Below are 72,089 nucleotides of genomic sequence, written 5' to 3'. Positions count from 1 at the left end.
CCTAGCGCAACCCTAACACTAGCACAACCTTAACCCTAGCACAACCCTAACCCTAGCAAAACCCTAACCCAACCCTAGCACAACCCTAACCCTAGCACAACCCTAACTCTAGCACAACCCTAACACTAGAGTTTATTTTTTACGCCTTTCCTCGTTTCCTCGTGCGGTACAAGTGATTAGACGATTTTATTCTTCGGGTCGGTGCGATTACAGTGATGCCAGATTGATATTGGGTTTTTATGACTGACAGCTGTCGCACACTAAAAAAAACCTTTTTTTTTGCAAAGACCAGTTTTTGCATTGTCATATTTTGAGAGCTATAATTTTTCCATATTTCGCCCGACAAAGTCATGTGATGACTTGTTTTTTGCGGGACGATTTGACGTTTTTATTGGTACCATTTTCAGGCGCGTGACATTTTTTGATCGCTTTCTATTCCTATTTTTGGGAGGCAGAATAAACAAAAACCAACAATTCAGGAATTGTTTTTTTGGGATTTTTTTATGCCATTCTGTGTGTGGTAAAATTGATAAGGCAGTGTTAATCTTCGGGTCAGTACGTTTACAGCGGTACCGCATTTATATCTTTTTTTATGTTTTGGCGCTTTTACACAATAAAAACTATTTTATAGAAAAAAAAATTTTTTTTTACATCGCTTTATTATGAGAGCTTTAACTTTTATATTTTTCGGCTGTTGTAGCTGTATGGCGGCTTGTTTTTTGCAGGACAAGATAACGTTTTCAGCTGTACCATTTTTATTTACATTCATCCTTTTGATTGCGTTTTATTCCATTTTTTGTTTGGCAGTATGATGATAATGCACCGTTTTTTGCTTCGTTTTTCTTTTTTTTTTACTGTGTTCACTAAAGGGGTTAACTAGTGGGACAGTTTTTATAGGTCATGTGGTTTTGGACGTGGCGATACCAAATATGTGTACTTTTATTGCGTTTTTTTCACAATAATATTTATTTATGGGTACAGTATATTTTTATTTTTTTGGATTATTTTTTTTCATTTTTTTTTAAATATTTTTTTTCATTTTTTTTTTTTCCACTTTCTGAGACTTTTAGAACTTTTACACATTGTTCCACTATGGGACTTTCACTTTTTGCAGTCTGATCACTTATATAGCATAGAGATGCAGCAGCATCTCTATGCTATATACAGCCTGTCAGCACTGCATGCAGAAGTTACTTTGGTGGCGCACTGCGCATGACCAAAGTAACTTCTTGCCTCCTGGTGACACGGATGTTGTCATGACGACATCGGGTCACCATGACAACATCCGGGACCCGACACAGACAGCGCGGGACACCGGAGAGGAGGTAAGTATCCGCACTTACCTCCCCCTTGTTCCCGCAATGCTGCGATTGACTTTGATCGCAGCATTTTGGGGGTTAATGTGCCGGGAACGGTGCTTGACTGCTCCTGGCACAGAGCACCATGTGTCAGCTGTGACAATAAGCTGACACCCGGCGGCAATCGGCCCGCTTTTGTGCGGGTGCGATCGTAGCACGCGTAATAGTATGTAGCTGGCCCATAAGGCCCAGGGTGCAGCTAGGTACTATTACTGACATCGTCGGAAAGGGGTTAAAAAAGGGCTGGACGATTTCCTCAGTACACATAACATTGTGGGTTATATTTATTGACAAAAAAGGTATAATTGGTGGATAACTTGATGGATCTGGGTCTTTTTTCAGCCTATGTTGAAAAGCTTTGGAAGTGCATTGAGCTGTAGGTTAGAGTGCTGCTAAAAGGGAAAAAGAAAAAAAAAACCTCTTTAAATCTTCTTCCTTAGCGAGTCTGAACGAGCTGAGTGTGACCGGAGCGTAAGTGCAAACGAAAGTAAGTGTGTGACTTGTTTTTCAATGAAGAGGTATTTGGGAATCCTGCAGAAGATACCTGTGTGAATTGCGGTGAGTTGCTGCATTGTGACCTGCTGAGTGCTTTTCTACCTGTTTAGTTTTATTGGGCTTTTTAAAACCTATTTTCTCTCTACAGTTTTACAGTCTCTTATTTTACTACCTGTGTATTTAAGGGTTAACTACATTGCACTTAAATCCTGAGGTGAAGCTATACTCACAAGGTGTTAGTTAAGGGTGAGGGGTCATAATTAAGGGTTTATAAGGGGCAGCTGGTTGGGGCATCCAGTCCTTTGGTAGTGCATTGAGCTGTAGGTTGGATTGCTGCTAAAAGGGGAAAAAAAAACCTCTTTAAATCTTCTTCCTTAGCGAGTGTGAACGAGCTGAGTGTGATAGGAGTGTAAGTGCAAATGGAAGTAAGTGTGTGACTTGTTTTTCAGTGACTTGGATTCAGGGAGTTTGGAAGGGAGGAATTTGGACTGAATTGCTGTCTGTATTTTATTAATTCTTTACATTTCTTTTTGCCTAACATTTCTGTCTAGTGAAATCCCCATTAGGAAATGAGCTCCATTATTGACAATGCTATCCAGTGTACATCTTGCCACATGTATGCAATCCTTGAACAGCCGGTCGGGGGTGCATACTGCTGTGCGAGATGTGTGCATGTTGTGCGTTTGGAAGCCCAGGCACTGGATCTAAATGAGCAGCTGGCAACACTGAGATCCATTGACAATATGGAAAGGAGTCTGCTGCTCACTGAGCAGCTGCTCACTGGGGTAGATGTGGGGGAGGGTGGTAGTAGGGAGCTGCAGGACAGTGAGGCAGCTAGCTGGGTGACTGCTAGAAGGGGGGTAGAAGGAAGAGTGCCAGGGAGGCTAGTCCTGATCTGGCACGCCCCAATAAGTTTGCAAAGTTGGCAGATGAGGGGGGTGTCGGTACAGGGGTAGCACTGCTGCAGCAAGGCATGTCCTCTGAAAGCCGAAGGAGTGTCAGCTCCAGTAGGGGGGAAATAGGAGAGCAGGACAGGCCAGGCAGGTGCTGGTAGTGGGGGACTCAATTATTAGGGGAACAGATAGGGCAATTTGTCACAAAGACAGGGATTGTCGAACAGTGTGCTGCCTACCTGGCGCTCGAGTCCGGCACATCGCTGATCGGGTTGACAGATTACTGGGAGGGGCTGGTGAGGACCCAGTGGTCATGGTGCACATTGGCACACATGACAAAGTTAGAGGTAGGTGGAAGGTCCTTAAAGATGATTTCAGGGAATTAGGCTGCAAGCTTAAAGCAAGGACCTCCAAGGTAGTATTCTCTGAAATACTACCTGTACCACGTGCCACGCCAGAGAGGCAAAGGGAGATTAGGGAGATATATAAGTGGCTCAGGAACTGGTGTAGGAAGGAGGGGTTTGGGTTCCTGGAGAACTGGGCCGACTTCTCAGTTGGCTACAGATTCTACTCTAGGGACATGCTGCACCTCATTGGGGAGGGTGCAGCTGTGCTGGGGGAGAAAATGGCTAGAAGGTTGGAGGAGTGTTTAAACTAGGGATTGGGGGGGGGTATTCATTTTATAGGTGGGGAAGATAGTGCAGATAGTGACCTGGGCACAAATAAAGAAATTGGGGGTGGGGTTAGAGCAGTCAATATAGTAAGAAGGAATAGAGGTACAGAGAGATACATAAAATGCATGTACACTAATGCCAGAAGCCTCACCAACAAAATGGCGGAATTAGAATTAATTTTGTTGGAAGATAATTATGACATGGTGAGGATATCTGAGACATGGCTGGACGAGAGCCATGACTGGGCAGTTAATTTACAGGGCTATAGTCTGTTCAGAAATGATGGTACAAACAAGCGAGGGGGGGGGTGTGTTTATATGTAAAATCATCCTTAAAACCCATCTTGTGTGAGAATATATGTGAATCTAATGAAAATGTATAGTCCCTGTGGGTGGAGATAAAGGGAGGGGGAAAAAATAATAAATTACTGATAGGGGTTTGTTATAAGTCTCCGAAAATAATGGAAGCAGCGGAGAATATCCTCATAAAGCAAATAGATGAAGCAGCGACTCAGGGAGAAGTCATTATTATGGGAGACTTCAACTACCCTGAAATACATTGGGGGACAGAAACATGTAGTTCAAGCAAAGGTAATAGATTTTTGACAACTATGAGAGACAATTACCTTTCACAACTGGTTCGGGACCCAACAAGAAGGGGGCACTGCTAGACCTAATATTAACCAACAGACCAGACCGCATATCAAATATACGAGTTGGGGGTCACTTGGGTAATAGTGATCACAAAATAATAAGTTTTCATGTATCCTTTAATAAGATGTGTAGTAGAGGGGTTACAAGGACACTAAACTTCAGGAAGGCACATTTCCAACGGTTGAGAGATGATCTTAGTGCAATAAACTGGGACGATATCCTGAGACATAAAACTACACAAAGCAAATGGGAGACATTTATTAGCATCCTGAATAGGACCTGTGCACAATATATACCCTATGGGAATAAACATGCTAGAAATAGGAAGAAACCACTATGGCTAAATAAAGCTGTAAGGGGTGCAATAAGTGACAAAAAGAAAGCATTTAGAGAACTAAAGCAAGTAGGTAGTGATGAGGCATTAAATAAATACAGAGAATTAAATAAATTCTGTAAAAACCAAATCAAGGCAGCAAAGATTGAGACAGAGAGAATCATTGCCAGAGAAAGTAAAAATAATCCCAAAATATTCTTTAACTATATAAATAGTAAGAAACTAAACGATGATAGTGTTCGCCCCCTTAAAAATAGTCTGGGTGAAATGGTGGATGAGGATGAGGAAAAAGCCAATATGCTAAATTATTTTCTTTCAACAGTATTTACACAAGAAAATCTCATGACAGAAAACATGATCAGTGATAACAAAAGTTTTCCATTAAATGTCACTTGCAGCAGGAAGTACGGCGGTGTCTAAAAATCACTAAAGTTGACAAATCCCCAGGCCCGGATGGGATACACCCGCGAGTACTGCAGGAATTAAGTAACGTCATAGATAGACCATTATTTTTAATCTTTAAAGATTCCATAATAACAGGGTCTGTACCACAGGACTGCCGTATATCAAATGTGGTGGCAATATTCAAAAAGGGGACAAAAACCGAACTTGGAAATTATAGGCCAGTAAGCTTAACCTCTACTGTGGGTAAAATCCTGGAGGGTTTCCTAAGAGATGCTATGATAGAGTATCTGAAGAAGAATAATCTCATGACCCAATATCAACATGGGTTTACGAGGGACCGTTCCTGTCAAACTAATCTGATCAGTTTTTATGAGGAGGCAAGTTCTGGACTGGACCAAGGAAATGCAGTGGATGTTGTGTATATGGACTTTTCAAAAGCTTTTGATACGGTTCCACACAAAAGGTTGATACATAAAATGAGAACAATGGGGATAGGGGAAAATATATGTAGGTGGGTTAAGAATTGGCTCAGTGATAGGAAACAAAGGGTGGTTATTAATGGAAAACATTCAGACTGGGTCTCAGTTAACAGTGGGGAACCACAGGGGTCAGTATTGGGCCCGCTTCTTTTTAACAAATTTATTAATGACCTTGTAGGGGACATACAGAGTAATATTTCAATATCTGAAGATGACACTAAACTCTACAGGGTAATCAATACAGAGGAGGACAATTTTATATTACAGGAGGATCTATGTAAACTAGAAACTTGGGCTGATAAATGGCAAATGAGCTTTAATGGGGATAAATATAAGGTAATGCACTTGGGCAGAGGAAATAAAATGTATAATTATATGCTTAATTGTAAAACACTGGGCAGAACTGTAACTGAAAAAGACCTGGGTGGATTTGTGGACAACAAGCTCGCCTTTGGTGGCCAGTGTCAGGCAGCTGCTGCAAAGGCAAATAAAATAATGGGATGCATGAAAAGAGGCATAGATGCTCATGAGGAGAACATAATTTTACCTCTATACAAGTCATTAGTGCGACCACACTTAGAATACTGTGTATAGTTCTGGTCTCCGGTGTATAAGAAAGACATAGCTGAATTAGAGCGGGTGCAGAGAAGAGCGACCAAGGTTATTAGAGGACTGGGGGGTCTGCAATACCAAGACAGGTTATTACACTTGGGGTTATTTACTTTGGAAAAATGAAGGCTTAGGGGTGATCTTATTACTATGTACAAGTATATGAGGGGACAGTACAAAGACCTTTCTATTGATCTTTTTACTCTGAGACCTGAGACGGGGACAAGGGGGGCATCTTCTACATCTGGAGGAAAGAAGGTTTAATCATAATCACAGACGCGGATTCTTTACTGTAAGAGCAGTGAGACTATGGAGCTCTCTGCCGCATGAAGTTGTAATGAGTGATTCACTACTAACATTTAAGAAGGGCATGGATGCCTTTATTGAAAAGTATAACATTAAAGGTTATATATACTAGATTCCTTGATAGGGTGTTGATCCAGGGAACTAGTCTGATTGCCGTATGTGGAGTCAGGAAGGACATTTTTTCCCCAATGTGGAGCTTAGTGTTTGCCACATGTTTTTTTTTTGCCTTCCTCTGGATCAACATGTTAGGCTATGGGTTGAACTAGATGGACTTAGTCTTCCTTCAATCTTAAAAACTATGTTACTATGTATGTAACTATGTAAAAAATCCAATAATAGAAATCAGAGGGTTTTACTAATGGGATATTTTTGAATTATAACTTGTTTTTTGACAAGGAACTAAACAGGGGTTAGAGTTAATATTCCCCTTTTCAGGTTCAATGGTGAATCTTTGTAGCATAATTTTTTTTTTTAAATTGGACCAGATGTGTCTTCACATTATCAAGAAAGCCAGGAACTTTCCTATTTTTAATATAAGCTGCCTTTAAGCACAGAAAATAATAAAAGAAGAATATTATGCATGCATCTGCTACATTTAAGGTAACATTTTAAGTCAAGTTTCGCTCTTTGTAATGTTTAGCTGTGGTTTGCTTTCATCTTTATGTTCAATCAACTCATCGCATGATACAGGCACAGTGAGGACAAACACTGGCAACAGGATGAGGGTCAGATCAAGTAAGCTGCATACTATGGGGTAGAATATCTACTCATTCCAAAAAGAATATTATGGTGTAGAAGAAATAATTGTGGATCATTTCCATTTAATGAGTAAGTTACAGGATGCACAGATAAAGCATTTTATTACATGAAGACATTATGAGGTCAAGTAACTGCTATTGTCAATACCTGGTCACATCACTATAGTTGTAGTGTTAGGAAGTCAACAGACAACTCACAAAGAAGGTCACTTTTCCTTCATAATATGTATCCTTAGGTGATCAGACAAGCTAGGAGGCTGTCAGACCTTTAGTCCGGCTGTGACTTATGGCCCGAGCATAGTTAATATGTGGCTTACTTTATTTGGCTTCTAGTAATATCTATTCCATACAAAACATAGCATGGTATCCATCTTAAATACTGCATTCCCTAATGTAAAACAAATACACCTTATACGTCCTTCTCGTGCTGGAGCCGTTCCAGTGATGTTGGTACTGGGTTTCCCAAAGCTCGTGTGACAATGTTATACCACATGGGCCCTCCGAGGTTCATCCAAAGTAAGAACACAACAACTCAATAGATGCCGCTGATTTTCTGCTGAGCTCCCATGACATAACAATGTCACGCAAGCTTCAGGAGACCTGATGTCAACATCGCTGAAAAAGCTCCCATAGTCGGCATGGACATCTGTGTGAGATAGAAAAAATTAACAGAGATGGAACAGCAACTATCACTTTTGCTACATTATTCTGACTATTTAGTGAAGCTCTACTGATGTTGTAGCCTTTGCCTTTCTTGTGTAAAGAAATTATTTTCTTTCTCAGGTCTTGTGACATTTCTCTTCCATGTGGTGCTATTGCTGAAATAGGATGGGATTTTCTTTGTTAAGTATCACCTTTTTAGGCTATGTGCGCATGGTGCATATTTGAAGCAGACATTTCCTGAGCGTTTCTGCATCTCCTTGGCAGGAAAAACGCATGCGCTTTTTGGTGCGTTTTTGATGCGTTTTTGACGCAATTTTTGAAGCGTTTTTGTACATCAATGAATGCTTTTTGGAGTTAAATTAAGTTATTTGGTGGGACATTGCTTAAACCTTGGATTACCATCACAACTGGGGTGAGTATATTGGTTAATTTGAATGATTAAAAAATGTGTCTGTTGCATTTCAAATAAAGTGTTTACTCGGTGTCTGTGAGTTTATTTAAAGCTTTACTTTACTTTAATTACGTTTGGTCATGAAAAGGTCAGATTGACACCTTGTCATCACCAAACAAAAGAGCTGGGTGTCAGCAAATCCCATTCACCCAATCTTCATTAGCATTTCTATTCATGTAATTTATGAGGCTGCGGTGAGCTGATACTTTTAGCCTGAAAAGGTGCCATTTGCAAACATTTTCCCTGGCCATAATTAACATCTCACAGCTGGTTCGTTAGCCGCCAAGTCCCCCTGATCAGCACTCAGCAGCGCTTTGGATGCAGCGTATTTTTGTTGCGTCCAAAACTCTGTGTTCTAATGCCGCACTTTTGTTTCGGTAAATGTGAATGCACCTCATATAATGACATTTCAATCAGTCAAAATCTGCAGTGGAGACTAGTGTGCCCACTACAGAAATCGACATGCTGCGAGTGAGTTTGGGTACGTGTCCACGGTCAGGAGCCGCTGCAGGTTTGACGCTGCGTATTTATACAGCGTCAAACCCGCAGCATCCAGATGTTACAGCATAGTGGATGGGATCTCTAGAAATCCCATGCCCACTATGCGTACATCAGAGGCTGCGAATCACCCGTGGACACTGTCATGCGGCGCGTCTTCCAGAACCACAGCATGACAAATTCTCTTGTGGAGTCGCTAGTCTCTGCAACAGAAATTTGACCTCTAGAATGTATTGAATGCGATAAATCCGCATGGTTCAGTGAACACATGTGAATTTACCTGCATTCAATAGAATGCAACATTTTAGACGCAACAAAAAATATGAGTCCAAAGTGCTTCTACGTCCGGATCGTGGGCACAGAGCCTAAAATTTAAAAAAAATTGCGTGGGCTCCCGCGTCATTTTTATAACCAGCAAAGGGAAAACCGACTGCTGGGGGCTGATATTAGTAGCCGGGGAAGGGGCCATCCAACCATGTTCCCTGGCTATTAATATCAACCCACACCTTTACTGGCTAGATTACAGGGGGACCCCAGAATAAAATTGACATGTGGTCCCTCTATAAAATCTAATCAGCAAAGGCTAAACTAGACATCAACAGGCTGATATTAATAGCCAGGGAAGGGGCCATGGATGCCAGCCCCCTCCGCGGTTATTAATATCACCCCTCAGCAGTCCTAGAAATGGCAAATCCATAAGATGCGCCAAATCTGGCGCTTAGCCTCCTCTCTTCCCACTGCCCTGTAGCGGTGATGAGTGGGGTAATGGGGTTGGGGTTCACGTTAGCCTTGTATTGGCGGCTGAGGTGAAGCCCAGGTTAGTAATGGAGGGCATCTATAAGACGCCCCCATTACTAACCACGTAGTAAAATGGTCGCCACTTTTTCAATAAAAGACACGGCCAGAATAAAGTATTTTAATGAAATAAAAAACACGCACGGTTCTATAATTTTTTTTATTACCCCGAAGCGCTCAATCTCCTGAAAAAAAGTACAATAACAAACAACCATATCACTCACCTGTCCGTCATCAACGACGTAGTCCACGTACCGCCAACGATTGTCCCATGACGATCGGTGTCACTTCTATAGCAGTGACATCAGCCATCACTGATGTCACTGCTGTAGAAGACAGCATTGTATACTGACAGGGGTGTAAAATCACTCCTGTCAGTATACATGCTGCAGGAGGTCATGTGACCATCAGCTGATCTGTGACATCAGCGATCAGCTGATGGTCACGAGAATGCTTAGTTGATTGGTGACGTCAGCGATCAGCTGATGGTCACGTGACCATCAGCTTATCGCTGACATCACCGATCAGCTGAGCGGTCAAGTGACCATCAGCTGGTCGCTGATGTCACCGATCAGCTGATGGTCACGAGGCCGCTCAGCTGATCGCTGACGTCACCAATCAGCTGATGGTCAAGAGATCGCTCAGCTGATCTGTGACGTCAGCGCAGTTCCTGGAAGAACAGTATACTGCGGGGAGCGAGCCCGCTCCCCGCAGTATACCGCCGGCCGCCGGGAGGAGAAGATTGTCGCCGGGGGGCCGCCAAACAGGTGCGTATAGAGGTTTATTTTTTAATTTATACTTTTTTTTTTTTTTTTTTTTACAGTGTGTGGTAGCCGGCTTGGCTGGGAAGACTACTACTCCTCCCATCCACGCCGCTGCTGGGAGCGGCGGTCAGAATGAGAGGAGTTGTAATCCTCCTCTCCAACCCGGGTACCACCCGCACCGCGTTTCTGCCACGAATTTGCGGCCATTGACTTTGCAGCAAATCCACATATACCTGCCGGTTTGCTGCGTTTCAATGGACCACAATAGGCGCAAATTCGCTGCGGGATCACGGTAGAAATGGTCCTGCCGCATTTTTTAACGCAATGCGAATCTGGAAGGGAAATTTCCGCATCATGTGCACAGCACATTTGGATTAGCATTGCTATGCATGGCAGACCTATTAACAAGCGTTTTTGCTGCATTTCCACGGTGGGAAAACCGCCGCGAAAACGCATCAAAAAGGCATCGTGTGAACTTAACCTTATAGTCAACTGTCTGCTGGACAACTGTCTAAGGAATAATGGTTGAATTTTGCATTCTAAACTTTAGCCTTGCTCCAAAGACTTTAATTTTTACAACATGGTCTTACATGAATTTGTTAGAAAAATTATTTTTTGGGAGTGCAAAATAATAAATTTTGTTTGCAATTAATGGCCCACATTTGTGACAGTATTTGTAGTTTGGTATGACATAGAAAATGTTGATTCTGAAAGGAATTTAAAGGTTTTCTGACAAATCTGTTGAGGTGATTCATTTATGCTGAGCACTGTATATTCATTTTGAAATTACAACCAAGGATAAGAACATTTGCCCCCTGTGGATATAGATGTCCATTGAATTTAATAATTAGAACTATGAAACTTTTATGAAATTAAATTAGATGCAATTATTTGCCTGTGTAATGTGAGAATACATTAGTGTGGATGTCAAAATTTTCCTGGTTTATGGGAAAAGAAAAACAAATCTTCACATATAAACTGGCAATAAAAACAAGCGGTAAATAGAAAACACACTGCTCAAAAAATAAAGGGAACACTTAAACAACAGAATATAACTCCAAGTAAATCAAACTTCTTTGAAATCAAACTGTCCACTTAGGAAGCAACACTGATTGACAATCAATTTCACATGCTGTTGTGCAAATGGAATAGACAATAGATGGAAATTATTGGCAATTATCAAGACCCACTCAATAAAGGAGTCGTTATGCAGGTGGGGACCACAGACCCCATTTCAGTACCAATGCTTTCTGGCAGATGTTTTGGTCACTTTTGAATGTTGGTTGTGCTTTCACACTCGTGGTAGCATGAGACGGACTCTACAACCCACAGAAGTTGCTCAGGTAGTCCAGTTCATCCAGGATGGCACATCAATGCAAGCTGTGGCAAGAAGGTTTGCTGTGACTGTCAGCGTAGTGTCCAGAGGCTGGAGGCGCTACCAGGAGAAAGGCCAGTACACCAGAAGATGTGGAGGGTGCCGTAGGCAGGCAACAACCCAGCAGCAGGACCGCTACCTCCGCCTTTGTGCAAGGAGGAACAAGAGGAGTACTGGCAGAGGCCTGCAAAATGACCTCCAGCAGGCCACAAATGTGCATGTGTCTGCACAAACGGTTAGAAACGGACTCCATGAGGGTGGTATGAGGGCCCGACGTCCACAGATGGAGGTTGTGCTCACAGCCCAACACCATGCAGGACGCTTGGCATTTGCCACAGAACACCAGGATTGGCAAAGTCGCCACTGGCACCCTGTGCTCTTCACAGATGAAAGCAGGTTCACACTGAGCACATGTGACAGACGTGACAGGGTCTGGAGACGCCGTGGAGAGCGATCTGCTGCCTGCAACATCCTTCAGCATGACCGTTTTGGCTGTGGGTCAGTAATGGTGTGGGGTGGCATTTCTTTGGAGGGCCGTACAGCCCTCCATGTGCTCTCCAGAGGTAGCCTGACTGCCATTAGGTACCAAAATGAGATCCTCAGCCCCTTGTGAGACCATATGCTGGTGCGGTTGGCCCTGGGTTCCTCATAATGCAGGACAATGCCAGACCTCATGTGGCTGGAGTGTGTCAGCAGTTCCTGCAAGATGAAGACATTGAAGCTATGGACTGGCCCGCCCGTTCCCCAGACCTGAATCCGATTGAGCACATCTGGGACATCATGTCTCACTCCATCCACCAACGTCACGTTGCACCACAGACTGTCCAGGAATTGGTGGATGCTTTAGTCCAGGTCTGGGAGGAGATCCCACAGGAGACCATCCGCAACCTCATCAGGATCATGCCCAGGCGTTGTAGGGAGGTCATACAGGCACGTGGAGGCCACAAACAATACTGAGCCTCATTTTGACTTGTTTTATGGACATTACATCAAAGTTGGATCAGCCTGTAGTGTGTTTTTCCACTTTAATTTTGGGGGTGACTCCAAATCCAGGCCTCCATTGGTTAATACATTTTATTTCCATTGATGATTTTTGTGTGATTTTGTTGTCAGGACATTCAACTTTGTACAGAACAAAGTATTCAATGAGAATATTTCATTCATTCAGATCTAGGATGTGTTATTTGAGTGTTCCCTTTATATTTTTGAGCAGAGAATATTTTCAGCATGAAATGTACACACATCTTAAAACCAGAGAAGAACATAAAGGGAAGCAATCACCTTAGAAAACGTTATCCATCAGCAGATATACAGTTAAGTTTAGAAATATTTGGACAGTGACAGAATCTTTGTGATTTGGGATCTGCATGCCACTTTTTTCCATTTAAAATGAAACAACTGAAATGCAATTGAAGTGTAGACTTTCAGGTTTAATGAAATGGGTTGAACAAAAATATGCTTTGAAACATTTAGGAATTGCAACCATTTTTCTACAGAGCCTCCTCTGTAATTGAACAAATTAACTTTCCTATTACTAAAATGTTCATTTTTAATACTTCGTAGAGAATCGTTTGCAGGCAATGACTGCCTAAATCTGGAAGCCATGGACCTCACAAAACACTGGGTTTCATCCTTTGTGATGTTTTGCCAGGCCTTCACTGCAGCCGATTTCAGTTGTTGCTTGTTTGTGGGTCTTTCAGCCTTAAGTTTTGTCTTAAGCATGTGAAATGCATGCTCAATGGGTTGAGGTCTGGTGATTGACTTGGCCATTGCAGAATATTCCACTTTTTTGCCTAAAAAACTCCTCGGCTGCTTTTGCAGTATGTTTTGGGTCATTGTCCATCTGTATTGTGAAGCGCCATTCAATCAACTTTGCTGCATTTGTTTGAATCTGAGCAGAAAGTATAGCCTTATACTGTATCATCATGGGCTGAAAGGCCACTCTGCCAGGAAGAAGCCATTACTCCAAAAGAAACATAAAAAAGCCATATTAAAGTTTGCAAATGTACACAGGAACAAAGACCTTAATTTTTGGAGACATGTCCTGTGGTCTGATGAAACTAAAACTGAACTTTTTGGGCATAATAAACATCGTTACGTTTGGAGGAAAAAGGGAGAAGCTTGGAAGCCTAAGAACATCATCCCAACTGTGAAACATGGAGGTGGCAGCATCATGTTGTGGGGTTGTTATGCTGCAGGAGGGACTGATGCTCTTCACAAAATAGATGGCATCATGAGAAAAGAAGATTATGTGGCAATACTGAAGCAACATCTCAAGACATCAGCCGGGAAGTTAAAGCTTGGGCAGAAATTTGCCTTCCAAATGGACAATGACCAGAAGCATACTGTCAAAATGGTAACAAAGTCAATGTTTTGGAGTGGCCATCACAAAGCCCTGATCTCAATCCTGTTGAAAATTTATAGGCAAAGTTGAAAAGGCAGGTGCGAGCAAGGCGACCTACAAACCTGGATCAGTTACACCAGTGTTGTTAGGAGGAATGGGCCCAAATTCTGATCAACTATTGTGAGAAGCTTGTGGAAGGATATCCCAAACGTTTGACCAAAGTCATTCAGTTTAAGTGCAATGGGTCCAAATACTAATGAAATGTTTGTAAACTTTTGACTTTGCAGTAAGTAATAAAAATGCCTTAAAACATTCTCTCTCATTATTCTGGCATTTGGCAAATATTAAAAATTATGGTAATCCTAAAATTGACCTAAAACGGGAAAAGTTTATTCTAAATTTCATGTCAGATATTGAGAAAAACACGCATATGTGTCTTTTCATATAGTATATGTAAACTTCTGGTTTCAACTGTATATACAGTATGTGACAGTTCTCTCACATGCTCCTCCATCAGCAGTTATTTTATATATAACAAGAAAGAACAGTACATAATAGGGATGGCGCTTTACATGATGAGAGGACACTGTAATCAGGGACTCCACTATATATGAGGACAGTGATAACGGATGGTGCTATACGTAACTAGAGAGGACTCTGTTATGATGGGACAGCACTATACATAATAAGGGAGGAAGTTGTGTAAGGCCTCCTTCACACAACCAATTAAAAAAAGTACAGGAGACGGTCCTTTTTTACTATTCGTGTGTATGTGCTGCCCTCTGCATTACCCAGTGACTCTGATGAGCGGTAAAGCTACTGACGACATCACTCTTCAGCAGGGCTGTGGAGTCGGTAAGCCAAACCTCTGACCCTACTCCTCAATTTCCATGACACCAACTCCACGACTCTGACTCCCTCATACATTGCTCATGTTTAAGTGATAAATTTACTGTTCACAGATTCATCTCAGCTAAAAGTCTAGACCCTTAGATCAGGAATAGGACAGACATTTATAGGACATTTCATAACTTTCCCAAATTCTTATGAAAACATTTTCCCCATAAACCGCATTGAATTACTGTACCCAAGTTATTATATATTTTAGGAGTAAGCCCATTTTATACCGACTGACTCCACAGCCCTGCTCTTCAGAATCGCTGGATCTTGGACAGTGAAATGTGACCCAGAAGTGGTCGTTTGCAAAGCCTATTGAACATCAGTTCGACACTCTAAAGGTTTTGCAGGGCAGATTCAATGGACTTCATTGGATTCACTTAGACTACATTGGACCTGTGGGGGACTTTTTGTTTTAAATAAAGTGGTGAACGAGGGAAAGTGTTTTTGTTTTAGTTTTCTGTGTTTTGTGTGTATGTTCTGATCAGGTTTCCATTCGCTGGACTACATCGGATTTGCTAGACTATCGGACCTGCATGGTATTTTTTTAATTAAATGGTGGGAAAGGGTCTGGGAGTGCTTATTTCAAAAAAGAATTTTTTGTGTTTCCTTTTTTCCCTGTATTAGCAATGGGGGTGTCTGATAGACAACGGTCCATTTATAGCACTTGGGCTTGATATCAGCTGTGTTTTGGGACAATTCACAGCTGACATCAACCCCAAGAATCATTACCTCGATTACCAACACACCAGAGCATCGCAAAGAACCAAGGCAAAGTGCCCTAATTGGAGCATCTCATGTGATGCTCCAGTTCTGAGGTAGCTGTGCACTGGTAGTTTTAGGCTGGGAAGGGTCCAATAACCATTGACCTTCCCAGCCTGATAATATCAGCTCTTAGCTGTCTGCTTTACCTTTGCTAGTTACAAAAAGTGGGGGGTGACCACACGTCATTTTTCTCATTCATTTATTAGGTTAATACAAAGCTGTACAATAAACTCTGTATCGTGGGGTTGTGAAATTATATATTTGATGGATATCTATGTATATATATATATATATATTTATTATCTTTGCAGATCTTTAACACATAAAAATCAGTAATTTCTTGAATGCAGTGGGCCTAATAAGGGATGGCACTATACATAAGAGAGGAAGTTCTGTAATAAGCGACAGCGCTATACATATACATAACAAGAGAGTACACTATATACTAAGGTATTGTGCTATACATACTGAATACATAATATACTTAGGGACGGCACAACACCCCCACACCCCACCTCCTGTCATGGTCTCCCCAACTGTAGTAAAAAAAATCACTTACCTAGCCAAACAATCCTTTGCAGTGCTGGTCCCCTCTTCTTCTGGCGAGGTACGTGCTAAATTATTCAATTGGCATGATATCATCACCTTGGCTGAGTCATAGAGATAGCACTGAGCAGTAGGCTAGATTGCCCTCATTACACCACCTTCTAAATTATTATGCAAATGCTATTTTTCCCTGATTTTCCTAAATGGTTAATGCAAATGAGTCATCAACCGTTAGAGGATACATCAAATTTTATTGAATATACTGCCAAATGATAACCGTATTTATTTTCAAAACTAAAAAAAACTCAAAATGCATTGTTGCAAATTATTATGCACAATAGTTTCCAAACAGTTTATAGGCTGTAAAAAACTGATGAATTGTTGAATTTGCAGCATTAAGAGATCACATTTACTGGAATCAAAAGCATCTTAACAGGCCAAGCTACAAGTTAACATAGGGCCCTGTCTTGGATATCACCTTAACAATTCTTGCATCCATTGAACTTGTGAGTTTTTGGATAGTTTATGCTTGAATTTCTTTGCAGGTTGTCAGAATATCCTCACAGAGCTGCTGTTTTGATGCAAACTGCCTCCCACCCTAATGGATCTTTTGCTTGAGGATGATCTAAAGGTTCTCATTAGGGTTGAGGTCAGGGGAGGATGGTGGTGACGCCACGAGTTTCTCTCCTTTAATGCCTTTTAAGCAGTAAATGACTCAGAAGTATTCTTTGCAGCATGAGGTGGGTATTGTAATGCATGAAGATTTTCTACGGATAGCATGGTTCTTCTTTTTTGTACCATGAAAGAAATTGGTCAGTCAGAAACTCTACATACTTTGCTGGTCATTTTCACACCTTCAGGGATACTAAAGGAGCCTACCAACTCTCTCCATGATTCCAGGCCAAAACATGACTCTGCCACCTCCTTGCTAACGTTGCACTCTGGTGGGACAAGGTGGCCATCCACCAATAATCCACTACTCCATCCATCTGGACCATCCAGAGTTGCACAGCACTCAGCAGTAAAGACTGTTTTAAAATTAGTCTTCATCTATGTCTGGGCACACTGCAACCATTTCTTATTAGCACTCTTTAGGAGTCGCCGAATAGTAGGTTTATGCACATCTGCAAGCCTTTGGAGAATCCTACACCTTGAGGTTCAGGGAACTCCAGAGGCACCAGCAGCTTCAAACACCTGTTTGCCACTTTGTAATGGTATATTAGAAGCTGCTCTTTTAATCCTGTGAATTTGTCTGGCAGAAACCTTCCTCATTATCCCTTTATCTGCACGAACCTGTCTGTGCTCTGTATCAGCCACAAATCTCTTCACAATATGATGATCAAGTTTACGTTTTTGTGAAATATATTTTCATAACTTGTCTAAAGCATTGCACTATTTCTTCCTCATACTGCCTGAAACCTGTGGCCTGCTTATTAAAATGGAACGACTTCTTAAATAGTTTTCCTTTAATTGGTCTCACCTGGCAAACTAATTATCCATAAGTTTATTTGAATAACAAAAATTTTAATCTTTATGACACTTAAATCCAATTTGCACAATAATTTGGAACCCAGTGTATAATCCACTCCTGCTCAGATGGGCATGGGACTCCGTCCACCTCTGGGCCCTTATGACTGCCTCTATATTAAGGTAAACATGATTCGGGAATATGATTCTCCAAGTCAATGGAATTAAATTTAATATTTTTTGTATTTTGAAAAATTACTTTAGTGGATTAAAAAAAAAAACCTGTAATAAAACATTTTACTTTTCCATCGATGGAGCTGTGTGATGGCTTTTTTTTGTGTGCCAAGTTGTACTTTTTATTGGTACCATTTTGGTGTACATGCAATGTAATTTTTTACATTGAGGAGGAGGGAGTGCAGCAACCATAAAATTACTTATGGATGAGTGATAACGAATATGCTTTTTCTTTTAATTTTTGGATTTTGAAAAGGTGTAGAGAATCGAAATATGTATTTCTATGTTTTTAATTTTTTTTTTTGTTTTCACTATATTTTTTAGTAACCATAACAAATTTGAACCTGCAATTGAGACGGTCTTTGATCATCCTGGAGCTGATCATTGGCTGAGTCTTTGCCATTCTTCGATCCATTTGAATGTCTTCAGTTTTCTTCCACGTCTCTCTGGTTTTGCTTTCTATTTTAAAGCATTTGAGATCATTTTAGCTGAACAGCCTATCATTATCCGCACTTCTTTATAAGTTTTACCCTCTCCAATCAACTTTTTAATCAAAGTACGCTGTTCTTCTGAACAATGTCTCGAACGACCCATATTTCTAAGAAATGCATGTACAACATGTGATGTCTTCACCCTTAAATAAGGGCCTTCTGATTCACACATGTTTCTGCACAGAATGATTGCCCTCACTAATTTAACTCCACACTGCTGTTATTTTTAACACACCCTCTTTTAATTAATTATTCAGATACACAGACTCAAAAACATGCAGATCATGAATGCGGAGTCTGTTGGTTTTCTTAGAATCTACTGCACCAACTGGTAAATTGTTTGACATGTGGTAATAATTTATACCAAAAACAGTGATTAATCTGGTTAGTCATATTGGACTGCTATTATTTTGAACAGTACTGTAAATGTTGTGTGTGTGTGCGGAGACAGAAGAGGACAAAGCATTTTGAGTAGCACTAATAACACTGCGCAGAGGCCAACCTGGAACGCTGATATCAGCGTGATGAACATCATTATATGCAGCTGTGTGCCTGTCCTCTGGCCGAGAACAAATAGTGAGCTATTCCATAACAGAGTGACAGCTGGCTTGTACTGTGCATGCCCCAATCAGACAGCATTGGTCTATATAGCCGATTCGCATTGTAGTACAAAACAAAAGGCGAAAGACAATGTTTGCCAATTTGTATGGACAAAACACCCCATATTCAATGCAAAAAGTAACCAGCCAACGTAAAACAGTTTTACTTTTAAGAACAATTTAAAACCAAATACAACAAAAGACATCACTTCACTGTACACGACATCAAATATCAATTAGAATTAATGTAATTAATGGGTAAATATATAATGGGATCTTTGTTCCATCAAAAGCTTTAAAAGGAGTTTTCAACTTTCAAAAATGTGGTGCCCAAACGATTGTAAAGATGTAAAAACACAAATGGCATTCACCACCCTTCCTGGATCCTGTGCTGCCTCACCGCTGCTGCTAGTTATTTAGCTGCAGCGGTGATGTCCCAACAACAGCACACATCACAGCTGCAGCCAATCACTGAGCTCTGCGATGGTACTGATAGTAGTGACATGAGCTGCTGAGCTCAATGATTGGCTGCAGCGGTGATGTGCACTATTGACTGCTGTAGCCAATGCATAGAAGCTGGAAGATTGGCGAAGAGCCCGAGCAGAACTCGTAGGGCGAGTACTCTGTTACTATCTATGTTTGTAGATATATATATATATATATTTTTTTTTTTTACATGTGTCACTATTTATTTACATACTGCAGTGTTTCTATGCACTGTTTTTATGCTAGGTTATATTTATCTTTCTTTGTTATTTTACATGTTTTTGCTCATTTGACACCACTTTTTTGAAAGCGGAAAATACTTTAAAGAAACTGAAAACATTCCTAAGTACACAACATTATTGCACAAGTGCAGAAGTTCTCCTGTAAACAGGAAAATACACTGCAGTAAATATATTTTCCACAATCTATACAGCAGCACACCGTCATTTCACATCACTATGGTATACGCACTCTTCCAGAAAAAAGGAGCTAAACCCCTTTCATTTTTGCATTAGTCAATGATCAATGCTGGCTGCAGGTGATAGAGCTTTGGTCTTAACAAAACCCAAGTGGAAGAGGATGGAGTTTAGGTTAATGACGAGGAAGGCGTGATCTGGGTTCGCTGTCCTTTGTAACTCCTGAATCACTTGAGGAATGCTGAAAATTTCAAACAATTTCTTATTACTCCTGAAAAAGAAAGAAAAATGTATTAAATATGTAAATGGTTCATTGGGCTGTGGCATCATTGGTTTTGGGTGATGTAGCAGATGAATAGTGCAGAATAAGGGCTTATGATCTCCTTCTGTTGTAGCTTGAAAACTATTGTTACAAACCACTTTTTATGCTAGGAAAACATCTTTAACAAATACTTAACATCTATCAGACAGGCCCTCTAACAACTTACCTGACTTTGGAGAGCTTCTGCAAAACAATGCTTAATTTTTCAAGTATTTGCACATCGACTTTGGGATCTTTAAGCAACGCGGCACACGTACAAAAGAAAGATTCAGTGCTACACGACTCTAGGAATGGCTGCAGAAATCCTGCAATATACAAAAGAGACCCAGTAGAATAATGTACAATTGAAAATAATATTGAGAACAATGGGACTGGCCCAGATGCATCAAAAGATGGGACTTTTTAGTCAATGTCTTTGTTAAAAGCTAAATGTGTTGTGGAACTGGCTACGACAAAATAGTGACTGCAAGTGCATGCTTTGATAACAGTCACTACTGCCATTACCATCACATTGCCTAACATATAAAGCTCTGTGAAATATCTGTGTGATATAGGGATGCAACTTCCATTATTATTCAGCCCTTTTTAAAAAGTCCCACTTCATAAATGAACTACATCCCATGCTCATGGTGCAACTGAATCTGGTGCAAGGTTATTATATGTTGAATGCATGATAAGATTAGTGAACAACCAATGTTCTAAAAGTTGAAAACACATTGAGAAACATTCTAGCTGTCTCTTAAATATAACATGGATGGCTTAGGTTTCAACTTTCATCTAGTAAGTACTGTATGCTTTCTATGGAGAGGTTGGTCAGCTACTGGACATTCACCAGCACCCACAGACAATAGATTGTTCTATATCCTCATGGAAGTGTCAATAGTAAAAAAGTGTCATTATTTTATCATGGGACTTTTCATAAAAAGCTCTCTTGTATGTACATGGGTACACTACATCACCCCCACATGGAGTAGGGTCGACACATTCTACAGTATTATTTTTGGGTATGTCTGATTCTAATGCATCTTTATCTCTTCTCTATTGATTTTATTTTTGGACTTTACATTGCACCAAATCTCAACATCTAACTCGTAGAACTGCATTGTGGTTATATATATGTGCCTATACATACCTCTTATTACTCCTTGGTAGTATTCTGTCATCTGGAGGCTACCCTTTCTATCGTTTTCTTATTCTCATTATTTTGTGTCTCTCATAGGCCTTCCTCTGGCTTTCATTGTTTCTTGTTTTTACTATTAACCTTTACATTTTAATTTTGATCATACTTTAGCTTTTTTTCTGTGTGTTCTTATCTATATTGGAATTGCCTTTTGGGCTATAGGCTTCAATCCATCATATAATTGTAACCTGCATTTTATAGTAGTTTTCCTCTTTGCAGTTTTCAGTTATAATAGTCAGATTTTATCTGAGCTAGCAGGTGGAAACTTTCATACACTGCACACAGAGAAGAGTTGATTCTACCCCCAATCTATGACTTTTCCTTGATGTTGATGCTTCTGAGGGTGACATTACACAGTAATACTGAGCACTGTAGGAGTAAATCCAGCCCTGGGGTGAGAAAACACTTACTAGAAGCAGTGGAAGGAGTATGTGCCTGTGCCTCTCTGTCAATGCAGTTTCTTCCTCCTCTCTCACTCCTCTCTATACAATTCTACGTTCAGTAGCTTAAATTTGATCCCTCAGTGAAGTTAATCTGCTTCTCTAAAGACACAATTTAGCACTGAACCCGAAGTAATCAGTACAATGAAGCAGCATTTGGTGTGTTTCTGTCAATGTCACTAAGTTGCTTCCTTCGCTTTCCCTCTTTATAGACTTTATGAGTAGCAGTTGTAACTTGATCCCTCGGTGAAGGTAAAATCATCCTCTAACCACAGGATTCAGCAGTGAATTCAGGAAAAGTTCTGAGTAAAGGAGGTAGGGGAGAGAAGGAAAGGAGTCCAAGGCCAGAGAGAAGCATTTTTCTGTTATAAGATATAATATAAAGTTTCTTATCTCTGCTTGCACTAAAGATTTTTTTAACTTTTTTTTGTGATTAGAGGCACACTTTAAGTAAAGAAAAATGTACATAACTGATCTGCTATTGCTGCCATAACCATATCCACACAATATACCAGCAAAGACCTCTCTCCGTTCAAGACAAAAAGACTTATTTCGTTCACCAAAGTAGACATTGTAAAATGTGATTCCCATTTTGTCAGATGGTACATCATGTCATTTTGTAAGAGGAAACATTTGTTGCTTGGTCCACTGAATTGTCCAGATGTGTGAACAGATCAGGAACAAATGTAGCTGTAAAACATCAGAGAATGGAGCAGGAAATCTTTTTTGATGACCCATTGAAAATCCTGACTTAATGGGAACAATTAATAAAGGTAAAGAAAGGAGATCTGCTCATACACATTACATTTTAGACATCCTCTCTGCCCACTGTGAAGGTGAAATAGTCGCCATGAGGCGATCATTATTGGGCACTTTTACACTTGGAGTCCATACGTTTTTTATATGTGCACTGCCATTTATATTCCACTGGCAGCAGATCACACAAATGACGGAAAATAAAGTGAACAAAACATCTACCGAAAACTAATGATATGCAATTACGAAAGTCACGATGAGTTACGTTTTCTGTAACCATTAATCTTAAGTTGATGAAGGCTATCAAGTAAGAGAGAAGGTAAAGAGAAAGTTGGCATTTCAGCAGATGTCTGCCGTACACACTTCAAAAGGATCTCATGTTTGTTCTTAAAATAGGGATTTTTTTTTTACAAAATTAAGACTAAGAATTTACCATAAAACTATTTCCATGGACTCGGGAACAGTTTTATGCTCATGTATTTTATCTCCTACATAATTGTCAAAAGCTGTTCATTACAATAAAGATGGAGAAAAATGAAAGGGTTAAGTGAGGGGATAGTGCAGAATAAAAGCAGCTTATAGATGCCCTTTTAATATTATTTCAGATGGGACCAAGTTAAGAAGAATTACTATGGGTAAATTCATAAGCAATGTTATTCCCTGTACATAACACTTACATGTAACCCCTATAGGCTCCCTATAATACTTCATGTCTTCTAGGAAGAATTTATTTCATTTGTTATATTCCCACCTATATTATTTAGACCTTGATTCTACATGCTCATTTCGACCTCTCCTGCTGATTTTCCTAGATTGATGCCTATGATGTGTCCTTAATACCTGGACCGAAGCCCCCTTCATCCCTAGCGTGAATTTTACTTACTTGTCTCCATGCAAAGCTGAAGTAAAATATCAAGAACGCTGGAAATAAGTCCCCTGTTTGAGACATGTAAAAGATCGACAACAATGGGCACTGCCCGATACTCCAAGAACAGAGTTCTTCCCTCGTCACTTTTCAGGTCCATGCAAAGCGAATCCAATGCCTGAGCAAGGTAGTCAACTAGAATGAATGTGACAATGTAGATTAAATATATACATACATACATACGAGCATGCATTGAACAAGCATTCTTCACGCAATTGGGGAAAGTTAATAGTAAATTTTATAGACAATCGATTGCATACACAAAGTGATCGGCAGAAGCAGGAAGAGAAATTGGGAAATCATACTATAAATGTGTATACAGATCTAGAGCAGGACCTCTCAATCTTCTCCTACTGGGCCCCAGCAGTAAAACATGGTAATAGCTGGGCCTCACCAGTAGTCAAGTTGCAGAGTCACATCAAAAGTTTTGATTGGAGGGAGTCTGAGTGCGGAGGCCCCCATGATCGCTAAAACTAATTAGCAGAAAAGATTAATTGAAAGCTGCTCTCCTCCAACACAGGGCAGACTCAATAGAAAGTCTATGGCCCAAATTCATTAAGACTGGCGTTGTGTACATTGTGAAGCGTAAGGGAAAAGGATGTGCCAAATTCAATGAGACCACTTATTGAATTCAGCGCATCTTATTAGTGGCTTTCACCTCCATGCGCCTTGCAAGAAACGTCACTCCCGTCAGATACCGGAATAACATTTCTGATGTGAGAGACACAGTAACTTGTAACGAATTTGACGAGCAGACGTAGCCCCACCCCTTCCTGACTCCTCCCCAGCTCCGCCCATTTGAGTGGAGCAGTTTGTAACTGGCGTGAAAACGCCAAAAGCTGCAAAAAGTTAACAACTCCGCATTGCACAAACATTTTGAAACTTTTTTTTAAATGTTTTACGAGTTTTCTGATGAATCACTCCCCATCAGCATGAGGGGAAAACAGACCTCAACTAAGCACATCTACTACTTCATTTTAGAGATCAATGTTGTTCCCAGTGCCTTAACCCCCATCAAACAAAACTGACATGTTCCAATGACAAGGCAAACGTTTTGTGATGGTGAAGTTACACTAAGGAAATACCGACTCACGTGTAACGAGCTTTACCTTGTGTAACAGTTTTAAGTATGACTAGAGTGGATATAAATCTCAGCGGAAAATTATTGCTTTTAAAGAAGGCAACTGATCGAGGCTTATCTTCCATCATACTTTCTTCCCCTGGGTGATAAGCTACTCCTTTAAATGTTTCCTCACCAAGGCGCCTGATGGTTGAGGTCAAAGTAGACTATGGTAATGGAAAAAAAAAAAGAAGAAATTAATTGTAATTGATTTAGGCAATTGTCAAAGAATTCCCATTAGTCCGTATATAAAGAAACCACTACAAAAAGCAAATATTAAATTGGCTCACAGCAATACAAATATAAACCATAATTCCAAACCTGTGTTCGGTTTTCAAGCTGCCTCAATGTCCAATAGGAGAACCTCATGAAAGAAAAATGTAGCTTACTGTTGACCAATGGCATCCATTGAAACTGCTCAACAAGAACAGGCAAAACCTAGAAAAGAAAATAAGAGACCTTTACCTCAAAGGCTGCACCAAAATGTACATTTTTCAGGTTTTCAGAAAGTATTAGGTGTTGGCATGTTGTGATGTGCTTTCACTGAATGATTAGGAAGGATCCAGCAGCCGGGACCATAACGGATATCTGAAAAAACAAGTAACAATTCTAGTTGTTACTAGCTGCTACTTCACAGCAACGGGTGCAGCAACGGGTGGGGTCCAGACACATAAAAGGGGCTTTGCTGCAGTTCCCTGCACAGTAGTTGGCCAGTCACTGCACATGGAGTTAAATGGACCTTGGAATCATTGTTTTAGTGACTGAACCAGAGTCCCTGAAGTCAGACCCCACCGAGGCATTGTAAATGCCATTACACCTGCAAAACTGAAAATAAAACCGATACATAGTAGTTTTTGGCCTCTAAATTGAAAAACATCCTGAAAACAAAATGGCTTTTTTAGTTTCCGCTTTAGTCCCTGCCCCAGTGTCCTACGATGTATGCTGACATGATACATGTCCATTGTAGCCAATAGCTAGCTAAAGCAACAACATTGCTAAAGATGCCAGGTCAGTGAGGTATGACATGTGTGGGGAGTCCAAAGTACCATACTTTTTGGACACACCCTGCTTTAAAATGAATCCCAGGTTTAGACAGCATAAAATAGGAAAACACCAAATTACTTACCAGTAATGTGATTTTCCTGAGCCAATGACAGCACCTACAACGAGAGAGGGGATCCGCCCTTCCAGGACAGGAAACCTACAGAATAAAAGGGCGGCGCCTCTCCACCACCTCAGTTGTTTACAGAGCATGAGAGGACACTACTTAATAGTTATATATCCCATGATTTTTCCTTCTACACACCGCGTGAATCAAACACCATGAAGGAAATGAAGTGATCAACTTCTACCAGTGATGGGAGGGAATACAAGGGTGCTGTCATGGGCTCAGGAAAATCACATTACCGGTAAGTAATTTAGTGTTTTCCTATCACCCATGACAGCACCTACAACGAGAGTTTTACAGAGAAAAAAAATTAAAGTTAGGGTGGGACCACAGCCTGTAGAACAGTTTTCCTAAAGGAAAGGACAGCAGAAGATCCCAGATTAAGCCTATAGTGTCTATAGAAGGTGCAAGGTGAAGACTGAATCGCAACCTTACATAATGCTTGATGGGGACATCCGCTTTCTTATTGTTCAGCCATGGATTCCTGGATTAGCACAGAAAGTAGAGTGCACAATTTCCTGACTTCTATGGAAAGTGGAAGCCATCTTCAGAAGATAGGGTAGCTCCAGAACCGGCCCATCTTCTAGGATCTGTATAAACAAAAGATTAACCGACAAAGCTTGAATGTCACTAACTTACCATGCTGAAGTCAGGGCCACCAAAATAATAGTCTTTAATGTGAAGACCCTGAATCCATGGGTTCAAGCGAAGTCTTGTTAGAGCCATAAGCACTGGATTCAGATCCCAGGGTGCCATCTTTGGACTGAAAATGGGCCTAGATCCAAAACTCCCTTTCACATTCCTTGCTTATTCAATGAAGGTTGGACACTGTTCCAGTAGTCTATGGCTAAAAAGGTCCACTTGCAATTCTCTTCCTCTTTATATGAGGTGCTGTTAAAGATAAAAGGTGAGACTTCGCCATCTGAATTGATTAGACATAAGTGTCATTAGGAATCTTGGCACAGTTCCTCTATAATGGTTTACGCAAGATAAGGCTGCGTGCCCACGATGCGTTTTTCATGAGTTTCCGCTGCGGAATTTCCACAGCGGAAACGCATCAAAAACGCTTGGTAATCCGCACCCCATGGTCCCCAATGGCATTCCGCAATGTCAATGCTGCGGATTTTTCCGCAGCGTTTCTGCAGCGCTCATAAATCCGCAGCATGTTCATTAATTTTGCGGAAGCGCAGAGGAATTGCCGCCATTGACTTGCATTGAGACGCATAGAATCCGTGTCAGTACATTTGTACACGCGGATTATATGCGGTTCAATGTGCGTATGGTACCCAGTTCTGGAGGAGAGGAGACTCTCATCCAGACCTGGGTACCATTGTACCTGAAAAAAATAATAAAATAATAAAGTTTATATTCACCTGTCCGGAGGCTTTTCTCTGCTTGCCGGAAGCGCTCATCTTCCAGGACCTGAGAGGACGTCGTGGTCATGTGACCGCAGGCTGTCTCGCGAGAGCCCGGCAACCAGGAAGAAGCCAGGACGAGCGCGACAGCAGACGCGGCGGGGGATCGGAGGTAAGTATAGCTTTATTTTTTTTATTTTTATGGTCACACTATATAAATCCATGCTGTTTGCATGGATTTATATAGTGTGACCTAGTTGTCAAGCACTTTCCAAGTGATGCTATCGCCTGGAAAGTGCTTGTCAGTCCACATGAGGAAACGCATGTGAATCCGCATGTATTCTGCAGGAAAAACGCATGCACAATCTGCATGCGTTTTTTCTGGCAAGGGAGATAAAGAAACGCTGCAGAAATTTTCTGCATCGTGGGCACATAGCCTTAAGCTACTCTGTTGTATGACAAGACCTTTACATTGTGACCATACATAGAAGAATGGAGCTTTCTTATATACTGCCTAAAGCTTCTTTGGGTTAGAGGAACAGAATCTTTAGAGGAAGCCCACGGGTGTGTACCCGTGACCATGCTACTACTGGAATGTAGGAGATTAGAGTTATTAACAGCAATATTGCCCTGTTCAGAGTTGTGGCCAGACTGCTTATTAATTTTGACATATAGCAGGACTCCTTATTCTACCTTGGGAGACCACAACTCTTACTCACTGCCCAGTGAGTTCAGCAGCACTCGATGGATCTGCCCATAATCCCAAAATAGTTGAGGTAAACTATTGTCAATGCCTCTTCCTTCGATATGAGAGTTGTCCTAACTACTATAATTCTCCATAAAGCCTTAAGGCTCATTAACATCTGAATGGAAGGACACAAACAAAGCCTAAATCCTTATTTTATGTCAAGAACTATTCTCAGGAAATTTGATGTTTCATGTGAATTGGAACCTGATTGTATACCTCCTTAAACGCCTATACTACTATATAGCAATCTGGAATTGCAGATTTACTAGCAGGTCTTAGAGTCCATTTCCAATTATCTAACTCTCAGGAATCTGTACAGGCCATTTGGGTTGTTGCAAACCTAGGTAGGCCTGGGTTACATAATAGCTTTACAGGTCTTGATTAGGGCACCTGGAGAGCTAAGCACCAGAGCAGGCTAGGCATTCACCTTAGTCAGACTGCTGGAAAGCAGAGCAGACAGTGTGTGTCTTGGAGCTAATCAGAGACACAGGCCAGACTCCACAAGTATCAGTGGTTGCCCTGGATAAATATTGTTTTATTTGATCAAGCTGGGTTAGCTGAGCTGTATATGAGTAGTCAGGGTCTGTCCTATTTAGTCAGAGCTTGGACAAGACCAGAAATATTAAATGTATATGACTTCTGTGCAACCTGTAAAAAGCAATAAAACTGCGCTCGATTGGACCAAACACACAATGGCTGTATGAGAACTACATGATGTCTCCTACCTTTAAGAGTGAAACCCTACAAGGTTTATTATTAACCTGCAAAACTAAGGAAGCGCTCTTATGGTCACCTGCCTCCAACCGGCATTCCACCGAGACAGCTGAGCACCAGCCAGGAATACTGCCACCCTGTCTCAAAATAGAGGCTAGGATATTTTTCCCTCTGAATTCGGTAAGCTTGCCATGAACAGTTTACAGTCGCTGAACTTTGTTTTGTCAGACATAACTTAGTTGTGGAACCAGTACCTTTACAAAGAGGGACTATGAGGCACAGGGGCGCTACAAGGCACAGACACCCTATAAAGCACTACAAGGCACAGGGGCACCCTCAAGCACCGAGAGACACTATGAGGCCCCATGAGGTACTAAAAGGCACTGTGCAGTGCTATGAGGCACTATTATGTGCTATGAAGCACGGTGCCATGAGACACTATGCTAGGAGGTGCCATGAGGCACTATGCTATGAGGTGCCATGAGGCACTATGCTATGAGGTACTAAGATGTGCTATGAAGCGCTGTGCTATGACGCGCTATGATGTGCCATGACGTGCTATGATGTGCCATGAGGCATTATGCTATGGAGCACTAAGATGTGCTATGAAGCACTATGATGTGCCCAGAGGAGCTGTGAGGCACTATGATGTGATATAAAGCGCTATGATGTGCTCAAAGAGGCTTTATAAGGCACTGTGAGGCACTGCGCTCAGATTTTTATTTAAAAGAGTAATCCATCTGAATGAAGGATAAAACTTTCCTTTGGGTGGTAAATCTCAACTGTCAGACTAGCCCCACCCGAAGGAGCCAACTGATGAGACGCAGCTGGACAGAAGACTTTCACAGAGACCATGTGCTGTATTAACACTAGTGTTGAGCGACTTTGTTCTGTCCGAGTATGCTCGGGCCGAGCTCCGAGTATTTACAGCTGCTCGGTGATATGGTTGAATCGCTCCCGTGTGCATGATTTGCAACTGTTTGGCAGCTTTATTACATGTGAGGAATGTGTAAGAAATAGGCATTCCACCCATGTAATAAAACTGTCAAACAGTTGCAAATCATGCACACCGGAGCGATTCAACCATATCACCGAGCAGCTGTAAATACTCGGAGCTCGGCCCGAGCATACTCGGCGAAAGGGTTAACAGAACATACTCGCTCAACACTAATTAACACCATGGACCATCCTATGGATGGAGTAAACAGACTGGAGGACAACAGTAAAAACCTCTGAGTGTTACTTTAACATTTACTGAGCAGATAGAGGCTCATTTTTGTGGTAAATTCTGAAGGCCAATCATGAGGCTCTGTGCGGCCCAGACATGTGGCTAACTTTAGCCTAGAGGTCTAAGGTCCAGCTTCCGTCCTGAAGCCAAATTTAAAGCACGAGGCCCTTGGCCCAGATGGGGTCTTACAGAGCGTGCACACACCCATTTTTTGAGTTTTGCGCTAACATCCTTCAGCCTTTCCTAGTAACCATAACAAGGAAATGGCCCCATAAACAAGGTAAACATTCACGAAGATCACTCACCACCAGCTGTACAAATTCGGAGGCTGGACCAAGTCACAGGCCTGTTCCTCTCCATCTGGCCATGCCTGAGCAATACTGGGGTGGTCAATCCCAGGCAGGGGCACCTCCAATAGTGCGCCGATCAAAGCTGAAGCTGCTGCCCCCAAGCAGGGGCGCAGCTCAACAGGTGCTCCCATTGATGTGCAGAGCTGGAGCTACTGACCTCAGATAGGGGCGCAGTTCCACAGCAGCTTCTCCACTGATGCACGGAGCTGGAGCTGCCGACCCCAGACAGGGGCGCAGTTCCACAGCTGCTCTCTCACTGACGTGCAGAGCTGGAGCTGCCGACCCCAGACAGGGGCGCAGTTCCACAGCAGCTTTTCCACTGATTCACGGAGCTGGAGCTGCCAACCCCAGACAGGGGCGCAGTTCCACAGCTGCTCTCTCACTAACGTGCAGAGCTGGAGCTGCCGACCCCAGACAGGGGCGCAGTTCCACAGTTGCTCTCTCACTGACGTGCAGAGCTGGAGCTGCCGACCCCAGACAGGGGCGCAGTTCCACAGTTGCTCTCTCACTGACGTGCAGAGCTGGAGCTGCCGACCCCAGACAGGGGCGCAGTTCCACAGTTGCTCTCTCACTGACGTGCAGAGCTGGAGCTGCCAACCCCAGACAGGGGCGCAGTTCCACAGCTGCTCTCACTGACGTGCAGAGCTGGAGCTGCCGACCCCAGACAGGGGCGCAGTTCCACTGCTGCTCTCTCACTGACGTGCAGAGCTGGAGCTGCCGACCCCAGACAGGGGCGCAATTCCACAGCAGCTTTTCCACTCATTCACGGAGCTGGAGCTGCCAACCCCAGACAGGGGCGCAGGTCCACAGCTGCTCTCTCACTAACGTGCAGAGCTGGAGCTGCCGACCCCAGACAGGGGCGCAGTTCCACAGCTGCTCTCTCACTGACGTGCAGAGCTGGAGCTGCCGACCCCAGACAGGGGTGAAGTTCCACAATTGCTCTCTCACTGATGTGCACAGCTGGAGCTGCCAACCTCAGACAGGGGCGCAGTTCCACAGCAGCTTCTCCACTGATACACGGAGCTGGAGCTGCCGACCCCAGACAGGGGCGCAGGTCCACAGCTGCTCTCTCACCGATGTGCAGAGCTGGTGCTGCCGACCCCAGACAGGGGCGCAGTTCCACTGCTGCTCTCTCACTGACGTGCAGAGCTGGAGCTGCCGACCCCAGACAGGGGCGCAATTCCACAGCAGCTTTTCCACTCATTCACGGAGCTGGAGCTGCCGACCCCAGACAGGGGCGCAGGTCCACAGCTGCTCTCTCACTAACGTGCAGAGCTGGAGCTGCCGACCCCAGACAGGGGCGCAGTTCCACAGCTGCTCTCTCACTGACGTGCAGAGCTGGAGCTGCCGACCCCAGACAGGGGTGAAGTTCCACAATTGCTCTCTCACTGATGTGCACAGCTGGAGCTGCCAACCTCAGACAGGGGCGCAGTTCCACAGCAGCTTCTCCACTGATACACGGAGCTGGAGCTGCCGACCCCAGACAGGGGCGCAGGTCCACAGCTGCTCTCTCACCGATGTGCAGAGCTGGTGCTGCCGACCCCAGACAGGGGTGCAGTTCCACAGCTGCTCTCTCACTGACGTGCAGAGCTGGAGCTGCCGACCCCAGACAGGGGTGAAGTTCCACAGTTGCTCTCTCACTGATGTGCACAGCTGGAGCTGCCGACCCCAGACAGGGGCGCAGTTCCACAGCAGCTTCTCCACTGATGCACGGAGCTGGAGCTGCCGACCCCAGACAGGGGCGCAGTTCCACAGCTGCTCTCTCACTGACGTGCAGAGCTGGAGCTGCCGACCCCAGACAGGGGCGCAGTTCCACAGTTGCTCTCTCACTGACGTGCTGAGTTGGAGCTGCCGATCCCAGACAGGGGCGCAGTTCCACAGCAGCTTTTCCACTGATTCACGGAGCTGGAGCTGCCGACCCCAGACAGGGGCGCAGTTCCACAGTTGCTCTCTCACTGACGTGCAGAGCTGGAGCTGCCGACCCCAGACAGGGGCGCAGTTCCACAGTTGGTCTCTCACTGACGTGCAGAGCTGGAGCTGCCAACCCCAGACAGGGGCGCAGTTCCACAGCTGCTCTCACTGACGTGCAGAGCTGGAGCTGCCGACCCCAGACAGGGGCGCAGTTCCACTGCTGCTCTCTCACTGACGTGCAGAGCTGGAGCTGCCGACCCCAGACAGGGGCGCAGTTCCACAGCAGCTTTTCCACTCATTCACGGAGCTGGAGCTGCCGACCCCAGACAGGGGTGCAGTTCCACAGTTGCTCTCTCACTGATGTGCACAGCTGGAGCTGCCAACCTCAGACAGGGGCGCAGTTCCACAGCAGCTTCTCCACTGATGCACGGAGCTGGAGCTGCCGACCCCAGACAGGGGCGCAGGTCCACAGCTGCTCTCTCACTGACGTGCAGAGCTGGAGCTGCCGACCCCAGACAGGGGTGCAGTTCCACAGCTGCTCTCTCACTGACGTGCAGAGCTGGAGCTGCCGACCCCAGACAGGGGTGAAGTTCCACAGTTGCTCTCTCACTGATGTGCACAGCTGGAGCTGCCGACCCCAGACAGGGGCGCAGTTCCACAGCAGCTTTTCCACTGATTCACGGAGCTGGAGCTGCCGACCCCAGACAGGGGTGAAGTTCCACAGTTGCTCTCTCACTGATGTGCACAGCTGGAGCTGCCGACCTCAGACAGGGGTGCAGTTCCACAGCAGCTTCTCCACTGATACACGGAGCTGGAGCTGCCGACCCCAGACAGGGGCGCAGGTCCACAGCTGCTCTCTCACTGACGTGCAGAGCTGGAGCTGCCGACCCCAGACAGGGGCGCAGTTCCACAGCTGCTCTCTCACTGACATGCAGAGCTGGAGCTGCCGAACCCAGACAGGGGCGCAGTTCCACAGTTGCTCTTTTACTGACGTGCAGAGCTGGAGCTGCTGACCCCAGACAGGGGCGCAGTTCCACAGCTGCTCTCTCACTGACGTGCAGAGCTGGAGCTGCCGAACCCAGACAGGGGCGCAGTTCCACAGTTGCTCTCTCACCGACGTGCAGAGCTGGAGCTGCTGACCCCAGACAGGGGCGCAGTTCCACAGCTGCTCTCTCACTGACGTGCAGAGCTGGAGCTGCCGACCCCAGACAGGGGCGCAGTTCCACAGCAGCTTTTCCACTGATTCACGGAGCTGGAGCTGCCGACCCCAGGCAGGGGCGCCGCTCAGTCATATCCGGATCTTCAACAGGTAAGCCTATCTAAGGTTCTCCCATCAAGGACCCTCCAGTACGCTCGTCATCAGGGCCGCAGGCGGGTACAAAACAGTAGCCGGAAACATGTTAGAAGACATGGGTCTCCGCTACTTCTTTTTTCACCGGCGTGCGTCTTAGGGCGCGATTTCCTGGATAGCATCCTGCGCCACTGGGATGCGCGGCTGCCAGGGCACCATAAGGTAATGGTGCGGCTGCTGCTCGCGCCTATCCGACGGAACAGGCCCCCTTGGACCCACCATGGCGCTTGGAAACCGATCGGCCCAGGTCTGGGAATAATCTTCTCTTCTTTCTTCTGCCTCCGTTTTAACAAGGTTCCCCCTCAAGGACAGGAAACCAACTGAGGTGGTGGAGAGGCGCCACCCTTTTATTCTGTAGGTTTCCTGTCCTGGAAGGGCGGATCCCCTCTCTCGTTGTAGGTGCTGTCATGGGTGATAGGAAAATAACATATTTCCTACTAATTAGAACTTGCCTGGCGATGTAAGAAGCGCGCGGTCAATATCACAAATTTTAATGCAATAAGGTAGTATAGGGAGGTAATAGATCTATTAGTGTTTCTCTGCAGCATGTTCATTATAAACATCAGGCTTTTAAAACGAAAATTACATCTACAGAATTAGAGGAATAGAACTAAGCAAATAGAATACCCCTTTTAAGCAGGGCATACAAATTAGATGTACAATGGCCAAAAACACTGATTTCGACAGGATAGCTAGACCATCTAATTTGTATGGACTCCTGACTCACCCCCAAAAGCAGATTTTGGTTAAATTCTTACTGCCCGATTCTTTTGTTTTAAAAAAGATAAGCCGCTGCCTGAGAAGTGTTACAGCTTCTCATGTCTCCTATTGCTACGGACTATGTCCGGATGGATGCTCAGCAGAGCAAATTGTCCATGTATGGGGGAATCAGAAGATATAGCTGACAACAGCCTTTGTGACTCGCACCATATTTAACATGGAGAATCAGCTATACATCCGCATATGTTGGCAAGGCAAAGCAATCTAAAATGAGCCAACACAAATGTTAGGAAAGCCTTAAATGGTACAGGACTCTGTTAGACTGTGCTTAATTAAAGGTCTGGAGGAGAACCATACATTATGTTGTAACACACATACCTTGGCACACTTTTCCTGAAAACAGTTGGTGGGTAATTTATCCATGGATAATGATTTGTCTCGGCCTCCATTCCCTTCGGATGCAGAAAGCCAATCCATGAGAATAGTTACGAGCCTGTACACTTGCGTATTATTAAGAACCTATGGGACAGCCAGATTGTTATGGGTTTCATCTGTGTTCTTTGCACATCAAAAGAGTAAATTAGGCAAATTTATACATCTGATGGATGGAGCGTTTGCACACAAGGATTGAAGAGTTGAAACTTGTTTAGGTACGCTGATTTCAATGTGAAATGTTGCCAAAAGGTTGCACAGCACAAAGCTGGCAAGGAACAGGATCCTTTTATTCATCATAATATAAATTCCTGATTAAACTTTCAGAAGTTGGTTATGGAGATAATGGATTCCTACACAAAGTGAAATTTTGGGGATAAAATTAAAGCATACGAAAAATCAGAAAAGGACTTTGGTAAGTCTAATTGATTCCCTTTAAACATTACCAGGAAGAATTACAGAGTAACAATACAACAGAGTTTTAAGAAGAAATGTCCTATAATTTAATGAATGGAAAATACAGAAAGACATGTTCGACATCTGGAAAGGAAATCAGACAGTGATCTATCAATCAAGCTAAGGAGGCTGGTGCTGGGTTGGGAAGCAGCCTCGGAAGGCAGAGGTTTGGGAAGTGCTCTCACACCCAGAATTAATTAAAAGGCTAATTTCTCTGGAATGCAGCAACAGATATAAAGTGGTCATTGGATTTAGCTTTTATAGACCTGCTTGCCCATGTATGCAGTTTGGGGGTAGGGAGGTGGTTGATCTTACTTACAGATTCCCATTAACAGCTTCTTATATTGTTTGAATGATAAACCAGAATTCTACAACACATCAGATCCCATTAAACAATATAATGCTAGCATATAAAAGATACAGACTAATCACAACAGTGGACTACTAGACTTTCTGGCAATCATACCTTAGGCTTTACAGCAGGTTTTGTCTCAACATTTTGAGGTTTTGGTAACTGCACAGTCTGGTAAATATCTTTGCTTTTCTGGACTGTCAGGAAGGAGTGCTTTCTCTAGAAAACAAGTATAATTCTAGCTAGTAAATCTCAATCTCTAAATCACCAATAACCAGAAATAACAATAATATGTAACTCACTTGTAGGTTTTCCAGACGAGACTGGACTTTCTTAGCTTGAGTTTCCAGTTTCTTATTTTGCTCACTTACTTCATTTAACTGAAAAAAACAGAAACAAAAGGTATAGAGCCAGGATCACTACAAGTTCTACATGCATCAGCTGTCTGTTTCTAGTATGCCACCACAATGACATGTCACTGCTTCGTAAGTAAGGACCTATAATAAGAAGAAATTCAATGTATTAAACTACCACAAAATGGTTGCAGCCAATCACCATGCTTAAAAGAGTTATTCTCAATATGTGTGCTCAGCAGCACACAGCTCTGCAGTCTCTTCACTTCTTTTTTGTTGTGGGGGGTAGAAGCTCCTCCAAGAGTGACAGTTCTGGTCAGTATGCTGCTGAGCTGCTAATGTGACATATCAAAGTGGTGGTCCAGTACATATGAAGCCCTACATAAACGCCTATCTTCAAGGCCCAAGAACTTTTGTAATTATCTTTATTAATAAATTCCATATATACACACATATACATATATAATTTATTATACATATATACAGTACAGACCAAAAGTTTGGACACACCTTCTCATTTAAAGAAATTTCTGTATTTTCATGACTATGGAAATTGTACATTCACTCTGAAGGCATCAAAACTATGAATTAACACATGTGGAATTATATACTTAACAAAAAAGTGTGAAACAACTGAAAATGTGTATTATATTCTAGCTTCCTCAAAGTAGCCACCTTTTGCTTTGATGACCGCTTTGCACACTCTTGGCATTCTCTTGATGAGCTTCAAGAGGTAGTCACTGGAAATGGTTTTCACTTCACAGGTGTGCCCTGTCAGGTTTAATAAGTGGGATTTCTTGCCTTATAAATGGGGTTGGGACCACAGTCACCAGACCTGAACCCAATCGAGATGGTTTTGGGTGAGCTGGACCGCAGAGTGAAGGCAAAAGGGCCAACAAGTGCTAAGCATCTCTGGGAACTCCTTCAAGATTGTTGGAAGACCATTTCCGGTGACTACCTCTTGAAGCTCATCAAGAGAATGCCAAGAGTGTGCAAAGCAGTCATCAAAGCAAAAGGTGGCTACTTTTTGTTAAGTATATAATTCCACATGTGTTAATTCATAGTTTTGATGCCTTCAATGTGAATGCACAATTTTCATAGTGATGAAAATACAGAAAAATCTTTAAATGAGAAGGTGTGTCCAAACTTTTGGTCTGTACTATAATTATATAATTTTTTAATGTTACTTCCAGTGACGTTTTATTTGAGAGGAGTCTCAAATGGGATGTCACAGGAGGCTGGGGCTGCACTCGCTTCTCTGCAGCATCTATCACCACTTCTGAAACAGGGAGTCATCAGAGGGCAGGGCTGCGGTTACTTACCACAGCTAGCGTCACCATCGTCGCCTGATAACATCCTGGTTCAGTAAAGGTGATCGAGAATTGACCACAAATTCAGTCAGTCTACGCCGTCGTCACAGTCACTGCTTCTAACATCATAGTCTTTCTCTGAAATGAATAGTCATCAAGGGGCAGTGATAAAAGTAGGATGAGTGGACACCAGCTGCTTTCACTCACCCTTGGTTTCTTTTTCTTTTATATAAAACTGCACCCCGGGATGAACATTAACCCCTTCCTGACCCCTTGATTTTTCAATTTTGAACTTTGATTTTTACTCCACTTATTTCAAGAGTCAAAACTTTATTTTTCCATTGAAATAGCCATATGAGGGGCTTGTTTTGGTGTGGGAAAAGCGGACACCATTCATTTCATCAGGTGAAGTACTAGAAAGTGGGAAAAAAAATTCAAAGTGTGCCAAAATTGCAAAAAAAAAGTGCAATTTCACAATTGTTTTTGTTTTTTTTTTCTATACTAAAGTCTACTATATGGTAAAACTGACCTAGCAGTATGATTCTGCAGGTCAGTATGATTACAGAGACACTAAACATGTATAGTTTTCTTTTTTTCATTAAGTGGCGGAAAAGACATTTGTAAAAAAAAATACGCCTTTGTTGCTATTTTAAAAGACCCATAATAGAATGGCACACCCCTCTCTCAGTGCACAGTAAATGCCGCTGTCAAAGATTGAGACCGGCATTTAACATGATAACAACCGTGGGTGGAGAGGAGTCCGCGTCAAAGTCAGGGAAGTAAACGTACAAAAGTACAACATCTGTCAGTAAAAGGTTAATTGAAAGTGTACAATCCTTTAAAACCGGTCAGCAACAAAAAAAAAATGTTTACTTGCTGTCAAAGTGGTAATCTGTAGGTAAATACAGTTTTGAATATGTATGTCACTAACTGTAAGTGAGGCTGCAGGGAGGTATAATTAAGTTATATTCTCCCTGCAGCCGCCTGCTTCCAGTCATCAGGCAGGGCCAGGGCAGTGAATAGTCCGTGTTCACTACACAGTGAGCACATAGTAATCATGCCCCCTGCTCCGTGACGGACGTCCAATACATTACAACTATGGCAGCAGGTAAATACCAATTTTCTTTTCTAACAGGTTTCCTTTAAGTACTGAACATCCTTTACGTGGGCCTATAGGACAACATTTATTACCTACTGTATTCACAGAATGATACATTTATGATTAGAGTAAAAGATCTTCCCTCAGAGACCCAACCAATCATGGGAATGGAAGGTTCATGTCCCCATTGAATGGAGTGGAGGTGACACATATACACTACTGCTCCATTCATTGTCTTTGGTACTGATATAAGCTGATTGCCTATCAATAACACGTTATCTGCATCAGTCCAGCACACATTGAATGTAAGAGTAGCGAGCATGCGTAACCATTGCTATGCTTACAAGGAGGCAAAGGACTCCTGTTTTCATGAGTGGTAAGGGTGCTGAAGATCATACATTTATCATTTACCCTGTGGATAAATGACAAATCTTTAACGCTTTCTCAACCTTGGACATATAGGTACGTCCAAGGTCGTGTCCCTGCTTTCGATGCGGGCTCCATGTCAGAGCCCGCATCTTTCCCTGCTCGACAGCTGATCTGATCAGCAGTCATGTTCCTCTAACAGCCACGGGAGTATCCAAGATCCACCCTCAGTTGTTAACCAGTTAAATGCCGCTGTCATCACTGACAGCGGCATTTAACACGCGCCGGCCGGAAGCGCGGCACAAGTCCCGCCCATCTGCGCCCTTGTCACATGATCACGGGGCGCCGATGGGTTGTCATGACAGACGGAGGAGTGCCGAAGAACCCCGTGCCTATCACTGTGAATCTCCTATGAATGCAGGCTCACGGCGTTCATGAGAGAGCGTGATTTTTGCCACACATAGAGCTGAAACCCTTTTTGCTCCATTGAAGAAAAAAAACACACATATTTTGTATCGCCGAGTCCAAAAATGTCAGATCAAAGTATAAAGTAAATTAATCAGATCGGTAAACGGTGTAAAAAAAAACAAAAATAAAATGAACCGCCAGAATTACGTTTCGTCAGCTACAACATTGCATTAAAATGAAATAGCGGGTGATCAAAACATCGTATCTACCCCAAAATGGTATCAATAAAAACGTCAGCTCGGGCACAAAAAATAAGCCCTCACCCGGCCCCAGATCCCGAAAAATGGAGATGCTACAGGTCTCGGAAAATGGTGACAAGCATTTTTTTTTTTTTCCTTACAAATTTGTGAATTTTTTCACCAATTAAAGGGGTTTTCCCAAGAACGAAAGTTCATTTTAATCAATAGATCTTGGAATAATAATAACTTCCACAACCGGATGTGTTTAAATAAAATGTTCCTGTGCTGAGATAATCTTATAAATGTGGCCCTGCTGTGTACGGAACATGGTGTGATCATACCACATCTCCTGGGCAGGGGAGGAAGCAAAAGAGTATACAGACATTACAGCCTGGGATCACAGCTGATTCTTTCTTTGAGGTAAAACATTTGCTGCTTGTTTTTAAACAATTTTTTACTTCAAAGAAAGAATCAGCTGTGATCCCATGATGTAATGTCTGTATACTCTTTTGCTTCCTCCCAGGAGCTGTGGTATGATCAGACCATGTCTCTGTACGGTCAGACACAGCCATTACACAGTACACAGCAGGGGCACATTTATAAGATTATCTCAGCACAGGGACATTTTAGTTAAATAAATTCAATTGTGGAACTTATCATCATTCCAACATCTATTGATTAAAATTAACTTTTGTTTATGGGAAAATCCCTCTAACTTAAAAAGAACCTACACATGTTTGGTACCTGTGTACTTGTACTGACCAGGGGAATCATATTGGCAGGTCAGTTTTAGCATTTTGTAAACATGGTAAATAAAAATAACAAAAAACAATAGTGGCATTGCATTTTTATGGAATTTTACCGCACTTTGAATTGTTTTCCCGTTTTCCAGTACGCTATATGTTACAATTAATGTTTTCATTCAAAAGTACGTCCAGCAAAAAACAAGCCCTCATACAGCTATATTGATGGAAAAATTAAAAAAGTTATGGCTCTGGGAAGAAGGGGAGCAAAACAACTAAACCGCAAAAATGGAAAATCGCAAGCGGGTGAAGGGGTTAAACCTCCAGGGGCCTAGTCATAAGGTGGCCACACAGTAGATAGCAAATGAATGAGAGCCATACTGTCAATTTCAGCAGGATGAACTCTCCATCTGAAGCATATGGCTGTTTGCTGGCATTCACCCGACAGCAGATGTTGGGGTAAATAGGGGTCAGGATTGTTGGATTTCAATAATGCCAAACCATTGTTTTTCTCAGAAGATAAGCTGAGTCAAAGAAGGGTTTTTCCTGATTCAGTGTTACATCCCGGTACAGACATCTGTGGCAATATCAGGAATTGCAGCTCCGTCCCATTCACTTGAATGGGACTGGGCTGCAACATCCTTACTTATTCACTTCACACAAGAATAAACCTCTAAAAGTCCACAAATAGCTACTGCGATCAAAGGAAGTCAAGTATATATCTTTCCTAACATATAAATTATCACTATAAGTGTCTTATATTGCTGTAGAAGTGTGTAATGAGAAAGATCGATCTTGCCTGTTTTTTAAGGGTGTCATTCATTTCCTTCAAAGTATCAAAAGACGACTTCAATCTTTTGTTCTCCTTGATCTTTTCTTTGAGGGCATCTGACAGCTGTTTTACCTCCATATTGTGCTGCTGCAAAGAAAACAATACACTGAGAAATCATTGGTAATATCACAGTAATATTAACAAGTATCCACATAAAAGAATCACAAAACTCTGGTAATAGGTTAGGAATAAGATTGCCTACCCATTCAACAACAATGTACAAAAAGAATATTAGTATATGAAACAGAAGTAACAATGCTGAAAGATGCAATTATCAAAGAAAGACAATTCAGCACTGATGAGGAGCAAACATCCCAAGGGTCCGCTTTGGCTTCTTATCCAAAGTCATTTGGAAAGGGTCGATCTTGACTTTTAAGATGGCTACACCTTATAGGATCTGTTTTGATTTACGTAATAGGTGGCACTAGAGTTCAAGTCTTCCTCCTCTCTGAAGAGGCTATTTGCAGATTTAATTTCCCAGAAGAACATTGCATGGCCTACAAGTCTCCTTACGCCGGTTTAGCACTCTATACAAGGTGAAACTTTACTCTTTATACCAACAGTTAGAGGCCCCTCTCCTGCTTTGCACTTAATGAGGGGCAAATACCCTGAAACTCATGTTTGCAAATGAGTGTGATTTGGCTTCTTATCCCAAGTCATGTGGCAAGGCTTGTTAAGGAGTCAATACTGACTTTTAGTATTACTATATCCAATTGCTAGCGCTATAACTCTGGCATCTTTATTTTATTCAGAGACTGTAATGGGCAGTCCGGCACAACTGTTCAAGTTACTCCCAATGTAATTTGAGAAACTACATTAGGCTACATTCACACACATCTTTCAGTTTGATCTTTTTTTTCCCCCATCCACTGACATTTAAAAATGGATCAGTTATAAAAACTAATGGAAAACTGATTTATTTAAAATGGGGGTCTGTTTTACTGATCCATTTACAGTTGTGGCCAAAGGTTTTGAGACTGATACAAATTTTGATTTTTGCCAAGTTTTCTCCTTCAGTGTTTTTAGCTCTTTCAGTCAGATGATTACTGAAGTACAATTATAAGCATGTTGATACATACATCAAATTTAAGCAATTATTCAAAGTAGGGGGGTACATTTGTAGTCATACAGTGTCTATTCATACTATTTTTTTTCTAATTATAAATTAATAGGTAGACAAGGCCTGGTTAGATGGTAGTCACTGTAACCTTACCTTACCCAGATGGAGTATTTCTTTTAGGGAGTTATCAAAGATCAGGTATATTCAAGAAAACCATACACAGTTCATAACATAATTATACTTTTATTTAAACAGTATACCCATTTCTGCACACCTCTGCATTTACAGTGCTGACCTTTGTTTTACAAGACTTCTACAATTCGCCATGGCATGCTGAATATCAGCTTCTAGGCCAAATCCTGACTGAGGACAACCCATTTTTGTTTAATTTGTGCTTGGAGTTTATCACAATGTCTGTGATTTTGTTTGTCCACCACCTTTTTGAGGATTGGCCACAGGTCTTCAGTGACTGAGATCTGGACAGTTTCCTGGCGATGGACCAAAAAGTTGTATGTTTTGTTCTCTGAGCCACTTAGTTATCACTTTTGCCTTGAGACATGGTGCGCCACCATGCTGGAAAAAGCATTGGTTATCATTAAATTGCTCTTGTATAATTGTGGAAGTTGTTCTTGAAGGATGTTTAGATATCATCCTTTATTCATGCAGTTAATATAGCTTTCCTCACTCCTCTCGTGTCCTCAAAACTGCCGCTGATGGAGATGCGTGTGCCCAGAACTGGAGATGCAGGTCACCGGAACTGTCCCTCAGCAACATCCAAACAAAAACAATTTCACGGAAAACAGTTTTGTATTTGGTGCAGTCCAACGGCCAGGTCTGGTCACATGCTCCTCCATCAGAAGCCATTTTGAGAACTTGAGAGCTCTGATAGATCTGAAGAAGGCTGTACTAACAAGTACAGGAGCAGAACCTGTAATACTTATATATTTGAAAGTGCCATAAAATAGTCTTCCCAACACATTTGATAAAATAAAAATATAGTGCTCAATCTCTTTAAGACAACTAGATATACTTTAGCAAACAGTAGTTTAACCAACAGATTTCATTAGTGTCAAAGTTAAGCCATACCCACCGGCTATGGGAAGAATTGATCAAAATTAGCCCATGGGTAAAGTGGAGACTGTGTGTGTGATAGTTTTGACCAATTTCCCATTCATTTGGCAAAATTAAAGTCCAGTTCTAAGATCCAATGGACAAACTATTGGGCTAGAGAAGAGAATATATGGACTACAGGACATTTCAGGTAACGGATTTCTGACCATGCAAGATGCCCTAAGAATCAGAACCACTGAGAATCTCAAGCTTTGAAGGTTAGTGAATTTGAAGGATTTAAGGACATCGCTCAAAAACTTTTATTAGTGAAGTTAGTGAACATAGTTGCCCCAGAAGATGCTATGTACTGCACAAAATCATCAGCTAATAATACACACATCCTAAGCCTAATGGACCAATGTGGAACTGGTTAAAGATCTGTAAAGCTTGATTTATTTTTCAAATTGGTTCAGTCTGTTTGTACTGGAAAATGACATACCTTTTATTTTGGGACATGTGGTATTAGAATGTTGTTTGATGTGCCCTGTATGAGATGTGTAACTCAAGTTGTTAGTCACACTACGGAAACTATGCCATGTTCAAAGAAATCTATTACATTATAAAAATCAATGAACACATGAAAACAAAACTAGAAACATGAGAAACATTTCGATTACATAACACAGGACAAAATGCTTTGATTAACCACAGTGTTGATGACGTTGCTGGTGCGTAAAGTGTGGCTATCCATGCATACGACTTTAATAACTATGCACATAGCTAATTCATACTACACTCCCAAAGCCATTTACACGCTTAAAAAAAGGAACGTACAAATGTATAGATAGCATTTTCATGCTCAAGTTAATCACGATGTGGCATTGCTGTGAAAGGTCACAGTTTATGATGCAGTTTAAGACTGGTCTATTTACCCCAGTTCCTAACCCGGAACATTTTCATTTAAAAAGCTTTCAAAAAAATAAAAAAAAAATGTCCTCCATAAGATATTCAAGTATATCTTGTATCTTTTTTTCATGATACATGGCGCTTCATTTTTATGCTGCCGTCATAGTCTCTTTTTTTGGTGATAATGGCGGAAAATTAAGGGGAATACGAGTCTGTTTTTACCATTTTTGTTATCGCCATACAACACCACTAAAATACATTTAAAAAATGTATGTGGGCGGGCCTAGTAACAGCGATTTGGATTGATAGTGGCTTATTTTTTTTATTGATCTTTACCTGTTATTTATTATTTGTCTTTCATTTATTTTACACATTGGGCCCCCCCCCCAATAAGGTCATAAAAAACTTTTGGGTGGGTGGGGTGGAGGGTAATAGTGAAATATTTTTATATGATTTCCCTTGTAACTGGGGCTGGTATATTAGCCCCAGTTACAGGAGAAATGCAGCCTCCTGCCTGCATAGCAGAGCAGAGCTGTCTGAGTCTCCTACCAATTAGCAGCTCCTACATCCTCCTTATAAATAGCAATAACAAGACCGCTGTGCATGGAAGAGAAAGAGCCGTCAGCGCTTCCTGCTACTGTGTACACAGAACTTCTTTAGAGCTGTGTATACCGCGATGGAGACTCTCTGACAGACAGATCTGCACTTTCGCAGGTACATGATTGTGTATAGTGGTGCTCCTGTGCAGTGATATTTTAGAATATCACTGCAGAGTAGAAGTTTGAAGTCTATGGGTGGTTAGGAAGTGGTTATCTGCTGTCGACATGTAAAATTGTGTGGCCACTATCACTCAATGTGAAATGCGCCTGCACATTTTACAGCTACCTGGCGGCATCTAGCTCTTCATGTGGCAGAAAATATCAGCGCTGTAGTATAGTTCTGCCTGGGTAGATATCTAGCTATACAGCATCACATTTTATTTGTATAGATTAAACAGAGGCCTGACATTTATACACTATAAGAACGTGGGATCCCAAAACAAAAGTTAGAACAGTAAATCACCTCTTTCATTATTTGGAATTTCTGGTGCACGATCTCTTCCACATCCTTTATCTTGCTCAGCGTGGCCTGGTGTTTTAGAAGCATCTCCTCCTTTTCTAACAAGCTCTGCTCTCGTCTTTTCAAGTGAAGGGAATATTCTTGCTGTGAAGTTCTCTCTTGCTATACAAAGCACACATGGATGTTACTATCAGTCTGGGGTCCTATGAGGTTTAGTTTAGTCCTAGCTATCATACTACTTTTAGCTCCTACCTGTAGTTTGTGATAGATCTCAGATAGCTCTTCATATATATCGTGGATCTCAGAAGGCAAAACATTTGGACTCTTTAAGAAAGTGTTTTGTGGCTTCCTTGTATTCTGCTTAGAGCCAGCACGCCCGCTCATTAGAAAGGATGCTTCAGTACCGGTGTTGGCCATCAAGTGAGACGGCAAAGTAACATCTACAAGAAAATAAATCACAGCCTCCGTAAGGGGAACAATGAATCAAATTATCGCTGTCAAATGTGTATTGCTAGTCCTTACTACCTGTTTCTGTATACAAGTGGGTACTGGAATCCAGAATCGGGCACACTTCATCATCCAGGTGTTCATCTGTGACCTCTAGTTGGCTTAAATCATACAAATTATCAAATATAAGAATGGAAAGATACATACTGCATGGTCTTAATGTTCTATAACCAGTGCCAGGCTACACACACAGCATACACTTATGTGCTTTTATCCACTTTCTCTAGAATAATATGAACACACATTTATTAATCTAGTATGAGTATGACCAACCATAGATATTTATTTCTATATGGCCAAACAGAAAAATCAGATTGCTCATCTGTGTACTAGTATGGTCTCGACGCGAATGTAAACCTTTATCTGGATTATGGGCTCATCATTCTGTGCTTATTTTCTTAAAGCTTATCTTTTTTTCTTTTAAACGATAGCTATTACTTAAAGGGAACCTGACAACTGATACCCGTTCCACGGGCAGCATGTGTCAGACTGTCTGCATGATGTCAGCCAGGCATGCTTGACACTGAAATGCTGCGGTGATTCAGGGAAAAACATACTTTAAAAGCCACCAGGGACCAAGCCACAAGGGTGACTAATGGATAGAAGGGTCCCCAGTGGCTTTTCCTCACCCACTGACAGTGACTGATGGGTGTCTCCCTAAACATGCATGCAGGGAGAGACCGGATACTCAAGGCGAGAGGGCCGGGGATTGGCCTTTTTGACTAGTCACCCATGCGGACTGGTCCCCCAACGCCTTTCAAAGTATGGTTTTCTCTAAAACGCATTTCAGAGTTAGCATACAAGGCTGAGATAATACAATCAGCGGCATGTATCTATTGTCAGGTTCACTATAGCATGTCCTGCAGATTGATGGGGACCCTGGTCCTGAGACCCTTAATAATCAGTGAAAAACACACTGCACTTCTGCCTTAGTGAGTGTACACAAAGAGGTGTACGGTCTTAACAGAAAGTCTACGTACACAGTGTGAGGGATGAGTTCATTGACTTCCAATATGCTGTAAAAAACATATACAGTAGCTTCTCCTCCGCAGTATACACCCGCCTACAGGCACCAAGTTCACCAGTTAGTGGCTAAAGCAGTAGGAGGAACATAAAACAATTAACTATGCAATGACCAATGGGGCACAACCGTGAAAATTAAATTAGATGCCCAACAGGGCCAACTGTACCTATGTCCAAAATCAGGGAGGGTGCTGTGTCCCCGAATGAAGGCTCCAAGAAAGAGATTTTACGGCGAGTACCAAAAATCCCTCTTTTATCGCTTCACTGGGGGACACAGGACCATGGGACGTCCAAAAGCAGTCCCTAGGGTGGAGAACAAAAGATAGCCACAGACTAGGTCTGACTGCGGGCAACCGCTGCCTGCAGAACCTTCTGTCCAAGACTGGCATCAGGCGAGGAATAAGTGTGGACCTTGTAAAACCTTGAAAAGGTGTGGAGTGAAGACCATATTGCGGCCTTACAGATCGGAGAAGCTAAAGCCTGATGGCGAACAGCCCAAGAGGCCCCCACCGCCCGGGTGGACTGAGCCCTTACCCCCGGAGGGGGAGGTTTGTCCGAGATGCGATATGCCTCCAAAATGGTCGAACGTATCCAATGGGCGATGGTTGACTTGGAAGCAGGAAGACCCTTGCGACGCCCCTCAGGGATGACAAACAGGGCGTCCGAACGCCGAAGGGAAGCCGTTCTAGAAAGGTACACACGTAAAGCTCTGACCAGATCCAGTTTGTGCAGGGATTTCTCCCGAGGGTGCACTGGGGCCGGGCAGAAGGAAGGCAAAACAATGTCCTCATTGATGTGGAAAGAGGAGACTACTTTTGGCTAAAAAGAAGGCACTGGCCTGAGCACTACCTTGTCTTGATGGAAGACCAGAAAAGGCGACCGACAAGAGAGGGCTGCGAGCTCTGCAACCCTCCTAATAGAGGTAACAGCCACCAGAAAAGCCACTTCCAGGAGAGAAGAGAGGCTGAGATGTCCTGAATGGGTTTAAAAGGGGGCTGTTGAAGGACGCTAAGATCCCATGGATCCACCGGGGGCGAAAAGGCGGCGCCAGGTGAGCCACCCCTTGTAGAAACGTCTTGACCCGAGTATGGAAAGCCAAGTTACGTTGGAATAGAATGGACAAGGCCGAAACTTGGTCTTTGAGAGTGTTAAGAGAGAGTCCCGCTTCCAGGCCAGACTGAAGAAAGGCCAAAATGACCGGTAGCGAAAAGGACATGGGAGCTAGCTGATCCCTCTCGCAGTGACGAAAAAAGGCTCTCCAGGTTCTGTGGTATATGCGCGAGGTTGCGGGTTTCCTGGCATTAATTAGGGTCTGGATGACGTTGTCCGCAAAACCCGCCTTCTTCAACACTGCGGCCTCAATGGCCATGCCATTAAATTCAGAGAACGAGAACTCTGATGAAGAATAGGCCCCTGAGAGAGGAGGTCCGGACGGTCCGGTAGTCTCCAGGGGAAGTCGACGAGCAGGTTTACTAGATCTGCGTACCAGACGCGTCTGGGCCAATCTGGGGCTACTAGAACTACCGGTACTTCTTCGGTCTTGATCTTTTTGACGACCCGAGGGATCAATGGTAGAGGGGGAAAAAGATAGGGCAGCTGGAACTGAGACCATGAAATGACTAGCGCGTCTTGAGCGATCGCAAGGGAATCGCGGGACCGATCTACAAAGGATGGAACCTTGTGGTTTAACCGAGACGCCATGAGGTCGACGGGCAGCGTGCCCCATCGTAAGCAAATCTGATGGAACACCTCGGGATGGAGAGACCATTCTCCTGAGGCAAGGCCCTGCCGACTGAGGAAGTCGGCCGCCCAATTGTCGACCCCCGGAATGTGGACTGCTGAGATTGCCGGAACTGTGTTCTCGGCCCAAACTAGCACTCTTGCCACCTCTTTCAAGACGGACTTGCTGTGCGTTCCTCCCTGACGGTTTATGTTGTCCGATTGTACGCAGACTGGGAACCCTGCAAAAAATATCCTGCCAGTGATGCAACGCCAGGTAGATCGCCCTTATCTCCAATATATTGATCAGTAGGGAGACTTCGTGGGGGCTCCAACGGCCCTACACCGTATGGTGGAGGAAGATTGCCCCCCAACCGATGAGGCTGGCATCGGTCGTGACCACCTGCCAGCGAAGTGGTAGGAATGACCTCCCGGGTCTGATGGAAGAAGGGCGAGTCCACCATATTAATGACCTTCACACATGAAGAGGTAACCTGATGCGTCGATCTAGAGACGACGGGTTCTTGTCCCATGCCGACAGAAGGGCCAGTTGAAGAGGCTGGGTATGGAACTGGGCAAACGGCACTGCTTCCATAGCTGCCACCATTTTTCCCAAGACACTCATGCACAGGCGAAGACGGCGTGGACTTGGGTCGGAGAGAGTTTATCTTTTCCCTCGGGAGAAGGACCCGGGCATGGGTTGTGTCGAACTGCATCCCTAGAAAGGTTAAGCACTGAGATGGGACCAGGGAGGATTTGTCTGTGTTGATCAGCCAGCCTAACCGAGAGAGCGTGTTCAGGGTGATCTGGAGACTGTGGAGACAGTCCCTGAACGTGGGACCCTTGATCAATAGGTCGTCGAGGTAGGGGATAATTACAATTCCCCTGGCTCGTAGAATGGCCATGACCGTCGCCATTACCTTTGTGGAAACCCTCGGGGCGGAGGCAAGCCCGAAGGGGAGAGAAGTGAACTGGTAATGTGCGTTCTGGAAGGCAAATCGAAGGAACTTCTGATGTGGTGCGCAGATTGGGATATGAAGATACGCATCCTGAATGTCCACTGAACATAGATATTCCCCGGCCTCCATCGAGGCGATTACCGACCTGAGGGACTCCATTCTGAAGTGCCGTACGTGTACCTGTCGGTTTAGTTGTTTGAGGTCTAGGATCGGACGTAGTGAGCCATCCTTTTTTGGAATTGGAGTAAAAACCAGAAAACCTTTCCTGAAGGGGGACTGGAACTATGACTCCTGAGCGCAGAAGGGAGGCAATGGCCTGAAGGAAACCGGGAAGCAGAGATGGATGCAGGGGGCGGGACCTGAGAAATCGTGTTCTTGGTATGGCGTTGAACTCGATCTTGTAGCCGGAGGTCACAATCTCCTTGACCCAGGCATCCTCTATTGCCAAGACCCAAGGGTCTCGGAACAGAAGTAGACGGCCACCCACCCTGGGAGAAATCCCAGGTGGGAGTGACCCATCATGCTGAGGAAAATCTGTTGGATCGTGATCGGGATCCAGGGACTTGGAAGAGCGACCCTTTGCGCGCCAGTTGGGAGTGGGCCTAAAGGTAGGTTTAAGTCTCTCTTGCTGTGCTGGGGTACAGTCCTGTTGGGAGGAGGGTCCCGGTTGAGAGAACCGAGGAAAGGACCGGAACTGAAGGGAACGTTTCCTAGGAAAGGGGTGATTAGGTCTCGGCTGGGGAAGGCAAGTGCTCTTGCCCCCAGTGGCATCAGAGATTATCTGGTCTAACTTAGACCCAAACAGCCTGGAGCCCTGAAAAGGGAGATTGGTTAGTGATTTTTTGGAGACCGGGTTGGCGTTCCAAGCCTTCAGCCAAAGAATTCTACATAAAGCAATGATATTGCTAGAGACGCGGGCTGAACAGGTAGCGGCGTCAAGGGACGCCGTGAGCAGATATTTCCCTGCGTGGGCGATCCGATTCGCTAGGTCAGCCAGATCGTCCGGGGAAGCCCCCGTGAGGATGCCCTGCCTAAGCTGTTTGGCCCATGCGGAGACTGCTTTTGATACCCAAGCTGAGGCGAAGGAAGGACACAGGGAGGTGCCAGCAGCCTCCAAGGCTGACTTAGCCAAGGCCTCAACCTGTCTATCCGTAGTGTCCTTGAGGGAGGAACCGTCTGGAAGAGACAGTACCGTCTTAGCCGAGAGACAGGAGGATCCACAGAAGGGGACTCCGTCCATCTGCTGACAAGGTCGTGGTTAAAGGGGTATAGCATGTCGAACTGTTTCTTTCCAGTGAAGCGCTTTTCTGGATGCTCCCACTGTTTCTGAAAGACACCATCAAATTCTGAATGGTTAGAAAAGGTGCGTGCCGAGCGCTTGATTCTCTTGAAGGAAAAGGAGTAGTCCTGAGAAGGGCTCTCGTCCTCTTTAACATGCAGAGTCTGATTGACGGCCGATATAAGGCTGTCAACCATGTCCTGGATTCTAGAATATTGGTCCGTGTCGGATCCAGAGTCAGAATCTGATGCAGTGTCTGATCCTGGAGCAATTTGGAGTCTGGAGAGCTGGAAGATGAACTTGTGTGAGTCCGTTTCTGAGAACGTGCCCTCGGTCTGCCCTTAGGAGGAGGGGGCACGGGTGTCTGCGAATGGTCCGTGGGAACGTTGGGAGCACTGGTCGCTATGGATAGCACGGGCAAGTGTTCTAGGACCTGCACCAGAGATTGAGATACCTTGGTGAGGTCAGAGACAGACTGGGACATAGCAACAGCCCAATCCGGAGGAGGGAGAGTTACTTCGTCCTGGGCGGCAGGGGGATCTTGGGGTGCCAGCATGGTGGGAGGCTTGCAGGTTGAGCAGAAAGCCGTTGTCAGACCCGCGGGCCACTTAGTACTGCAAAGAGCACAGGCGTAGTATGTGACTGTGTGAGCGGGACTCACAGAAAGCTCCCTGGGTTTGGGCATATGTGCCTAACCAGGAATACTGCAGAGGAGGGAGCCTGTGGACAGGAAAGGGTGTGTGTAGGTGCCAGAGCAGGGCCTACCCGGTCTGGAATGTCCACGGTCCCGTATTCCCTGTCGGAAACTCCGTAGCTGCGGAGACAGGAGCAGGGCTGCGGTGATGAGGCAGTCAGACAGAGTGATGCTGCCGGAGCCAGAACAGAGAGCAGCGTAGAGGGGCGGGGCAGGAGCAGAGCGTGCTGTCCTGAGTAACCTAGGGGAGCCGAGGCTCTGATAGGCAGAAGGAATAGGGGCGGGCTTAAGAATCCATCCGCTGATAGGTCCCCGGGAGAACTGTGGGCGTGGCGGAGGCATCACATTGCTTCTCGGTCCTGATTGGCCGATTGCCGGAGGGGGTGTATACCCACCGGTAAGAGGAACGCCCCACCCGAGACGCCCCCTGATGGAGAAAATGCGGGCAGATTTGCCGCGCAAAAAGGAAAAAAGAAGGTTGGGGGTTGTGGGGGACGCCATGCTGCGGGAGATGCCATGAAGATGCGAGGAGAGGGGGCGTGGCCAGGGAAGCGCTGCTGTAAGTGATTTACAGGAGCAGCTGGCAGGCAACTCTGTGCCATATCCAGTGTTCTGAGGGACCTGGGGGGCTGAGGTTGTAAGGCAGCAGGAGTGGAAGGGATTACATTTGTTAGAGGTCCTGATGCCTCTTCTTCCTCTCCCCTTCTGAGGATGGTCACAGGAGGTCCTCCGTGGATAGGGGGGATCCTGGCTCTTCCTCCTTCCCGCACAGATCGATACTTGACAGTGCAAGAGATGGTGTCGACCCCAGAATCTGGGGGAAGGTCACCGCAGTGACCACTGTCTCCCTCCCAGGCCGCTCCGAGGAGGGGGCTGGGGTGGGGAATAGGCAAGGACTGCCCACCGGGAATCACCCGGAGACACCTGGAGGTGACAGGGAATAAGTCCTGCCCAGCAGGTCCGAGAGTCGGCGATGTGGGAAATGCCACACTGCTCTCTCGGTAGCTTGAGAATGGGGATAACAGGGGACGCAGTGTTCCCTGTTAACCCTGAAGAGCTGTATCTGAAAAATAAAGAACAAAGATTAATAAAACACAACAGGGTTGGATCAGTTAGGATCCAGGTCTACCTCCTACAGACACTAAGCTTAAAACTGGTGAGCTTGGTGCCTGTAGGCGGGTGTATACTGCGGAGGAGGAGCTATTTCTTTTTTTGCCTACTGTCAACCTCCTAGCGACAACAGCATACACCCATGGTCCTGTGTCCCCCAATGAAGTGATAATGTATATTAAATTTTGGCTCCTCCATTGGTGGGTAAGTGTGCAATACAAAATCTTCACCATATTTGACAAGTGTAGACACTTTTAGGATAGATTCACATGGAGTTTTTTTCCGGGGCTCAAAACTACAGGTTTTATAGTACTAACCGCTTCAGGAAATTCTTTATTTTGGGTATGTGGACATAAGCATCTTTTTTCAGGCAGGTTCCGCATGGAAAAGGGCCCCATGAAGTCAACGTCAAAACGACATTGCTGTGCACATGTTCTGTCTTATTTCACGACTTTTAACCGCTTCTAGGTTCGGAAACTCTGTAGCAGTTGAAAAATGTGTCATGCTCATGCTTCGGGCTAAGAAGCTGCCTGCTCCCTATACTTGAAAGTATAGAGTAAAAGAAACTGGAAGAATGAAGGCAAAACTGCCGGTGAAGCAGCTTCAGGAAAACGACCACTGTGTGCTCCTGAAGTGGCTTTGCCTGGGAAAACTTGGCGGTGGTGCAATGTCTGAAAGACGTTGTGGGGGGAGGGGGGGGGGGTTTGTGGAGGAGTTTTTCATTAAGATTTCCTGAAGCGGTTTTAAGAGTTTTTAAATGTATTTTGCGGTGTTTTTTTCCTTTTTCCTAAATAGTTTTTTGATGGACTGTGCCTAGTAGTGACTTCCATTTGCTTTTCTGTACCAGGAATAAAAACAGCAAGTCTTCTTTCCATAGAAATTAACAGGAAGATGATCTGATCAGCTGTCATGTGCCCCTAACAGCCGCGGGGGTGGAATTGTGATCCACCCGCGGCTGTCAACATGTTAAATGCCGATGTCAATCTCAGACAGCAGCATTTAACATGGCTGTTGTGGGAGCGCGCCACTAATCCTGCCCATTGGCGCGTCCGTCACATGATCGCAGGGCGTGGATGGGTTGGCATGACAAGCCAGGGTCTGCAGGAGACCCGTGTGGTTGTCATTGCCGATCTGCTATGAGCGCCGTCCAGCGGCCAGTGCTCGTAGCAGATGAGCATTTCTGCAACACCAAACTTTTGTCAACGCAAAAAAAATAAGCCCTCACCTGGTCCCAGATCCCGAAAAATGGAGACGCTATGGGCCTCGGAAAATGACGCCATTGCATTTTTTTTTCAGCACTTAAATAAAAAAGAACCTATACATGGTTGGTATCTACAAACTCATAATGACCTGGAGAATCATAACAGCAGGTCAGTTTTAGCATTTAGTGAACAAGGTAGAAAAAACAAAAAACACACTATTGTGGAATTGTACTTTTTTTTGCAATTTCACTGCAGTTTAAATTTTTTCCCGTTTTCCAGTACACAATATGGTAAAACCAATGGTGTCATTCAGAAATACAACTTGTCCTGCAAAAAAACAAGCCCTTACTTGGCCATATTGACAGAAAAATAAAAACATTATGTCTCTGGGAAGAAGAACAAAAAACAAAAACGGAAAAACCCAAGGTGGTAAAGGGGTTAAAATAAGATATGGAGGCAGATTCTCAGGGCGATCAGTGTCTGCCTCATAGATCTTAACAGCTCATTTACATATTAAGAAAAATGTAGATTTCTCGGAAATAAGACATCAGATCGTAGATATAAAGCTATCATTTTATTCAACTTTATATACCTGCATTCCCATGCAAACTGCTTAGGAGGGTTGATCCTACTAACAGATTCCTTTTAAGTTGATTTATGAAATAAAAATTAAAACAACGGCTACTCTAACTTTAGGTCTGAAATGTTTAAATCCTAAATGCATTAGAAAGGATATTCAATATCACAGTACTGACAGTCAATGCATGGGTAAGACTGATAAGGGAGTACCACCATAATTACTAAGGAGTGGGTGGATGTCATGGTAAACATACTGGTTACCATAAAATCCATGACATGACTTTAGTGTATGTATTATATGCTTTACCTATTGGAATCACGAATCCTCCTCAGTAAATCCCGAAGTGCTTTATTATAATGCTTCTTGTCAAGGAGGGTTACAGAAGGGAACACTGGCTGCAAAGACATTCTGGAGTCTGCCATTTAATGATCAAGATGAACTGTAAAAGACATTAAGAGTAATAAAGAAAAATATACATATTGTAGTTTAAAAGGTTTACTGCAGATACAAGTGACCCATGACTGTACCTGGAGGGGTTTAGAAGCTTTTGACTAACGCAAAGGCAGGAGACGTGATGGGACACATCATTTTAACCCTTTCACGACATGCGCCATACATGTATGGCGCATGTCGTGTCTCCCCATTTGGTGCGCGCTTCAGCGCTGAACCCTCACCTGTACAAGCACGAAAGCTGATCTGTACAGCTAACATGTGCCCCTAACAGCCGCGGCGAGAATCACGATCCATCCGAGGCTGTTAACATGTTAAATGCCGCTGTCAAACTCTGACAGTGGCATTTAACATGATCGCGTCGGAAGCACGTCACTGTCTCCGCCCATCGGCGACCCCGTCACATGATCATGGGTCGCCAATGGGTTGGCATTAGTGTTGAGCGAGTATGTTCTGTTAACCCTTTCGCCGAGTACGCTCGGGCCGAGCGCCGAGTATTTACAGCTGCTCGGTGATGTGGTTGAATCGCTCCCGTGTGCATGATTTGCAACTGTTTGACAGTTTCATTACATGGGAGGAATGTCTATTTCTTACACATTCCTCACATGTAATAAAGCTGTCAAACAGTTGCAAATCATGCACACGAGAGCGATTCAACCATATCACCGAGCAGCTGTAAATACTCGGAGCTCGGCCCGAGCATACTCGGACAGAACATACTCGCTCAACCCTAGTTGGCATGACAACCGGGGTCAGCAGGAGACCCCTGTGGTTGTCATAGCCGATCTGCTATGAGCGTCGCCCAGCGCCATATTGGCGCTCATAGCAGCTGAGCACTTTTGTAACATATAGTAGGGCTTACACCCTATGTGTATCACAGGCGATCAGATGATCGCCGATTCTAGTTTCCCATGGAGACTATCGAACAAGTAAAAAGTAGAAAAAAAAATGTTTTTAAAAAATATAAAAAAGTTCAAATCACCCCCCTAGCGCCCCATTCAAAATAAAACAATATATATAAAAAAAAAAAAAAATCAAATATACACATATTTTGTATCGCCGAGTTCATAAACGCCCGAACTATCAATATAAAAAAAGAATTAATGAGATTGGTAAATGGCGCAACGAGAAAAAAAAAACTAAAAAAAACAGAATTAAGTATTTTTGGTTGCTGCAACACTGCAATAAAATGCAATAACAGACGATCAAAAGATTGTATCTACACCAAAATGGTATCAATAAAAAAAGTCAGTTCGGAGTAAAAAAAATAAGCCCTAACCCGGCTCCAGATCCCGAAAAATGCTACGGGTCTCGGAAAATGGTGCCATTTTTTTTTTTTTTTTCACAAACCTTTTTTTCACCACTCCAATAAAGAAGAACCTATACATGTTTGGTATCTACGAACTTGTAATGACCTGGGGAATTCATATTGGCTGGTCAGTTTTAGCATTTAGTGAACATGGTTAAAAAAAAAAAAAAAATTTGTGAAATTGCACTTTTTCTGCAATTTCACCGGACTTGGAAATTTTTTCCCATTTTCCAGTACCCGATATGGTAAAGCCAATTGTGTTGTTCAAAAGTACAACTCGTCCCACAAAAAACAAGCCCTCACATGGCCATATTGACTGAAAACTAAAAAAAGTTCTCTCTAGGAAGAAGGGGAGCAAAAAACAAAACCGCAAAAACGGAAAAGGGCTGTGGCGTGAAGGGGTTAAGTTATGCAGCTGCCAACTCCCAAGCACTCTTTTTAAAATGTAACACCTATCCAAAGGATAAGAGCAGCAAGAGAAAAAAAAGGCTCATTTTTTTAGCAAATCAGCAGTGTGCCATTTAAAAGCACTAATGCTGGTGTACTGCACCATACATGTGTCACTCATGTGTCCTTAACTGGGTACAGGGAATAAGCAGCTGCCAAAAAATAATAATTAGACATTGTTAAAGGGGTTGGCCGGTCACAAAATAGTGATGATCTTTAAGGTCCAGGGGTTCCACGTAGTGGAGCTTGATTCGTTGGCCTGGCGTAATCTGTGCAGTGCACAGGTGATGTCTTGCCAGCCGAGTGAATTAGAAGCCAAGCCTGACATTCTGGAGAGTAGGGAGATTCGCGCAGCTCCTGTCCGCGGCCAGAGAGCACGAGGACTAACCTGGACCGTGGATGAAGCGATCCGCTCATCTCTAGTCATCAGTAACAGATCGGTGGTGGTTCATGACCCAACACCTCCAGAGATCAGCTGTTATTAGTTCCAATTGGAAGTTAACAAATTAAATGGAGGTGTAATATACAGATGCATTCAACTGTGGCATCCTCTGCTGGCTACTGTACAACAGCTCCTATTAAAGGCAATAGGACCTGCTCTGCAGAACCGGGTAGTGGCTACAATAGTCAAATCCAGCACACTGTAATTAAAAGGACAGTGCTGCTAGTCTGTCTCCTTCACCACAATAGTCATATGCCATACTACTGGCAGCGTTACATGACGGCCATGTGATGGAGTGTCAGTGTTAGATCACCGCGGAGAAAGAACAGTACTGTGTCATTAGTATTCTACATAACATCCACAGCCATTTGTGAAAATTATTGGATAGCGTTTTAATAAACTGCTTGTGTGGAATTTGCAGGATAAATGAACATGTTGTGCATTTGCCTAAATCCTGAACATGTGACCTTATTGTTAGATGGACCCCCACATATAAACGGATTACAGACAGACCCACCAATGAGATCCCATGTCATCTTTTTTTTAGCACGATTTCAGGGGAAATGACTCATTAGATGAGTTACTGCTCAGCACGCAGCGTCCTCCACTGAGGGAGGTTTCTTCATAATAAATAAGAGAAAATATCAATGTCTAATGAAGACAAATGTAGAAATTATTGCATAACTAGACTCACTATATATCTCGGGATCTTCTACAGCTTCCAGAAATGGCCTGGGTTCTAAGAAAAAGAAAAATGAATACTATCAAATTCTGATAACATTTTAAAGGGCATCTGTCATATGGAAGTAGAGGTATGGCTGTATAGAGGACAGAACAAAGGTTATGTGCCAGTCATGAGAAATCTAGGATAGAAGTCAGATGCAAATCAGGCTGGAAGTGCATTGGGGGCGGGTCAATGGAGTTAGAAGAAGCAACACACACACATACACACGACTGGCACATTGGATTTGTACGGAAAAACAGCTAATATTTTTATAGTGGCAAAGGCATCTATACAGCCATATCTCTACTTCCATATACAAAAACCTGCAGACAGATGCCATTGCAATTTTCTAATATCATTAGTTTGTCTCCAAGGTAAAGCTTTACTTCGCTATTTATACCTGAATATAAAAGTTGACTATTAACAGTGCTCAAAATGAGATTTCAAGCTCCATAATAAGAAGTACAATGTAGAATATATTTGCCATCTTTCATGTTGGATACAAGAAGCCCATACACATTAGATACAAGGCGACAGAGCCCAGCGATTGTAGAGAGATTGTCTGATTATTATCTGATGTAAATGAGAATGTTTTGACTCCAACAGAAAGCATTTCAGATTTCAACGCGACCTTGGTTCCTGCAGGAGGTAGGAGGTCTACCCTTTAAAGGGACTGTCAGCACAGAATCACTGTTCAAACCAAGTCCAGGCGCTCAGTTCATCATGACGGGGCCAATCATTTATATACACCTTCCCAAGTGTTAGAGAGAAAAACAAACAATCTCCACCCCACTCTTCTTTGATTGATAGCTCTGGTCTCATAGAGCCAGAGAAGGGAGGAGATAGATGGAAACCAAGCAGGTAGGAAGGTGTACATAAATGATTGGCACTGCCATGATAAAACCAAGTACAGGCGCACGGTGTAACAGTCATTCAGTGTTGACAGACGCACCTTAGAGCACACCGGTCAGCAGGATTGTGCTCAGTAAACTACATACACTGTCAGGTGGGCGCCGTCACCAATGATACCTTGATTGATGTCCTGTGGTTCTAGTGTAATCTTCACTTTCAGTTTGGAGATAATGATATTCTCGTGCTTCGGAGTGGCCTGTGGGGGGCGCTCTATCTGGTGCTCTGCTTACATATTCATCTGTATGCTCTTATGACAGCTCACTGTGGCTTCTCTCACCTGCCTCCTATTTTACCTAGCCCCGCACTACTAGATGCATTATGTAAAATAGGAGGCAGGTCAGTGAAGGATCAGTGAGCTGCCATAAGAGCATACGGATGAATACATAAGCAGAGCACCAGATAGAGCGCCCCCACAAACCGCCGCAGAGCATGAACATATCATTATCTCCAAACTGAAAGTGAAGATTACACAAGAACCACAGGACGGATTTCATCAACCAAGGCATCATATTAATCAGCGAAATGTCGCCCACCTGACACTATGTAGTTTACAGAGCACAATCCTGCTGACAGTTGCACTTTAAGGTTACATTCCCACAATGAATTTTTGGTGCGTTTTTTTATGCTGCGTATTTTTGAAAAAAATACAAGTAACCTATGTTACTTAATGGGTGCAGAAAATCTGCAACATCAAAAAAACTCACTGAAATATCATCTTTGGAACATAGAAAAACGCAGTCTTGTCTTCCATTCTGCAGCCACAGTGCTAATCTGCAGGTAAATACCATTTAAAATATATATATGGATGCCAAACGGGATGTTCGGCTGCATGGTGAAAATTGTTATATTTCCCTTGCAGTCGCTCGCTGCCAGTCATCTGAGCTGTGAAAGTCAGCGCTCACTACAGTCATTGTGCTGCAATCACTCCCTCTGCTCCGCAGTGTGTCTATGGGCCGGTGGGTGTGATTTCAGCATGATCACTGTGTGGTGAGCGCAGAATAGTCACAGCTTCACTGGATGAAACGGATGGAGAAGAGATAACACTTAATTTTCTCCCTGAAGCTGAACCACTAATTAGAGCCACATATGTGTAAAACAGGATATAGCTGCAGATTACACTATGGCTGAAGGTAAACACCATTTTCTTTAATGACGGGTTGCTTTTAAACACAAGCACACATTGTGGTTGGGGAAAGCTTTTAAATGCTCACTGGAGCTCTCTGTAAGGGGAGAGTCATAGAGCCATATAACTCGGACGAGGATCGCAACGCAATGCTGGGACTGGCCGTCGGCTCTCCCGACAGGTGCATGACAGCAAGTATTTCTATGCAGCTGTAATGCTAAGGTCTGAAGAGCCGTCAGCCAGTCCAAGCATTGCGTTGCGATCCTCGTCCAAGTCGTGTGACTCCCCCCCCCTAATAGGAATTGTGAATGGTGCTACTATGGCGAGAATGGCACTACTATAGCAGTATATGATGGCAAGAATGGTGCTCCTATGGCGGTATATGATGGCGAGAATGATGATCCTATGGCGGTATATGATGGAAAGAATGGTGCTCCTATGGCGGTATATGATGGCGAGAATGGTGCTCCTATGGAGGTATATGATGGCGAGAATGATGCTGCTATGGCGGTATATGATGGCGAGAATGGCGCTGCTATGGCGGTATATGATGGCGAGAATGGCGCTGCTATGGCGGTATATGATGGCGAGAATGGCGCTGCTATGGCGGTATATGATGGCGAGAATGGCGCTGCTATGGCGGTATATGATGGCGAGAATGGTGCTGCTATGGCGGTATATGATGGCGAGAATGGTGCTGCTATGGCAGTATATGATGGCGAGAGTGGTGCTGCTATGGCAGTATATGATGGCGAGAATGGTGCTGCTATGGCAGTATATGATGGCGAGAATGGTGCTGCTATGGCAGTATATGATGGCGAGAATGGTGCTGCTATGGCAGTATATGATGGCGAGAATGGTGCTGCTATGGCGGTATATGATGGCGAGAATGGTGCTGCTATGGCGGTATATGATGGCGAGAATGGTGCTGCTATGGCGGTATATGATGGCGAGAATGGTGTTGCTATGGCAGTATATGATGGCGAGAATGGTGCTGCTATGGCGGTATATGATGGCGAGAATGGTGCTGCTATGGCGGTATATGATGGCGAGAATGGTGCTGCTATGGCGGTATATGATGGCGAGAATGGTGCTGCTATGGCGGTATATGATGGCGAGAATGGTGCTGCTATGGCAGTATATGATGGCGAGAATGGTGCTGCTATGGCAGTATATGATGGCGAGAATGGTGCTGCTATGGCAGTATATGATGGCGAGAATGGTGCTACTATGGCAGTATATGATGGCGAGAATGGTGCTGCTATGGCAGTATATGATGGCGAGAATGGTGCTGCTATGGCGGTATATGATGGCGAGAATGGTGTTGCTATGGCGGTATATGATGGCGAGAATGGTGTTGCTATGGCAGTATATGATGGTGAGAATGATGCTCCTATGGCAGTATATGATGGCGAGAATGGTGCTGTTATGGCGGTATATGATGGCGAGAATGGTGCTGCTATGGCGGTATATGATGGCGAGAATGGTGCTGCTATGGCAGTATATGATGGCGAGAATGGTGCTGCTATGGCGGTATATGATGGCGAGAATGGTGCTGCTATGGCGGTATATGATGGCGAGAATGGTGCTGCTATGGCAGTATATGATGGCGAGAATGGTGCTGCTATGGCAGTATATGATGGCGAGAATGGTGCTGCTATGGCAGTATATGATGGCGAGAATGGTGCTGCTATGGCGGTATATGATGGCGAGAATGGTGCTGCTATGGCAGTATATGATGGCGAGAATGGTGCTGCTATGGCGGTATATGATGGCGAGAATGGTGCTGCTATGGCAGTATATGATGGCGAGAATGGTGCTGCTATGGCAGTATATGATGGCGAGAATGGTGCTGCTATGGCAGTATATGATGGCGAGAATGGTGCTGCTATGGCAGTATATGATGGCGAGAATGGTGCTGCTATGGCGGTATATGATGGCGAGAATGGTGTTGCTATGGCGGTATATGATGGCGAGAATGGTGTTGCTATGGCAGTATATGATGGCGAGAATGGTGCTGCTATGGCGGTATATGATGGCGAGAATGGTGCTGCTATGGCGGTATATGATGGCGAGAATGGTGCTGCTATGGCAGTATATGATGGCGAGAATGGTGCTGCTATGGCAGTATATGATGGCGAGAATGGTGCTGCTATGGCAGTATATGATGGCGAGAATGGTGCTGCTATGGCAGTATATGATGGCGAGAATGGTGCTGCTATGGCGGTATATGATGGCGAGAATGGTGTTGCTATGGCGGTATATGATGGCGAGAATGGTGTTGCTATGGCAGTATATGATGGCGAGAATGGTGTTGCTATGGCAGTATATGATGGTGAGAATGATGCTCCTATGGCAGTATATGATGGCGAGAATGGTGCTGTTATGGCGGTATATGATGGCGCTGCCATGGCGGTATATAATGGCGAGAATGGCACCATTATGGCGGTACATGATGGTGCTGCTATGGCGGTATATGATGGCGAGAATGGTGCTGTTATGGCGGTATATGATGGCGAGCATGGTGCTGTTATGGCGGTATATAATGGCGAGAATGGCACCATTATGGCGGTACATGATGGTGCTACTATGACTGTACACGTGGTGATGAGGAAGGGCAGGGGTGACTGGCACAGGTTGGTGATGGGCATTGGGGCATACACCAGTCAGTAATGTCCGTAATGCCATCACAGCACCCTCGGTCCAGCACCGCATTACCAGTCTGCTGCTCGGTCTCTCCCTCCTCACAGAGGACATGGAATGGGGTAACACAGGCAGGCGGCCGCCATACAGAGGCGTTCAGAGCAGGGCGGGCCGGCACTTGTATCTCTGCCCCGGCAGTCCGTTCCTCCGCCGCCGCCTTCCCGTTACACGCTGCACTTCACCAGTCTCTGGGTCCCGCTCATCTGCTCCGGTATGTACCGTACACACGTGACGTCATCAGCACGTCTCCCAGCGACAGGAAGTGCTGCAGCCGGCGCCGCCCAGACGCCGGTGTCTATGGCAACTAACTGCCTGCTGCTGCCGCCTCGCTTCATAGAGCGCTTGGTGTGTGGGCAGCGGGGCACGGGGCCTTATGTGCGGGGGGCGCAGACTGTACAGAGCGGTAAATGGAGGCCAGGAGCCGGCGCCTAGATAAAAAGGAAATGGCGCTGCTGCCAGTACGTTGTCAGCCGTGGCTATGACATATACAGGTGTGGGTGAGGGCTGCACATTATACTGGAACAAGTGTGAGGTGAATGGAGCCCTAACTGCCGTACAGCAGGATCATGTAGGTCAGATTACGGCGCCTCTTCCTTTAAATCATAGTGGCCGTGGTCTTAGAGCAGAACACCAGCGGTGTCACTAATGTAATGTAGTAGTATACTGACCAGCCGCCGTCTTCTGCTCTTCCCAGCGCCACTCTGGTCCCACGGCGCCATCTTGTGGCCGCAACGTGTGACTGGAAGTGAGAGCTCTCAATATAAGTCTATGAGACCCAGAACAAGGCTGTCATCGACTTGCATTGAAAAGTGATTAGAGATGAGTGAACATGTTTGGAAAATGTTCTGTAATTTGAAATTCGGCACAAACGTTGCACATTCAGATTAGTGTTCGGATTCCTGAGCATTTCGCTCGGATCGGCAGTAACATTGTTACTGTGGGTCAGAGCCTCGGATCACGCTGTCATGATTCCGCAGCTGTGACTGTGACCCGCGGTAAAAAGCTTACGGCTGGTCACAGGCGTCAGCTAATGAGACTACTACCGTGGAATTGTTGAAGGAAAATTATTTTACTTTGAGGCAACTTTTATATTTGGAAGAAAGTGAGCTTAAAAAGGCTGGAATTACAGATGTTATAGACTGTAAGAAAATCATGGCAGCAATGAAAGAAATTCATGTTGAAGAGACAGAGCTTGAGAAAACAATTCCGCAGGTGCCGCTGATGGGAGGAGTAGTCTCTTCAGACTGTGCTCAGTGTAAAAAAAAAAAAAAAAAAAAAAAAAAAAGTTAGTAAAATAAAAAACACATTATACTCACCTATTAACTGTAATCGCAAGTTTCCCATGGCGATCAGATTATCCGGCAGCACTATATACTGACAGGAGCGTGATCTATAAGAGCTGAACTGCCGGGAGAGAAGTCACATGAGTTCATCAGCTGATGAGCTCCGGTGACCTCACAAACTGCACCGCTGCATAAGAATTTTCTTGCGCAGAGGTGATGCAGTAAGTGCATGCGCATTACTAATGTATCTGTTCAACATTCTTGCGGGGAACGCATATGCAATACCTTTCATCCACTTGATGATGACGCACACCTGACTTCCGGTCTTTTCCTGTGGCCGGGCGCACACACGCAATGTGTTGATCTTGAACGGTTTCCACCAGACTAAGTACCTGCACTCCTCAAACAATTACATGTGTAATTGGGTCCACGTCATGTGGGCCCGACACATGACTATTCCACTTCGGACACCGGAACGCCGAACCTGCTTCCAGGTGATAATTATTTGTATTTGACCTCATTTTTTTTATTTGGATATATGTATAAATGGCAGCACTGCATGTTTGGCATTTGCACTTTTTGCCCCTGAGGAAGCTAAATGCTTATGTAGCGATATGCGTGCGGTATCTGTTACCTCCCCAGGTTGCTCATGCAGGTGACTATATCCTTACAGGGATCCTTCAATTGGCAAATATATGTCCATGAGGTTTTGCACTTAGCCACTTTTTAGGTGGTTTCACTAACAGCATCTTGATCATATCAAATAATCTTCTTGGACCCACCCTGTGTTACATCTGGGCTATTTGTTATTAGATATAGGGTTACTTGGTACCTGGATCTTTTCTCCAGGTAGCATTTATCAGGATGATGGTCTTCATACAAATTACCATACAGTGTAATCATGTTTATAAATCTCTGTGGAGTTGTATAGGTCTCTTACATGCATTGTATTTTGCTGTTTATTATTCAAGCTAGCACTTGTGTCCTTGGGGTTTGGTATTATCCTGGCTGTTTATTCATGGCCTGGACTGTTTTTTTCCGGGCTTTAGGCAGTTTTAAATGTTTTTATGATCTTTTGTATGTCGGTATTACATGTCAATAAAAGTTATTTAATTGTATTATGGTTTGGTATTTTTTGTCTATTGAGGACTTGGATCCCCATTTTTTGCATATCTTGCTTCTCTCTATTTAGGTCATTTATATGCATTGGATTGAACCAGTGGTCTATTAGAGTGGTGCTCGCCACACATTATATAAACAGCTCTGTTTTGGAGTGGCCATCACAAAGCCCTGATCTCAATCCTATTGAAAATGTATGGGCAAAGCTGAAAAGGCAAGTGCGAGCAAGGCGACCTACAAACCTGGATCAGTTACACCAGTGTTGTTAGGAGGAATGGGCCCAAATTCTGATCAACTATTGGGAGAATCTTGTGGAAGGATATCCCAAACGTTTGACCCAAGTCATTCAGTTTAAGGGCAATGGTACCAAATACTAATGAAAAATGGAAACTTTTGACTTTACAGTAAGTAATAAAAATGCCTTAAAACATTCCCTCTCTCATTATTCTGGCATTTGGCAAATATTAACCCCTTTCTGACATGGGGTGTATTATACGTAATAATACACCCTGGCGACACCCTGGCGATCGTGCCTGCACACAGGTTGTGCGGGCTTGATTGCCGCCGGGTGTCAGCTGATTGTCACAGCTGACACCCGGTGCTAGGGGCGATCCCGCACCGCTCCCAGCACATTAACCCCCAATATGATGCGATCGAAGTCGATCACAGCATTCCAGGAGCAAGGGGAGGTAAGCGCCGATACTTACCTCCTCTCCGGTGTCCCGCACTATCTGAGTAACTTCTCCCTGTGCAGCGCTGACAAGCTATATAACACAGGGATGCTGCTGCATGCCTATGCTATACAGCCGGTCAGACTGCAAAAAGTAAAAGTCCCATAGTGGGACAAAGTGTAAAAATTAAAAAAAAGTGTCAGGAAAAAAAAAAATGAAAAAAATAATCCCCAAAAAATAAAAATATATTGTACCCATGAATAAATATTATTCTGGAAAACAAAAACAAAAGTACACATATTTGGTATCGCGGTGTCCACAACGACCTGACCTATAAAACTGTCCCACTAGTTAACCCCTTTAGTGAACACGGTAAAAAATAAAATAAAGCATAGTTTTTTGCTTCGCTTTTTATCATAATACCACCAGACAAAAATTGGAATAAAACGCAATCAAAAAGACGATGTAAATAAAAATGGTACCGCTGAAAACGTCATCTTGTCCCGCAAAAATCAAGCTGCCATACAGCTCCATCAGCCGAAAAATAAAAAAGTTATAGCTCTCAGAATAAAGCGATGCAAAAAAATAATTTTTTTTATAAAATAGTTTTTATTGTGTAAAAGCGCCAAAACATGAAAAAAGATATAAATGTGGTACCGCTGTAAACGTACTGACCCGAAGAATAAAGCTGCCTTATCAATTTTACCACACGCTGAACGGCATAAAAAACAATTCAAGAATTGTTGCTTTTTGTTTATTCTGCCTCCCAAAAATCAGAATTGAAAGCAATAAAAAAAGTCACATGCCTGAAAATGGTACCAATAAAAACGTCAACTCGTCCCGCAAAAAAACAACCAGTCACATGACTGTCTGCCGAAATATGGAAAAATTATAGCTCTCAAAATATGGCGATGCAAAAACTAGTCTTTGCAAAAAAAGCGTTTTTTATTGTGTGACAGCTGTCAATCATAAAAACCCGATCTAAATCTGGTATCGCTGTAATCGTAGACTGAAAAAAGATTATTAGCTCATATCACCTGATACTCACAGGAATCCCAGGCTCACGGATTAGTGTCCAGCATACACTTGCAAGGATATATAAGGAAGGTAAAATCCGGTGCCACATGCGATAAATCCTTTTATTCCAAAATTAAAAATCACAACATGTTTCGAGGACACAGCCCCTTATTCGTCAGTATACAAATGAATTAAAAAAACAACACATTTATAATAAAAACTGTAACCACCCCTAAACATGTGTGATAGATTAGTATACAAATTAGGATATTAACTCCGACTTAGACAAGATTTGCGTGCAACGAATTGTCATAGAATATTCAGATATAAACTTAGGAAAAAAAAAATAATATTTTTTTTTTATATATGTAATGGATTTGCCATGTAAATGCACAGAAACAGAACATGCAGATAATATTGTAAATGCAAGCATATATGTATAATTTAATAAAAAAAAACATTAGATCTGATCTATAATTCATACCTTGCGGTATCCGTGCATTTAATTTCAATATCCATAATTTTTCTTTGTTATGGAGCATTTTTTCCCAATTACCGCCACGATGGGGACGTGGTACTCTCTCTATGCCTCTAATATTTAATGTACTTATATTGCCCGCATGTACCTCTCTGAAATGTTTGGAGAGACCGGATAGCCTGATGGATTTTGAGGCAGGATTTGCTCCTGTAATATGTTCTGATATTCTTGCTTTAAGGGCTCTGGTAGTACAGCCTATATAATATTTTGAACAGCTGACACAATTTGCCATATAGACAACATGGGAGGTGTTACAATTTATATAAGACTCTATGTCATATTTTCTACCCGTGTGTAGATCAGAGAAACTTGAACCCATAGCGACATATTTGCACATACAGCATCTATTTTCACCACATTTATACATGCCGACGTATTTCAGCCAGGTGGGACTTTGTACTTTATTATCCAAAAATACGCTGGGTGACAACATATTGCGTAAATCCTGACCTTTCCTTGAAACCACTCTACAACCTGCTTCCAATATATTAGACAATTTGTCATCCTGATATAATATGGGTAAATTCTTGAGAAAAATTTGTTTAATGTTGTAAAAATGATCACTATATGGCGTAGAGAAAGTTAATGACGATTTCGCCTTATTGGAACTATGTTTTTCTGATTGTGTCAACAAACTTTCTCTATCTTTAGATGTAGCTATAGATACAGCCCTATCGGTCATCCATTTTTCATATCCCCTAGATTTTAGTCTCGCTGACATGGTTTTAGTTTCCTCCTCAAAACCCTCTTGTTCACTACAATTGCGTCTAGCTACTTTCAGCTCTCAAGAGAGAATTACCGCTGAGGGGCTTGCGGTAAAGTTTAGAGGTAGTTTTCCCTGTACTCACACAACCAGTCAATGCGACGTCCAAAAACGGAGTTCACTCCTTGTGAATCTCCATAGTGAATTTTAAATTATAGTTGTTATCCTCCAGATAATTTAAGAATTCTGTAACAGGTGGTGCGGGAGACCCCGACGACGGACCCCATATGAGGATCATGTCATCAATGAATCTCCCGCACCACCAAATTGCTGTAATCGCACCGACCCGAAGAATAAAGTGGTCTAATCACTTATACCACACGAGAAACGGTGTAAATAATAAACTCTTGGGTTAGGGTTGTGCTAGGGTTAGGGTTGGGGTAGCGTTAGGGTTGTGTTGGGGTTGGGATTTTTCTAAAAGTAAATAAAAAAAAATGACGATATGGTGACTAGTGTTAAGCGCAAGTGCTCGCTACTTGAGTTTGCATCGGGTGCTCAGGTATGCACCAAGTATCGCGGTTGCTCGAGTCTCGGCGCCATATGCTTCACGGCCAAAAAAACCTTGTGGGGATTGCCTGCCATGCACGAGCGATCCCCGCATGTTTTTTTTCTGTTGTCTAACAACTGTGTAACATGCGGACGGGGACTCGAGCATGTCACTCGAGCACCTGCGATACATGGTGCATACCTTAGTACCCGATGCAAACTCAAGTAGCGAGCACTTGTGCTCAAGACTAATGACAACTTATTCAATATGATGACCTAATATTATCAATTTTCTGTGTCGTATCTCTGGGTTCAAAATGTTCACTATACCCCTTGATAAAATCCTTGAGGGGTTTAGTTTCCAAAATGAGGTCACTTGTGGGGGGTTTCCACTATTTAGGCGCATCAGAGGCTCTCTAAACGCGACATTGCGTTCACTCTCAATTCCAGCCAATTTTGCGTTCAAAAAGTCACACAGCGCTCCTTCCCTTCTGAACTCTGCCGTGCACCCAAACAGTGTATTTTCCCCGCATATGGGGTATCGGCATACTCAAGAGAAATTGAACAAAAGTTTTTGGGGTCCATTTTCTCCTCTTACTGTTGTGAAGATAAAAAAAATCTAACTTTTTCCACAAAAATGAGGTTTTAGCTAGTGTTGAGCGAACATGCTCGACACTGCTCGGTACTCGCCCGAGCATCACGCTACTCGGGATGTTCGACGAGCACCGAGCATTTCCGGGTTACTCGGGCGGGAGCTCGGGTCTCCGCCCTGCATGTTTGGCGCTCTTTGCAGAGCCAATGAACATGCAGGGATTGCCAGCCAGTCACTGTAATGCCGCAGCCATGTTGGTTGTGGGCATTACATTGATTGGCTGGCCACACAGCGTCACCTCGAGTATTTAAAACCGGGCGCTGCCATCTTGGACACAGTCGCTCCGGATCAGCCAGTGTAGGGAAAGTGCTGCTGAGCTAGGGAGAGATTTATACTGCAAAATAGTTAGTGTAGGGTCTGTAAAGGCTGCCAAATCAAACAAACAGTCCTTCTCAGGACTAATATCCATCCCAAATATCAGGCAGGCAGGCAGGCTATATAAGAGACGCAGTGGTTATACCAGCAAACGCTGCATTACAGTCCTGTGTGCTCCTGTTGCTGAAATTTCTGGACTTAGCTCCAGGTCCTGGGGGGCCAGGAAAAATCCTTATTTTTTTCATCTAAATCCTCTTTTTTTTTTTTCCTCCTTCACACTGTACAAATACCCGTCTTATTAACCTTTTGGTGTCCCCCCCCCCCCCCCTTCCCAAAAAAAAAAAAAAAAAGTGTGTCTGTGACAGTTCAGACACAAATATATCTGTTTAAAATAGTCTGGTGTAGGACAGAGAAACAGAAGTGTGGTTTTGCAGTTCCACAGTTCAAACTTCTGTATTATCCACTTTTGGGCCATTTTTACGTAAAAAAAAAACAGTTTGAGTGTGTCGCTCACTGTTCAGCCGCAAATATATATATTGAAAAAAGTCTGGTATACACCAGTAAATTATAACTGTGGTTTTGCTGTTCCACGGTAAAAATTTCTGTATTATCCTGCTTTTGGCATTTTTAGCCATAAAAAAAAACAGTAATAGTGTCTCCTGATTGTTCAGACACCAATATATCTGTTTAAAAGAATCTGGTATACACCACTAAGTTATAACTGTGGTTTTGCTGTTCCACGGTAAAAAATCTCTATTATCCTGCTTTTGGCATTTTTTGCCGTAAAGAAAAACAGTAATATTGTCTCCTGATTGTTCAGACACAAATATATCTGTTGAAAATAGTCTGGTGAAGGCCAGAGAAATAGAAGTGTGGTTTTGCAGTTCCACGGTTCAAACCTCTGTATTATCCACTTTTGGGCCATTTTTACCTAAAAAAAAAAACAAACAGTTTGAGTGTGTCGCTCACTGTTCAGCCGCAAATATATCTATTTAAAATTGTCTGGTATACCCCAGTAAACAATAACAGTGGTTTTGCCATTCCACGGTAAAAAATCTCTATTATTCAGCTTTTGGTATTTTTTCCGTAAAGAAAAACAGTAATAGTTTCTCCGTGATTGTTCAGATTGTTTAAAAGAGTCGGGTGTAGGCCAGAGAAATAGAACTGTGGTTTTCTTCTTCCACGGTTCTAATCTACTTTTTATTACCCTTTTTCCATTGATAGTGCGAGTGTAAGCTATTTTACTTCCTTTACAATGGGCAAGGCGCGTGGCAAGGGACGTGGAACTGGACGTTCTGGTGATGGTGCGTGCAGAGGATGGGGCCGTGGCCAAGGTGAAAATGTGCCACAACCAACGGCCACATCTTCTCTCCCCCACTTCTTGACCGAATTACTAGGGAAGCACAGAACAACACCAGTATTGCAAACTGATCAGTGTGAACAGGTTATTAAATGGATAGCAGATAATACTTCCAGTTACCTGGGCACCACCACCTCCGGTCTGTCTTCCACACCGTCAAATCTTAGTAGCCGTGAGTCTCGACCGCATACTCTTGGATACTCTGAAGAGCTGTTCACTGGTCCATTTCCAGATTTGTGCCCTTCGCCTGCTCCGCTTGAAGTGGTGGAAGAGGAGATCCCATGTAGCGATGCCCAAATATTTCAACAGCCACGGCCACAGGAAGTCAACGCTGGCAATTTGTCACGAGGTGGACGATGACGAGGCACAATTGCCAGGAAGTGAGGAGGAGGATCGTGGTGCGCAAGTGGAAGAGGAGGAGGTGGTGGATGATCTAGTAACTGACCCAACGTGGCAGGAGGACATGGAGAGCGAGGCCAGCAGGACACAGGGTGAGGGAGGCAGAGTAACCCAACAGGCAGGAAGAAGTAGTGTGGTGGCCGCACACAGAAGGCAGGCAACAGTTCCCCGTAACACCAACACGAGGGACGTTGCCAGTACAACCGGTAGGTCTTCCAGAGTCTGGAATTTTTTTAAAGACTCTGCTGATAACCCCAAAAAGGCCATTTGTACCACCTGCCATGCCAGCATCAGCAGGGGTGACAAAACTACCAGCCTGACCACCACCAGCATGATCAGGCTCATGGCAGCAAAGCACCCGACTTTGTGGGGTGAACCCCAGGGTCCACGACCAGTGTCAGCGGGTGTCACCACTGCTTCTTCCACTGTTGTGCGTGCAATAGAACCCCTTTTGTGTGTGCAAGGCAATCCCCTCTCCATACTGCATGCAAAGATGCCCCCTCCTCTCAGTCTTCACTTGTAATGGCAGTTTCTCAAGAAAGAGCATCAACGTCCACGTCCCACCGCAGCGTTCAATTGTCCATATCCCACACCTTTGAACGAAAGTGGAAATTCGCAGCCAACGCCCCACAGGCCACAGTCCTAAATTCGCACATTTCACGACTGCTTGCGTTGTAAATGCTGCCTTTTAGGCTGGTGGAGACGGAATCCTTCCGCAACCTTATGGCGGTGGCCGTCCCTCGGTACTCGGTCCCCAGCCGACACTATTTTGCCCGGTGTGCCATCCCCGCACTACACAAGTACGTGTCCCAAAACATCTGCCGTGCCCTCAACAACGCAGTTACTGGGAGAGACCACCTGACAACGGACACGTGGACAAGTGCTTGTGGCCAGGGACGGTACATCTCCCTGACGGCACACTGGGTAAACATAGTGGAAGCCGGGACCCAGTCGGACCTTGGGACGGAACACATCCTCCCCACACTGAGGATTGCGGGCCCTATGTCAGTCAGAGTTGCCCCCACAGTGTACAGCTCCTGCGCATCATCCTCCTCCTCATATTCAGCCTCCATCTCAGATATCACCACATCAGTTACAAGCTGGAAGCACTGCAGTACTGCCTCCGCCAAGCGGCAACAGGCTGTGCTGAAACTCATAAGCTTAGGTGAGAAACCTCACACTGCTTGTGAGTTGTGGACAGCTGTGAAAGAGCAGGCAGATCTGTGGCTGAGACCGCTGAAACAACATCCAGGCATGGTCGTGTGTGACAATGGCCGTAACCTGGTGGCGGCTCTGAGGCGAGATCACACACGTACCATGCCTGGCTCATGTGCTTAACCACGTGGTTCAGCGGTTTCTTAAATCGTACCCCGAGTTGCCAGATCTGCTCGTCAAAGTATGCCGCCTGTCAGCTCATTTTCACAAGTCAGCTACAGCTTCCGCCGCCCTTGCTGTGTTGCTGCAGCGTTTGCAGCTTCCATCAAACCGACTGGTGTGTGATGTCCCCACACGTTGGAACTCTACCCTCCACATGTTGCAAAGGATTTGTGAGCAGAAGAGAGCAGTTGTGGAGTACCAGCTGCAACAAGGCCGTC

At 43.9% G+C, this 72,089-nt stretch overlaps 1 protein-coding gene across 4 annotated transcripts; it reads right to left on the bottom strand.

Moving 5' to 3' along the window:
• Positions 1–18,474: 18,474 nt before the first annotated feature.
• On the bottom strand, positions 18,475–62,612 carry CCDC138 (coiled-coil domain containing 138). Of its 4 annotated transcripts, none has more exons than XM_073664825.1 (15): positions 62,560–62,612; positions 57,124–57,168; positions 54,088–54,220; positions 45,234–45,316; positions 44,961–45,148; positions 44,712–44,870; positions 40,601–40,720; positions 35,586–35,663; positions 35,398–35,502; positions 34,422–34,562; positions 24,820–24,936; positions 24,488–24,665; positions 23,337–23,513; positions 20,244–20,382; positions 18,475–20,026 (listed from the first exon to the last, which is right to left on the bottom strand). In XM_073664825.1, the coding sequence occupies exons 3-15, from the start codon at positions 54,201–54,203 to the stop codon at positions 19,855–19,857; spliced, it is 1,773 nt and encodes a 590-aa protein (XP_073520926.1). In that variant the 5' UTR covers positions 54,204–54,220; positions 57,124–57,168; positions 62,560–62,612; the 3' UTR covers positions 18,475–19,854. The 4 variants fall into 4 exon arrangements, with proteins under 4 accessions (XP_073520926.1, XP_073520928.1, XP_073520925.1 ...); XM_073664827.1 differs by lacking the exon at positions 62,560–62,612 and adding an exon at positions 61,907–62,182 and having other exon boundaries at positions 40,601–40,717; XM_073664824.1 differs by lacking the exon at positions 62,560–62,612 and adding an exon at positions 61,907–62,180.
• Between the last annotated feature and the right edge of the window lie 9,477 nt (positions 62,613–72,089).

The sequence above is a fragment of the Phyllobates terribilis genome, unplaced genomic scaffold, assembly GCF_046119375.1.
Source record: "Phyllobates terribilis strain yellow unplaced genomic scaffold, ASM4611937v1 Scaffold_2__4_contigs__length_985480577, whole genome shotgun sequence".
Lineage (NCBI taxonomy): Eukaryota > Metazoa > Chordata > Amphibia > Anura > Dendrobatidae > Phyllobates > Phyllobates terribilis.
The sequence above is the reverse complement of the archived record's forward strand: the minus strand, read 5'-3'. Positions and strand labels throughout refer to the sequence as shown.

Bases quoted from the DNA above. Each gene is read 5' to 3' on its own strand.
- CCDC138 (XM_073664825.1), bottom strand. From the start codon at position 54,203: ATGGCAGACTCCAGAATGTCTTTGCAGCCAGTGTTCCCTTCTGTAACC. The intron at 24,937-34,421 runs GTATGTGTGTTA...TTTCTTTTCTAG, and splicing joins TTCAGGAAAAGTGTGCCAAG to GTTTTGCCTGTTCTTGTTGA. The intron at 20,027-20,243 runs GTAAGTTGTTAG...TTTCTTTTTCAG, and splicing joins CAGAAGCTCTCCAAAGTCAG to GAGTAATAAGAAATTGTTTG.